Raw genomic sequence first — 72,089 nt, 5'->3', positions numbered from 1 at the left:
AATACATGTTTCACATTGCTAGTTCTATAGCAGTTAATTCAACAGTGGGAAGTTAGCTACATTAAACTAGTTATATAGCAGTTAATTCAACAGTGGGAAGTTAGCTAAATTAAACTAGTTGATGCAGTTAATTCAAAAGTGGGAAGTTAGCTACATTAAACTAGTTATAAAGCAGTTAATTCAACAGTGGGAAGTTAGCTATATTAAACTAGTTATATAGCAGTTAATTCAACAGTGGGAAGTTAGCTAAATTAAACTAGTTGATGCAGTTAATTCAAAAGTGGGAAGTTAGCTACATTAAACTAGTTATAAAGCAGTTAATTCAACAGTGGGAAGTTAGCTACATTAAACTAGTTATATAGCAGTTAATTCAACAGTGGGAAGTTAGCTACATTAAACTAGTTCTATAGCAGTTAATTCAACAGTGGGAAGTTAGCTACATTAAACTAGTTATATAGCAGTTAATTCAACAGTGGGAAGTTAGCTACATTAAACTAGTTGATGCAGTTACCAAAACAGCTGTATAGTTTGACTGGTATAAGTTATTTCTGTTCTAATTTTAGATTTGAATAGCAGAGTAGACTAATAATATGCTCTACGTTTTTGTCGAAGCTACTGGGAAAGGGGTCAAAATAGCTGATTCGTGTCAAAGTCACATTGTTTAGAGTGAACAGAATGTTGGAAGTCAGATTTAAAATGGGAGATTTAAATAAAGGGAACTTTATAATGTTGAAGATATCCCATTAAAGAGGAAGAGATTTTCTAGGAGGAAAAAAAGCTTAATAATTTAAAAACAATTCCAGATCAGTCAACACGTTCTAAAGGGCAATGCGTTCACAAGTGTCATTAATCATCAGACAGTTGTCATCTTGTTAAGGTCAGAGTGCCATTCAACAAGGAGCTGCACCTGTAACACCAGAAACCTTTTGATCTCTTAGATCTGTCTAGCCTAGGCAATGGGCCAAGACAATCCTACCTCTCTCGTGTTCTTGCTTCTGACTTTGCATTGCTGCTAAACCAGATCTAAAAGAAAATGAAGAAAAAAAATACATGAATGTAATTTAGTGTTAATATGGTCTCTGTAAGAACATGTCCAGATACAAGACAGTGTTATCCTGCTACCTTGTCTCCATCGAACACACATAGAACCTCAGCTCTCCACAGGACACGTCATTCCAGCCCTGCCCACCTGTTGTCAAGGCAACAACAAATCACACTTCAGTTATTTCAATGTACTCAGAGTGAGTGAGTGAGTGAGTGAGTGTGAGTGTGAGTGTGAGTGTAGCTCCATACAGTTCTCCCCCGTCCAGAGTTACTGGGCTCATCCTCCTCCCAGTAAACATTGTCAACAGCTGAGCCGTCACTCCACAGCCACATCCCCTTCTTATCACAGAAAAACATTGATTGGTTGATTGATTGATTGATTAATAGATTGAAACCACTTATTTTTGTTTTTAAACAAAAGTACATTGAGCTTTTGCGTGTGTAACCTGTAGACATTTGACAGATTGACTGACAGACTGACTGATGAATTATTGACCCAGTTTACCTGAGCTGCATCGTAGCCTCCTATCCAGACCGGCTGGTATGTGTGTCTCCTGACCAGATCCTGGACAAACATCTGTTGACCAGGGCTGTGAACCGACACCAGGTTCCCTCTGTGCTGGGAGCAGTACGACTAGAGGGACAGCCAGAGAACACTGTGTTAGCTCGCTGAGCTAAAGCCCAGGCAGTACCTCAGGGAGCAAAGATCAATGCAGGCTAGAAATTGATATTTTCTGAAGTAAATGTGTGCTTGCTAGTCTTGAAGTATCAATGGTTGTGAAATAGTAGTAGTAATTAGTAATTGTCTCTCCCTGTTACAAGTGTTACCTCTGCAGTGGCCCAGGTGGCCCAGACGGGGTAGAAGGAGAAGCAGCGATGCTCATTCTGATGCCACCCGGCTGGGCATGGTGACTGGGAGTCCACCCCTTCCACCTCCTCCTCTGTAGTGTTCACCACCCCCGAGTCAGCATCCACCCCTGGAAGAACAACAACACACACCGACAGTATGTACTGTTCAAGAGCTGTGGTTGACTTAGTTTACCTGGTACATTGAAGCAATTAATGGAATAATCCCAAAAGTGCAAACTAAGCTAGACCGGTCACAACTTGCAGACTTGTTTATGCTGCTGTGCGTTTTTGTTGCCGATCTTACTTTGCTACCTGACGGTTTTTACTTTTTCATTACCGTATATTTTTACTTTTTCCCCTCACTCAACTTTTTTCATTCAACTTTCTTACCCCGGAGGTTTTATCTGGACATGGTTCGTCAGGACTTCAAACAGCCGAAGCTAAGTAACATTAACATGATGCCTTCTAATTGCAGTCGTTGTACTTATAATATACAGGAGAACGATCGCCTTACGGCAAGGATAGCTGTGCTGCAAGCCCAGCTTCAGACGCAATTGTTAGGCAAGGGTAATTTCAGTGTAGGAAAGGATGAAACAGCGTCTGTGCCACCAGTAAGTACAGATAGTAACGTTAGTATAAACCCCCTCACACGGTCCCCGCAGCCGGACAACTTTCTCATGGCTTCTGGAGGGAAACACTGTAGGAATGCTCAACCGGTGTCGCTTATTCAGCCGACAGAAACTTTCAACCGGTTCTCCCCATTAAGCGAGTCGGAGTCAGAGGCCGAGACTTCTCTGGTCTCTGCTCCTCCCGTTGTGGGGTCTGAGACGCCGACGGCTCCCACCATTAGCTCTGACAAATTGAAAACCCTAGTCATTGGCAACTCCATTACCCGCAGTATTAGACTTAAAACGAATCATCCAGCGATCATACACTGTTTACCAGGGGGCAGGGCTACCAACGTTAAGGCTAATCTAAAGACGGTGCTGGCTAAAGCTAAAACTGACGAGTGTAGAGAGTATAGAGATATTGTTATCCACGTCGGCACCAACGATGTTAGGATGAAACAGTCAGAGGTCACCAAGCGCAACATAGCTTCAGCGTGTAAATCAGCTAGAAAGATGTGTCGGCATCGATTAATTGTCTCTAGCCCCCTCCCAGTTAGGGGGAGTGATGAGCTCTACAGCAGAGTCTCACAACTCAATCGCTGGTTGAAAACTGTGTTCTGCCCCTCCCAAAAGATAGAATTTGTAGATAATTGGCCCTCTGTCTGGGACTCACCCACAAACAGGACCAAGCCTGGCCTATTGAGGAGTGACGGACTCCATCCTAGCTGGAGGGGTGATCTCATCTTATCTACGAACATAGACAGGGCTCTAACTCCTCTAGCTCCACAATGAAATAGGGTGCAGGCCAGGCAGCAGGCTGTTAGCCAGCCTGCCAGCTTAGTGGAGTCTGCCACTAGCACAGTCAGCGTAGTCAGCTCAGCTTTCCCCATTGAGACAGTGTCTGTGCCTCGATCTAGGTTGGGCAAAATTAAAAATGGCGGTGTTCGCTTTAGTAATCTCACTAGTATAAAGACCTCCTCCATTCCTGCCATTATTGAAAGAGATTGTGATACTTCACATCTCAAAATTGGGCTACTTAATGTTAGATCCCTCACTTCCAAGGCAGTTATAGTCAATGAACTAATCACTGATCATAATCTTGATGTGATTGGCCTGACTGAAACATGGCTTAAGCCTGATGAATTTACTGTGTTAAATGAGGCCTCACCCCCTGGTTACACTAGTGACCATACCCCCCGTGCATCTGGCAAAGGCGGAGGTGTTGCTAACATTTACGATTGCAAATTTCAATTTACAAAAAAAAAACAATGACGTTTTCGTCTTTTGAGCTTCTAGTCATGAAATCTATGCAGCCTACTCACTCACTTTTCATAGCTACTGTTTACAGGCCTCCTGGGCCATATGCAGTGTTCCTCACTAAGTTCCCTGAATTCCTATCGGATCTTGTAGTCATAGCAGATAATATTCAAATTTTTGGTGACTTTAACATTCACATGGAAAAGTCCACAGACCCACTCCAAAAGGCTTTCGGAGCCATCATGGGTTTTGTCCAACATGTCTCTGGACCTACTCACTGCCACAGTCATACTCTGGACCTAGTTTTGTCCCATGGAATAAATGTTGTGGATCTTAATGTTTTTCCTCCTAATCCTGGATTATCGGACCACCATTTTATTTCGTTTGTCATTGCAACAAATAATCTGCTCAGACCCCAACCAAGGAGCATTAAAAGTCGTGCTATAAATTCTCAGACAACCCAAAGATTCCTTGATGCCCTTCCAGACTCCCTCTGCCTACCCAAGGACGTAAGAGGACAAAAATCAGTTAACCACCTAACCGAGGAACTCAATTTAACCTTGCGCAATACCCTAGATGCAGTTGCACCCCTAAAAATTAAAAACATCTGTCATAAGAATCTAGCTCCCTGGTATACAGAAAATACACGAGCTCTGAAGCAAGCTTCCAGAAAATTGGAACGGAAATGGCGCCACACCAAACTGGAAGTCTTCCGACTAGCTTGGAAAGACAGTACCGTGCAGTATCGAAGAGCCCTCACTGCTGCTCGATCATCCTATTTTTCCAACTTAATTGAGGAAAATAAGAACAATCCGAAATTTCTTTTTGATACTGTCGCAAAGCTAACTAAAAAGCAGCATTCGCAAATGGAGGATGGCTTTCACTTCAGCAGTAATAAATTTATGAACTTCTTTGAGGAAAAGATCATGATCATTAGAAAGCAAATTACGGACTCCTCTTTAAATCTGGGTATTCCTCCAAAGCTCCATTGTACTGAGTCTGCACAACTCTGCCAGGACTTAGGATCAAGGGAGATACTAAAGTGTTTTAGTACTATATCTCTTGACACAATGATGAAAATAATCATGGCCTCCAAACCCTCAAGCTGCATACTGGACCCTATTCCAACTAAACTACTGAAAGAGCTGCTTCCTGTGCTTGGCCCTCCTATGTTGAACATAATAAACGGCTCTCTATCCACCGGATGTGTACCAAGCTCACTAAAAGTGACAGTAATAAAGCCTCTCTTGAAAAAGCCGAATCTTGACCCAGAAATTATAAAAAACTATCGGCCTATTTCGAATCTTCCATTCCTCTCAAACATTTTAGATAAAGCTGTTGCACAGCAACTCACTGCCGCCTGAAGACAAACAATGTATACGAAACGCTTCAGTCTGGTTTTAGACCCCATCATAGCACTGAGACTGCACTTGTGAAGGTGGTAAATTACCTTTTAATGACGTCAGACCGAGGCTCTGCATCTGTCCTCGTGCTCCTAGATCTTAGTGCCGCTTTTGATACCATCGATCACCACATTCTTTTGGAGAGATTGGAAACCCAAATTGGTCTACATGGACAAGTTCTGGCCTGGTTTAGATCTCATCTGTCGGAAAAATATCAGTTTGTCTCTGTGAATGGTTTGTCCTCTGACAAATCAATTGTACATTTCGGTGTTCCTCAAGGTTCCGTTTTAGGATCACTATTGTTTTCACTATATATTTTACCTCTTGGGGATGTCATTCGAAAACATAATGTTAAATTTCACTGCTATGCGGACGACACACAGCTGTACATTTCAATGAAACATGGTGAAGCCCCAAAATTGTCCTCGCTAGAAGCCTGTGTTTCAGACATAAGGAAGTGGATGGCTGCAAACTTTCTACTTTTAAACTCAGACAAAACAGAGATGCTTGTTCTAGGTCCCAAGAAACAAAGAGATCTTCTGTTGAATCTGACAATTAATCTGGATGGTTGTACAGTCGTCTCAAATAAAACTGTGAAGGACCTCGGCGTTACTCTGGACCCTGATCTATCTTTTGAAGAACATATCAAGACTGTTTCAAGGACAGCTTTTTTCCATCTACGTAACATTGCAAAAATCAGAAACTTTCTGTCCAAAAATGACGCAGAAAAATTAATCCATGCTTTTGTTACTTCTAGGCTGGACTACTGCAATGCTCTACTTTCCGGCTACCCAGATAAAGCACTAAACACACTTCAGTTAGTGCTAAATACGGCTGCTAGAATCCTGACTAGAACCAAAAAATGTGATCATATTACTCCAGTGCTAGCCTCCCTACACTGGCTTCCTGTTAAGGCAAGGGCTGATTTCAAGGTTTTACTGCTAACCTACAAAGCATTACATGGGCTTGCTCCTACCTATCTTTCCGATTTGGTCCTGCCGTACATACCTACACGTACGCTACGGTCACAAGACACAGGCCTCCTAATTGTCCCTAGAATTTCTAAGCAAACGGCTGGAGGTAGGGCTTTCTCCTATAGAGCTCCATTTTTATGGAATGGTCTGCCTACCCATGTGAGAGACGCAGACTCAGTCTCAACCTTTAAGTCTTTACTGAAGACTTATCTCTTCAGTAGGTCCTATGATAAAGTATAGTCTGGCCCAGGAGTGTGAGGGTGAACGGAAAGGCTGGAGCAACGAACCGCCCTTGCTGTCTCTGCCTTGCCGGTTCCCCTCTTTCCACTGGTATTCTCTGCCTCTAACCCTATTACAGGGGCTGAGTCACTGGCTTACTGGTGTTCTTCCATGCCGTCCATGGGAGGGGTGCGTCACTTGAGTGGGTTGAGTCACTGACGTGGTCTTCCTGTCTGGGTTGGCGCCCTCCCCCTTGGGTTGTGCCATGGCGGAGATCTTTGTGGGCTATACTCGGCCTTGTCTTGGGACGGTAAGTTGGTGGTTGTAGACATCCCTCTAGTGGTGTGGGGGCTGTGCTTTGGCAAAGTGGGTGGGGTTATATCCTGCCTGTTTGGCCCTTTCCGGGGGTATCATCGGATGGGGCCACAGTGTCTTCTGATCCTCCTGTCTCAGCCTCCAGTATTTATGCTGCAGTAGTTTATGTGTCGGGGGCAAGTCTGTTACATCTGGAGTATTTCTCTTGTCTTATCCGGTGTCCTGTTTGAATTTATATATGCTCTCTCTAATTCTCTCTTTCGCTCTTTCTTTCTTTCTCTCGGAGGACCTGAGCCCTAGGACCATGCCTCAGGACTACCTGGCATGATGACTCTTTGCTGTCCCCAGTCCACCTGGCCATGCTGCTGCTCCAGTTTCAACTGTTCTGCCTGCGGCTATGGAACCCTGACCTGTTCACCGGACGTGCTTGTTGCACCCTCGACAACTACTATGATTATTATTATTTGACCATGCTGGTCATTTATGAACATTTTAACATCTTGACCATGTTCTGTTATAATATCCACCCGGCACAGCCAGAAGAGGACTGGCCACCCCTCATAGCCTGGTTCCTCTCTAGGTTTCTTCCTAGGTTTTTGGCCTTTCTAGGGAGTTTTTCCTATGGAGTTTTTCCTAGCCACCGTGCTTCTTTCACATGCATTGCTTGCTGTTTGGGGTATTAGGCTGGGTTTCTGTACAGCACTTTGAGATTTCAGCTGATGTACGAAGGGCTATATAAATGCATTTTATTTGATTTGATAAGTAGCACCTCAATTACTTTATAGCATTTAGAGTTGTGTTTGACCAGATACAATGCAATTTTACAGTTAACAAATTGACAACAGACATTCAGCATGCTTATAGAGAAGGACATTCAACATGTACGGCGCTTACAAAAATGGTTGATGATTGGCTGAGTGAAAATCATGATAAAAAGATTGTGGGAGCTGTTTTGTTAGACTTCAGTGTGGCCTTTGACGTTATCAATCAAAGTCTGATGCTGGAAAAACGTATGTGTTATGGCTTTACAACACTTGCTATATTGTGGATAAAGAGTTACATGACATGCCTAGTTAAATAAAGGTTACATGTTTTTTTTTAATTACAGACACAGAGGGTGTTCTTTATCATTGAATTAAACTATTTACACACACACACACACACACACACTGTTTAATTTCAAGTTTCAACTTTTAGATTTACCTGTTGCGAGGTGCAGAGCCATCACTGCCCAACAAAGCAGCAGAGAAATCCTACCAACCGATCTACAGAGGAAACAATGATATTATATTACATTACATAACTTAACTTTACATTTAATAACCTTTAATAGTGTTAAAGGGATCATGAATACCATTTTAACGTCTCTGTGTGCATTATGAAGGAAGGTAGTGGTTGTTTCACGAGCAAATGCTATCTAGCATTAACACAATGATTGGAAGTCTCCAGGTACGTTAGCATTGCTAATGTACCTGTACACTTCCAGTCATTGCGCTAGAATCGTACATTATGCATTTAACATAACTTAATTTAAAATCACATTGCGTAACATAACATGACTAAACATAACACAACTTTTAAGTGACATAAGTTAACATGACATAACAGAGCAGCTCCATCTGTAACATAGTACATTACCTGTACATAGATCAGAGAATGTTGAAAGTACCTGAGCTAGCTAGTAACACAGTGACAGTAGTAGTAGTAGTAGCTTGGTCCTGGTAGGATAGCTCAGAACATCTGCTCTTTTCTACCTGCTTCTGGCTTGGATTAGTCACTGTTGAGGAGGAGGAGTGAAATGAGATGATGTGAGGAGAAGAGATGAGGAAATGATAAGCTACTGCAGAACAGCAACCAGCCCGTACCGTCCTCTCTACACTAGTGGGTGTGTCCTAAAAGCCTCAGCCCTGCCCACTCTCATTATCAGTCAGATGAGAATCACATCAACATCCTGCTAGTTCTAACAACACATCTCCTGCTCTGACAGACTAGAATCACATCAACATCCTGCTAGTTCTACCAACACATCTCCTGTTCTGACAGACTAGAATCACATCAACAACCTGCTAGTTCTAACAACACATCTCTTCTGACAGACTAGAATCACATCAACATCCTGCTAGTTCTAACAACACATCTCCTGTTCTGACAGACTAGAATCACATCAACATCCTGCTAGTTCTAACAACACATCTCCTGTTCTGACAGACTAGAATCACATCAACATCCTGCTAGTTTTAACAACACATCTCCTGTTCTGACAGACTAGAATCACATCAACATCCTGCTAGTTCTAACAACACATCTCCTGTTCTGACAGACTAGAATCACATCAACATCCTGCTAGTTTTAACAACACATCTCCTGTTCTGACAGACTAGAATCACATCAACATCCTGCTAGTTCTAACAACACATCTCCTGCTCTGACAGACTAGAATCACATCAACATCCTGCTAGTTCTAACAACACATCTCCTGTTCTGACAGACTAGAATCACATCAACAACCTGCTAGTTCTAACAACACATCTCCTGTTCTGACAGACTAGAATCAAAACAACATCCTGCTAGTTTTAACAACACATCTCCTGTTCTGACAGACTAGAATCACATCAACAACCTGCTAGTTCTAACAACACATCTCCTGTTCTGACAGACTAGAATCACATCAACATCCTGCTAGTTTTAACAACACATCTCCTGTTCTGACAGACTAGAATCACATCAACATCCTGCTAGTTTTAACAACACATCTCCTGTTCTGACAGACTATAATAAGTAAGGTCACACACTCGCTCTCTCTCTGTATTACACTTAAACATTTTAGTGCATGTAAATGAACAAAGAAACTTGTTGCTTCAATATATCCACATAATTTTCTTGCCTCATGATGCCATCTATTTTGTGAAGTGCACCACTCCCACCTGCAGCAATGCACCCCCACAACATCATGCTGCCACCCCCGTACTTCACGGTTGGGATGGTGTTCTTCGGCTTGCAAGCCTCCCTCTTTTCCCTCCGAACATAACGATGGTCATTATGGGCAAACAGTTCTATTTTTGTTTCTTCAGACCAGAGGACATTTCTCCAAAAAGTACAATCTTTGTCCCCATGTGCAGTTGCAAACCATAGTCTGGCTTTTTTTATGGTGGTTTTGGAGCAGTGGCTTCTTCCTTGCTGAGCGGCCTTTCAGGTTATGTCAATATAGGACTCGTTTTACTGTGGATATAGATACTTTTGTACCTGTTTCCTCCAGCATCTTCACAAGGTCCTTTGCTGTTGTTCTGGGATTGATTTGCACTTCTCGCACCAAAGTACATTCATCTCTAGGAGACAGAACGCGTCTCCTTCCTGAGCGGTGTGACGGCTGTGTGGTCCCATGGTGTTTATACTTGTGGACTATTGTTTGTACAGATGAACGTGGTACCTTCAGCCATTTGGAAATTGTTCCCAAGGATGAACCAGACTTGTGGAGGTCTACAAATGTTTTTTCAGATGTCTTGGCTGATTTTTTTGATTTTCCCATGATGTCAAGCAAAGAGGCACTGCGTTTGAAGGTAGGCCTTGAAATACATCCACAGGTACACCTCCAATTGACTCAAATGATGTCAATTAGCCTATCAGAAGCTTCTAAAGCCATTACATAATTTTCTGGAATTTTCCAAGCTGTTTAAAGGCAGTCAACTTAGTGTCTGTAAACTTCTGACTAACTGGAATTGTGATACAGTGAATTATCAGTGAAATAATCTGAAACTGTTATGAGAAATAAGTTATCAATGTTCTTAAACCGAACTTCAATTTAAACTACTCAGCTTGTGTACCAGAAGGTGTAAGGTTCTGGTTGAAATAAACAGACTGAGGCCCAGCTAACAATGGTCAGAACGTTTATTCATGAGAGCTCTGAAATTCTTACAATGTGCAAAGCCTTTTATATTAACACACACACAAACTTACATCAGTAGAGAACACCACCCCGCTTTAGGCGGCTGTATTTTTCCACAGTACACATACATTCCTTATCATCCTTGCCACCTGTCTTCTAATCTCCTGCCAACTAGCCGTTCCCAGGCCGTTGTTTCTCTCCCTAACTTAGGGAGGCATCTTCTCCAGTTCCTTTCCCAAGGTCGTCTTATCAACTCTGCCCTGCTCATTTTGAAGTGGTAACAGTGTCTTACTCACACAGTATTGGATTATAGTTTTTAACCCATTATTATAGCCTTATTTCCAATACATTTCAACAGGTTATAGGGTTTCTGAGTGAAATCATTTAGTCAAACCTTTAATCATATAATTTCCATTACAATCCACCCAATTGGCTAAATATTTCACATACACTATAACACATCTATTTTTATTGGATTCAGAAATTTCACACAAAATCAAACTAATTCGGTAATGTTACACAAACTCAAACTAATTCAGGACATCAAAGAAAACAAATGCATATACTGTCAACACATATTTATCGATGACTTTTCTAAGCCTGATCTCCAATCATAACACTTCGGATCAGGAATTTTGTTATGACCTTTACTTAAAGAAACAGTCTTCCTAGACTCTAAAGATGGTCTCATTTACCATGGGCTCCTCATAATTGAATGAATCCTCCGCCAGGCTCGGCGGTAGATATTTGTCGTCCCAGTGGTCTGAACTTGGAATCGGTCCGTATCTCACCATCTGCTCCGTTATCGATCTCTCCAGAACCCTGGAAATGAGACCTCTCGCACACGGGACCAAACAACAACCACACAACACAAACACGCTCATACAGGTGAAAGCAGCCCACTATACCGTACTTACAACACTTTTCCATTTCTCGAACATGTTATCAAACCATCCTGTCAGGAAAGTATCCACCCTCGAATTCTCTGCTAAGTCATTAGCTAATGTGGTTAAACCTGCCAGGGCCTTAGTCACTGATCCAGCTGAAGCTGTGTTATCAGGAATGTACGTGCAGCAATGAAACCCCATCATTCTACCTACACCGCCCTTTTCTGCCAATAACATATCGAGAGTCAGTCTATTTTACCAGGTCATGAGGGAGGTGGCGGATAATTGGTCAGAGAACCCATTTACTGCATCCCCGGTTTCATTCCTGAATCTCTGTTGCATTAACCCAATGATGTCATTAATCCAATCCACATTTTTATTTCTTGTCAACTATCAAAAGAACATAGTGGTAAAATCTTCACCTATTTGGTTCATAGCTTTGCATTCATCTGGAACTTCCCTGAGGATGCCAATAGCATCCATCTAGACAAAGCTACTCCCATTCCTGGTCAAAACTCCTCCTGTGCCTACTTTAGCCTCCTATAACTGGCCTCTGATGACTAACTGGAACTGGTTAGACCAATAACCCCGGGCGCAAGTTCCTAACCAGCCTTTGTGGCAATTTCCTTTGTATGCGTCCTTTACTGGTACTAGCCCACCCTTCATCAGTTAGTTATAGGTGCTGTGAGGTTCAGAAATATCTCCTGTACTTCTAAACCTAAGTCAGTCACATTAACGATTACCTTTCAGCCATTGAAATCATCTAAGTTCTCGGTGCCATTCTTGTATCTATAACACTGTTACTCATCAGGAATTTAAGTGAACCGAGGTGGGTTGGCTGAGTACTTCAATCTGGCCCACCCAGTCCCTGTACAGTTGTCTGTTTTCCTAGGGAATTGTTTAATGTTTACCTTAAACCTACATCCTGACCTTCTTTGACTCCTATTCTGTAAGTTACTCATCCTTGATGGTCAGTATTCTATATTGTTTGTCTTTTACTTCTTCTCAATGACAACGGTGTCATATAATTAGTACCGGAAGGTGGTGGATCTGGATATATCAGAAAGGTTACCAAGACTATGATGCAGCTCAGAGTACCTACTCTTCCCAAAAACCGCCAACCCTCTCCTGCCCTTAGTCGATCTGCTAGGTACTGCCCCATACTTACACCTCTAGGAGCAAACACAGTGATGAACGGTCGGGATAGGGAATCTTCGTTAAGGAGGTAACCCCCGGACCCTGTTGGTACTCGGTTGTTCTCCTAACTCTGTGTGTGATCAGCAGTGCTCATATGTCTACATACCTTCTTGCAGTGGGTAACGTGGACCCAAGTGACTCTCTCAGCTTTTCTAATGGCAAAGGCAGTGGTTTAACAGAACCTGGTATGGGCCTTCCCAACGGGGCTGCTTCCAGTCTTTTCTCCTCAGGGAATGGATCCACACCCAGTCTCCTGGTTGTACTGAGTGAATCACCTTCTCCTGTAATTCACCTGTTGGACACAAAATCTTGGACATACGGGTTTGGTTAACAAACAGTCTTCTCATGTGCTCTGTTAGTATTTCTTCAACTTCTATGTCTACCTGTTCTGGTATCTCTAACTCTGGCATTCTATTTGTTCAACCCGATTAGCTAAAATGTCATCCATCATTTAAAGAGATAGATCCTAGTAAACCAAATCTAGGGATAATATCTTGACCTCATATTTTAGTTAGCATAATCATGTCCACCAAGTAAGTTGTGAACGCTTCCACCCATTTGCTATACTTATTTATTATTGTTAAACACCCCTTCTTCCCCTCTCTTCAGAGTAGTTCAATAAGGTCCATTTCCAAATGTTGAAGTGGATATTCTACCAAACATTTTGTTCTTTTTAAGTATTTATCCTCTATGCCATTAACACCTGTTAGGGATAGGGGCAGTATTTGCACGGCCGGATAAAAAACCTACCCGATTTAATCTGGTTACTACTCCTGCCCAGTAACTAGAATATGCATATAATTGTTTGATTTTTATAGAAAACACCCTAAAGTTTCTAAATCTGTTTGAATGGTGTCTGTGAGTATAACAGAAATCATTTGGCAGGCCAAAACCTGAGAAGATTCCAAACAGGAAGCGCTCTCTCTGACTATTTCTTGGCCTTCTTGATCATCTCTAACCAAAACAGGGGATCTCTGGCATAACGTGACATTTTCTAACGCTCCCATAGGCTCTCAGAAGGCGCCAGAACGATGAATGGTGGCTTTGCAGGCCATGGCTGAAAAACATTAGCGCATTTAGATAGTGGCTGATCTGAGGACAATGAGACTGGAGGCCCGTGCACGAGCCGACACCATGTTTACTTTCTCTCTCTTTGAACGAAAACAACGACTCCCGGTCAGAATATTATCGCTTTTTTATGAGAAAAATGGCATAAAAATGTATTTTAAACAGTGTTTGACATGCTTCGAAGTACGGTAATGGAAAATTTTGAATTTTTTTGTCACGAAACGCGTCAGGGCGCGTCACTCTTCTCTACCCTTCGGATAGTGTCTTGAACGCACGAACAAAACGCCGCTATTTGGATATAACTATGGATTATTTTGAACCAAACCAACATTTGTTATTGAAGTAGAAGTCCTGGGAGTGCATTCTGACGAAGAACAGCAAAGGTAATCAAACTTTTCTAATAGTAAATCGGAGTTTGGTGAGTACCACACTTGGTGGGTGTCAAAATAGCTAGCCTGTGATGGCCGGGCTATCTACTGAGAATATTGCAAAATGTGCTTTCACCGAAAAGCTATTTTAAAATCGGACATAGCGAGTGCATAAAGGAGTTCTGTATCTATAATTCTTAAAATAATTGTTATGTTTTTTGTGAACGTTTATCGTGAGTAATTTAGTAAATTCACCGGAAGTGTTCAGTGGGAATGCTAGTCACATGTTAGTCACATGCTAATGTAAAAAGATGGTTTTTGATATAAATATGAACTTGATTGAACAAAACATGCATGTATTGTATAACATAATGTCCTAGGATTGTCATCTGATGAAGATCATCAAAGGTTAGTGTTGCATTTAGCTGTGGTTTGGGTTTATGTGACATTATATGCTAGCTTGAAAAATGGGTGTCTGATTATTTCAGGCTGGGTACTCTGCTGACATAATCTAATGTTTTGCTTTCGTTGTAAAGCCTTTTTAAAATCGGACAGTGTGGTTAGATTAACGAGAGTCTTGTCTTTAAAATGGTGTAAAATAGTCATATGTTTGGGAAATTGAAGTAATAGCATTTCTAAGGTATTTGAATATCGCGCCACGGGATTCCACTGGCTGTTGAGTAGGTGGGACGGCCCAGAGAGGTTAATAATCATATTGAATTAAACTTTTTATTTGCTAGTATCCAAGAAAAGGCAAATCAGACAGAATACCTGTCCTAGAGTGAGTTCTGGTCTAGAGCATCAATCTTAAATGCCATGTTAGGCCTACAGTGTGTTCTCTGCCAAGATACTGAGAAACCAACAAAATTAGAAACCAAAACAACATGTGTTCTTAGGCTACTCTGGAACCAGTTAAAGTAGTTGGGAAAGGTTGATCGCCATATGCAATGACTAAAGTAAAGCTCCCTCTACTTTAACTTCATTTTTCTACAAAAGGTGGGGAAACGCATAGGCAAATTTATGAAAGATGGATAAACGGCTTTTAAGTGCATTTACCCTCCACTTCATTACTGTCTGGAACCAAATAAGTTGGATTACACCATTGTTTGAATAACATGACAACCATGTTTAAATTCCAAACTGGAACACACTGCTTAGAGAGACAATGGAAAACAGGCTAAACAGTAACTCAGCAACAACCCAGAACAATCTGATCATAATCCTTTCAGGGAACTGAACTGGCTTCCATTTGATCTCTGGTTGGTGCAGATCAAACTGTTAATGGTTTTTAAAGTAGTACATGACATTCAGTTACCTGTCTGGTCATTTTAATTTCATTACAGACTCTCATAGCATCACACCAGAGCCAGTGTTGCCAATATCAGTACGCTGCGCTATAGGAGCCTGGCTGGAAAAAGCTATTTCCTTAACACTGGTGCAGAGGAATGGAGTTGTGTACCAAAACAGATCAAAATCACCTGCTGGATCATCTGAGACCAGCCACCCGGACAGCTGATGAAACTGTGGGTTTGCACAACCAAAGAATTTGTGCTCTAACTGTCAGAAACCGTCTCAGGGGAGCTCATTTGCGTGCTCGTTGACCTCGCCGGTATCTTGATCTGATTGCAGTTCGGCGTTGTAACGACTGTCGTAGAGAGGGGACCAAGATGCAGCGTTTTTATTTGAATCAAACAAACACTCGAACGAAAATAACAAAGGGAAAACAAAAGCGCACAGTTCTGTCAGGTACAGAAAACTAAACAGAAAACAACTACCCACAACTACAGGTGGGAAAAGTCTGCCTAAGTATGATTCCTAATCAGAGACAACGATAGACAGCTGCCTCTGATTAGGAACCATACTCAGCACAAAACAAAGAATTACAAATCAAAGAATGCCCACCCCACACCCTGACCTAACAAAATAGAGAAATAAACTGTCTCTCTCAGGTCAGGGCGTGACAAGCTGTACATGTCTCAATTCTTCCATGGCCTGCACACTCACCAGATATGTCAATCAGTGAGCATGTTTTGGGACGCTCTGCATCAATAGAATTCCACATGCCACAATCAACAGCCTGATCAACTCTAGGCAAAGGAGATGTGCGATGCACATGATGGTTACACCAGATACTGACTAGCTGTCTGATCCACACCCATACCTTTTTTAAAGTTATCTTTGACCAACAGATGCATATCTGTATTTCCAGTCATGCTGAATCCATAGATAAGGGCCTAATGAATGAATTTACATTGACTGGTTTCCTTATAAGAACTGTAACTCAGTAAAATCTTTTAAATTGTTGCATGTTGAGTTGATATCTTTTGTTCAGTGTAGTATAACTATTTGTATTCATATTATAATTTTGTGTATATATTTTGTTATTATGTATTTTCAATTTTAACTTGTCATCTTCAATCATTTTAAATGGATTGTACACATCTGTGGTTGTATTGTGTTTTTACATTGTCAAATCTAATCCTCTAGCGGGTCACTGAACACACCTTCCACGTCGTTCATTACTTTCCATTGAACCCATAGCCCCTCGTTGATTATCCCTCACATAACATTGATTAGATGGTATGACTTGAATTGAAGGATTTTCCCTTTTGCCTTGACATTGGCAGGATGTTTTTACACAAGGAAGGGAATCCTCCATATTACCTTTTTAAAAGGGTATTTTTCTTTGTTTTCTTACAGTTTACAGTATATGTATTGTGGTTAGGGGTTGTTTCTGGACTGGAATGCCAGGTCCACTTTGACATTATGCTGAAGTTTTTCTAAATGGAAATTCAGTCCACCACTGTGTCTTGTCTGATGTACAAATCTATAGATGGAATCCTTGCAACATTCCCTATTTCTCCACTAAACCACTGGTTTGTTCCTCATACACCGCATATCGTTGTAACAGGGGAGATGTTGTTTTTAGTTAGGCTATAGAAAATATAACAAGTAGTGAAATAACACAAACATTCTGAAAGCGGTTAAATATTTATTTCAAGAAAAATACACAGCCAAGCTGTCTTCCTCAGGGTATAAAGTAAAGTGTATGTATTTCACCAAGAGAAAATGAATGGCACCAGACATCTGTATACCCAATGTGACATTTTATGCCTTTCCCTAACCTTAACCCAAACCTCAGTGAAGCAATACCTGAAATTAACCTAACGTTAACCATAATCAATAAAGTTTTTTTTCGGCCGGTTGAATATCCAATTCCTAGTCCTATACATTGGGACGAATTTCAGCATAGTTTTTAATGACAGAAGAGAAGCGAATGACTTTGACCTCTTTGGTTTTGGTCTTCTTGTCATCCCACTGGTACTCTGGAGACAACAGCTTGCTGGGCTTGTTGTAAAGCAGGTACCTGTTGAGGTGACTCTCCTCCTGCCAGGCAGCCTCGATGGAATTCCTCGCGTCCTCTTCAAGCTGGTTCCGACATACCTTTGTTAGTGTATACACATCCTCCACGGACCCTCCGAACACAGCCCCGGCGTAGTAGTAGTCTCCCTCATCCATGGGGATGTAGGCTGTCGAGGCTGGGCGCCGTTCGTATGTGAAGTGGTCACGGGTCTGCTGGTAAAACCATGGGTGAATCACAGCAACCAGCCTGCCCAGAGACTTGGCCCCCCAGCGAGCATGGAACTTGCTGTCCACGTCCAGACAGAAGATGTAGTCAGCCTCCCTGCTGATCTGACGTTCGATGGCTGTCTGAATGATCTCCATCCTCCGGGCTGATATCTCCTGCCAGCGGTTTGAACCTGGGACCTGGATCACACTCAAATGTCTCCCCTGGGACAGGTTCACTGATGGAACATCGTCGGGACGATCAGTGAAAACGTAGTAGCGCACGTTGAAGTCGACCATGAAGTGCTTCTCTGCTGTCTCCAGGAAATCTTGGAGAAAGCGGACGTATCTGTCAGAATTTAAAGACACACAGGTAACTGACAAAATATAGGAAACATCAACATAAAGGGTACTTAATAGAGAGTTGGGCCACCACGAGCCACCTTGGGCCACCACCAGCCACCTTGGGCCACCACGAGCCACCTTGGGCCACCACGAGGCACCTTGGGCCACCACGAGCCACCTTGGGCCACCACCAGCCACCATGGGCCACCACGAGCCACCTTGGGCCACCACGAGCCACCTTGGGCCACCACCAGCCACCTTGGGCCACCACGAGCCACCTTGGGCCACCACGAGCCACATTGGGCCACCACCAGCCACCTTGGGCCACCACCAGCCACCTTGGGCCGCAACCACCAGCCACCTTGGGCCACCACGAGCCACCTTGGGCCACCACGAGCCACATTGGGCCACCACCAGCCACCTTGGTCCACCAACAGCCACCAGAACAGCTCTAATGCACCTTGGCAAAGATTCTACAAGTGTCTGAAACTCTATCGGAGGGATAATTTGGTGTTTTGTTGATGGTGGTGGAAACATTATCTCAGGCTCATTTGGATTGAGATCTGGTGACTGGCATATGGTTTACATCGTTTTCATGCTCATCAAACCATTAGGTGACCACTTGTGCCCTGTAAATGGGGGCATTGTTGATCTGTGGGCATAGCCATGGTAGCAAAAAGAATGACTGAAATAATGGTCAGCCCAGCCTTTTTATACATGACCGTTAGCATAATGGGATGTTAATTGCTTAATTAACTCAGAAACCACACCTGTGTGGAAGCACCTACATTCAATATACTTTGTATCCCTCATTTACTAGTGTTTTCCACTATTTTGTCAGTTAATTGTAAATAACATAAGGGTTTAAGGTGCCTTGCTCAAGTGCACAATGGCAGTATCAGGCTCCTGCGATTCTGATGCCAGAAACCCTCTGTAACTGTATGGTCATTCTCATAGGACTGTATAGGACATACTCAACCGTTTCTGAACAGAAATTACAGTCTACCAGGAAATAAACAAAGTAGTACAGTTATTCAAATCTTAGCCAAGCCATGAATCATGACATCATGATATTGTATTACCTGCCATGTGACATTAGCTGGTTATGTCCTCATACACTGAGTGTTTTTTTGTTGTCTTGCCCATTCACCATCGGAATGGCACACATACACAATCCACGTCTCAATTGTGTCGAGGCTTAATAATCCTCCTTTAACCTGTCTCCTCCCCTTCGTCTACACTGATTGAAGTGGATTTAACAAGTGACATCAATAAGGGATCATAGCTTTCATCTGGATTCACCTGGTCAATCTGTTATGGAGAAAGCACGTGTTCATAATGTTTGTACACTCAGTGTAGTTTCAATGTTGTAAAAATAATGATAGTTTAACTTCCCTTTTGAATATTTGGGAAAAGTTGTAGGCTACTCACTTTCCAACAGCAAACACTGTGGTTGCTATGGTGAGGTTCATGGACTTGTAGATTATGTCGACGAGGTCAGGGTCAAAGGTTCCTTCCCAGACGATGGGTGCCAACCATGGGGTGACTGCCACCACATCAGTACGACTAAAGAAACAGAACAAGATCAAGCCTGACTGTGTTGTACTGATTATGATCTCAATGTTTACAGATATACAGATCAAGCCTGACTGTGTTGTACTGATTATGATCTCAATGTTTACAGATATACAGATCAAGCCTGATTGTATTGTACTGATTATGATCTCAATGTTTACAGATATACAGATCAAGCCTGACTGTATTGTGCGGCAAGTTAGTCAAAATTAAACCGGCCTATTGATATAATGAATATGAATTCAGATGACAGAAATGATTTAAATATTAAAGCATTAGACCTCTCACTAAAGGCTTCAGTCACACAAGTTATACTTAAATCCAAACTGGTTCTCTGGCAGATTAGTAAGAATGTCTCACCCCATGTTCAAGAATGGCCTTTTCCCCTATATTCAGATTACAACCTCTCACTTTCAGTTATTTGAAAATGATATCATCTCCAAAATATCACTATTTTTAAAACAAGCCATAGAACGTTGGAAAGGCACACACCTGTCTATAAAAGGTCCCACAGATGACAGTGCATGTCAGAGCAAAAACCAAGCCATGAGGTGGAAGGAATTGTCCGTAGAGCTCCGAGACAAGATTGTGTCGAGGAACAGATGTGGGGAAGGGTACCAAAATATTTCTGCAGCATTGAAGGTCCCCAAGAACACAATGGCCTCCATCATTCTTAAATGGAAGAAGTTTGGAACCACCAAGACTCTTCGTAGAGCTGGCCGCCCGGCCAAACTAAGCATTCTGGGGAGAAGGGCCTTGATCAGGGACTTGGTGTAATGAACACTGAACAGGTGTAATGAACACTGAACAGGTGTAATGAACACTGAACAGGTGTAATGAACACTGAACAGGTGTAATGAACACTGAACAGGTGTAATGAACGGTGTAATGAACACTGAACAGGTGTAATGAATGGTGTAATGAACACTGAACAGGTGTAATGAACACTGAACAGGTGTAATGAACACTGAACGGGTGTAATGAACACTGAACAGGTGTAATGAACACTGAACAGGTGTAATGAACACTGAACAGGTGTAATGAACAGGTGTAATGAACACTGAACAGGTGTAATGAACACTGAACAGGTGTAATGAAAATTCAACAGATGTAATGAACACTGAACAGGTGTAATGAACACTGAACAGGTGTAATGAACACTGAACAGGTGTAATGAACACTGAACAGATGTAATGAACAGGTGTAATGAACACTGAACAGGTGTAATGAACACTGAACAGGTGTAATGAACACAGAACAGGTGTAATGAACAATGAACAGGTGTAATGAACACTGAACAGATGTAATGAACGGTGTAATGAACACTGAACAGGTGTAATGAACACTGAACAGGTGTAATGAACACTGAACGGGTGTAATGAACACTGAACAGGTGTAATGAACACTGAACAGATGTAATGAACACTGAACAGGTGTAATGAACGGTGTAATGAACACTGAACAGGTGTAATGAACACTGAACAGATGTAATGAACACTGAACAGGTGTAATGAACGGTGTAATGAACACTGAACAGGTGTAATGAACACTGAACAGGTGTAATGAACACTGAACGGGTGTAATGAACACTGAACAGGTGTAATGAACACTAAACAGGTGTAATGAACACTGAACAGGTGTAATGAACACTGAACAGGTATAATGAACAATGAACGGGTGTAATGAACACTAAACAGGTGTAATGAACACTGAACAGGTGTAATGAACGGTGTAATGAACACTGAACAGGTGTAATGAATGGTGTAATGAACACTGAACAGGTGTAATGAACACTGAACAGGTGTAATGAACACTGAACGGGTGTAATGAACACTGAACAGGTGTAATGAACACTGAACAGGTATAATGAATGGTGTAATGAACACTGAACAGATGTAATGAACACTGAACAGGTGTAATGAACACTAAACAGGTGTAATGAACACTGAACAGGTGTAATGAACACTGAACAGGTATAATGAACAATGAACGGGTGTAATGAACACTAAACAGGTGTAATGAACACTGAACAGGTGTAATGAACACTGAACAGGTGTAATGAACGGTGTAATGAACACTGAACAGGTGTAATGAATGGTGTAATGAACACTGAACAGGTGTAATGAACACTGAACAGGTGTAATGAACACTGAACGGGTGTAATAAACACTGAACAGGTGTAATGAACACTGAACAGATGTAATGAACACTGAACAGGTGTAATGAACACTGAACAGGTGTAATGAACACTGAACAGGTGTAATGAACAGGTGTAATGAACACTGAACAGGTGTAATGAACACTGAACAGGTGTAATGAAAAATGAACAGATGTAATGAACACTGAACAGGTGTAATGAACACTGAACAGGTGTAATGAACACTGAACAGGTGTAATGAACGCTGAACAGATGTAATGAACAGGTGTAATGAACACTGAACAGGTGTAATGAACACTGAACAGGTGAAATGAACACTGAACAGGTGTAATGAACAATGAACAGGTGTAATGAACACTGAACAGATGTAATGAACACTGAACAGGTGTAATGAACACTGAACAGGTGTAATGAACACTGAACAGATGTAATGAACACTGAACAGGTGTAATGAACACTGAACAGGTGTAATGAACACTGAACCGGTGTAATGAACACTGAACAGGTGTAATGAACACTGAACAGGTGTAATGAACACTGAACAGGTGTAATGAACACTGAACAGATGTAATGAACACTGAACAGGTGTAATGAACACTGAACAGGTGTAATGAACACTGAACAGATGTAATGAACAGGTGTAATGAACACTGAACAGGTGTAATGAACACTTAACAGATGTAATGAACACTGAACAGGTGTAATGAACACTGAACAGGTATAATGAACAATGAACGGGTGTAATGAACACTAAACAGGTTTAATGAACACTGAACAGGTGTAATGAACACTGAACAGGTGTAATGAACGGTGTAATGAACACTGAACAGGTGTAATGAATGGTGTAATGAACACTGAACAGGTGTAATGAACACTGAACAGGTGTAATGAACACTGAACGGGTGTAATAAACACTGAACAGGTGTAATGAACACTGAACAGATGTAATGAACACTGAACAGGTGTAATGAACACTGAACAGGTATAATGAACAATGAACGGGTGTAATGAACACTGAACAGATGTAATGAACACTGAACACGTGTAATGAACACTGAACAGGTGTAATGAACAGGTGTAATGAACACTGAACAGGTGTAATGAACACTGAACAGGTGTAATGAAAAATGAACAGATGTAATGAACACTGAACAGGTGTAATGAACACTGAACAGGTGTAATGAACACTGAACAGGTGTAATGAACGCTGAACAGATGTAATGAACAGGTGTAATGAACACTGAACAGGTGTAATGAACACTGAACAGGTGAAATGAACACTGAACAGGTGTAATGAACAATGAACAGGTGTAATGAACACTGAACAGATGTAATGAACACTGAACAGGTGTAATGAACACTGAACAGGTGTAATGAACACTGAACAGATGTAATGAACACTGAACAGGTGTAATGAACACTGAACAGGTGTAATGAACACTGAACCGGTGTAATGAACACTGAACAGGTGTAATGAACACTGAACAGGTGTAATGAACACTGAACAGGTGTAATGAACACTGAACAGATGTAATGAACACTGAACAGGTGTAATGAACACTGAACAGGTGTAATGAACACTGAACAGATGTAATGAACAGGTGTAATGAACACTGAACAGGTGTAATGAACACTGAACAGGTGTAATGAACACTGAACAGGTGTAATGAACAGGTGTAATGAACACTGAACAGGTGTAATGAACACTGAACAGGTGTAATGAACACTGAACAGGTGTAATGAACACTGAACAGATGTAATGAACAGGTGTAATGAACACTGAACAGGTGTAATGAACACAGAACAGGTGTAATGAACAATGAACAGGTGTAATGAACACTGAACAGATGTAATGAACGGTGTAATGAACACTGAACAGGTGTAATGAACACTGAACAGGTGTAATGAACACTGAACGGGTGTAATGAACACTGAACAGGTGTAATGAACACTGAACAGATGTAATGAACAGGTGTAATGAACACTGAACAGGTGTAATGAACACAGAACAGGTGTAATGAACAATGAACAGGTGTAATGAACACTGAACAGATGTAATGAATGGTGTAATGAACACTGAACAGGTGTAATGAACACTGAACAGGTGTAATGAACACTGAACGGGTGTAATGAACACTGAACAGGTGTAATGAACACTGAACAGATGTAATGAACACTGAACAGGTGTAATGAACGGTGTAATGAACACTGAACAGGTGTAATGAACACTGAACGGGTGTAATGAACACTGAACAGGTGTAATGAACACTGAACAGATGTAATGAACACTGAACTGGTGTAATGAACACTGAACAGGTATAATGAACAATGAACGGGTGTAATGAACACTAAACAGGTGTAATGAACACTGAACAGGTGTAATGAACACTGAACAGGTGTAATGAACGGTGTAATGAACACTGAACAGGTGTAATGAATGGTGTAATGAACACTGAACAGGTGTAATGAACACTGAACAGGTGTAATGAACACTGAACGGGTGTAATAAACGCTGAACAGGTGTAATGAACACTGAACAGATGTAATGAACACTGAACAGGTGTAATGAACACTGAACAGGTATAATGAACAATGAACGGGTGTAATGAACACTGAACAGGTGTAATGAACACTGAACAGGTGTAATGAACAGGTGTAATGAACACTGAACAGGTGTAATGAACACTGAACAGGTGTAATGAAAAATGAACAGATGTAATGAACACTGAACAGGTGTAATGAACACTGAACAGGTGTAATGAACACTGAACAGGTGTAATGAACGCTGAACAGATGTAATGAACAGGTGTAATGAACACTGAACAGGTGTAATGAACACTGAACAGGTGTAATGAACACTGAACAGGTGTAATGAACAATGAACAGGTGTAATGAACACTGAACAGATGTAATGAACACTGAACAGGTGTAATGAACACTGAACAGGTGTAATGAACACTGAACAGATGTAATGAACACTGAACAGGTGTAATGAACACTGAACAGGTGTAATGAACACTGAACAGGTGTAATGAACACTGAACTGGTGTAATGAACACTGAACAGGTGTAATGAACACTGAACAGGTGTAATGAACACTGAACAGATGTAATGAACACTGAACAGGTGTAATGAACACTGAACAGGTGTAATGAACACTGAACAGGTATAATGAACAATGAACGGGTGTAATGAACACTAAACAGGTGTAATGAACACTGAACAGGTGTAATGAACACTGAACAGGTGTAATGAACGGTGTAATGAACACTGAACAGGTGTAATGAATGGTGTAATGAACACTGAACAGGTGTAATGAACACTGAACAGGTGTAATGAACACTGAACGGGTGTAATAAACACTGAACAGGTGTAATGAACACTGAACAGATGTAATGAACACTGAACAGGTGTAATGAACACTGAACAGGTATAATGAACAAGAACGGGTGTAATGAACACTGAACAGGTGTAATGAACACTGAACAGGTGTAATGAACACTGAACAGGTGTAATGAACAGGTGTAATGAACACTGAACAGGTGTAATGAACACTGAACAGGTGTAATGAAAATTGAACAGATGTAATGAACACTGAACAGGTGTAATGAACACTGAACAGGTGTAATGAACACTGAACAGGTGTAATGAACGCTGAACAGATGTAATGAACAGGTGTAATGAACACTGAACAGGTGTAATGAACACTGAACAGGTGTAATTAACACTGAACAGGTGTAATGAATAATGAACAGGTGTAATGAACACTGAACAGATGTAATGAACACTGAACAGGTGTAATGAACACTGAACAGGTGTAATGAACACTGAACAGATGTAATGAACACTGAACAGGTGTAATGAACACTGAACAGGTGTAATGAACACTGAACAGGTGTAATGAACACTGAACCGGTGTAATGAACACTGAACAGGTGTAATGAACACTGAACAGGTGTAATGAACACTGAACAGGTGTAATGAACACTGAACAGATGTAATGAACACTGAACAGGTGTAATGAACACTGAACAGGTGTAATGAACACTGAACAGGTGTAATGAACACTGAACAGGTGTAATGAACACTGAACAGATGTAATGAACACTGAACAGGTGTAATGAACACTGAACAGGTGTAATGAACGGTGTAATGAACACTGAACAGGTGTAATGAACACTGAACAGGTGTAATGAACACTGAACAGGTATAATGAACACTGAACAGGTATAATGAACAATGAACGGGTGTAATGAACACTAAACAGGTGTAATGAACACTGAACAGGTGTAATGAACACTGAACAGGTGTAATGAACGGTGTAATGAACACTGAACAGGTGTAATGAACACAGAACAGGTGTAATGAACAATGAACAGGTGTAATGAACACTGAACAGATGTAATGAACGGTGTAATGAACACTGAACAGGTGTAATGAACACTGAACAGGTGTAATGAACACTGAACGGGTGTAATGAACACTGAACAGGTGTAATGAACACTGAACAGATGTAATGAACACTGAACAGGTGTAATGAACGGTGTAATGAACACTGAACAGGTGTAATGAACACTGAACGGGTGTAATGAACACTGAACAGGTGTAATGAACACTGAACAGATGTAATGAACACTGAACTGGTGTAATGAACACTGAACAGGTATAATGAACAATGAACGGGTGTAATGAACACTGAACAGGTGTAATGAACACTGAACAGATGTAATGAACACTGAACAGGTGTAATGAACACTGAACAGGTGTAATGAACACTGAACAGGTGTAATGAACACTGAACAGGTGTAATGAACACTGAACAGGTGTAATGAACTCTGAACAGGTGTAATGAACGGTGTAATGAACACTGAACAGGTGTAATGAATGGTGTAATGAACACTGAACAGGTGTAATGAACACTGAACAGGTGTAATGAACACTGAACGGGTGTAATAAACACTGAACAGGTGTAATGAACACTGAACGGGTGTAATGAACACTGAACAGGTGTAATGAACACTGAACAGGTGTAATGAACACTGAACAGGTGTAATGAACAGGTGTAATGAACACTGAACAGGTGTAATGAACACTGAACAGGTGTAATGAAAATGAACAGATGTAATGAACACTGAACAGGTGTAATGAACACTGAACAGGTGTAATGAACACTGAACAGGTGTAATGAACGCTGAACAGATGTAATGAACAGGTGTAATGAACACTGAACAGGTGTAATGAACACTGAACAGGTGTAATGAACACTGAACAGGTGTAATGAACAATGAACAGGTGTAATGAACACTGAACAGATGTAATGAACACTGAACAGGTGTAATGAACACTGAACAGGTGTAATGAACACTGAAGAGATGTAATGAACACTGAACAGGTGTAATGAACACTGAACAGGTGTAATGAACACTGAACAGGTGTAATGAACACTGAACCGGTGTAATGAACACTGAACAGGTGTAATGAACACTGAACAGGTGTAATGAACACTGAACAGGTATAATGAACAATGAACGGGTGTAATGAACACTAAACAGGTGTAATGAACACTGAACAGGTGTAATGAACACTGAACAGGTGTAATGAACGGTGTAATGAACACTGAACAGGTGTAATGAATGGTGTAATGAACACTGAACAGGTGTAATGAACACTGAACAGGTGTAATGAACACTGAACGGGTGTAATAAACACTGAACAGGTGTAATGAACACTGAACAGATGTAATGAACACTGAACAGGTGTAATGAACACTGAACAGGTATAATGAACAATGAACGGGTGTAATGAACACTGAACAGGTGTAATGAACACTGAACAGGTGTAATGAACACTGAACAGGTGTAATGAACAGGTGTAATGAACACTGAACAGGTGTAATGAACACTGAACAGGTGTAATGAAAATTGAACAGATGTAATGAACACTGAACAGGTGTAATGAACACTGAACAGGTGTAATGAACACTGAACAGGTGTAATGAACGCTGAACAGATGTAATGAACAGGTGTAATGAACACTGAACAGGTGTAATGAACACTGAACAGGTGTAATTAACACTGAACAGGTGTAATGAATAATGAACAGGTGTAATGAACACTGAACAGATGTAATGAACACTGAACAGGTGTAATGAACACTGAACAGGTGTAATGAACACTGAACAGGTGTAATGAACACTGAACAGATGTAATGAACACTGAACAGGTGTAATGAACACTGAACAGGTGTAATGAACACTGAACAGGTGTAATGAACACTGAACCGGTGTAATGAACACTGAACAGGTGTAATGAACACTGAACAGGTGTAATGAACACTGAACAGGTGTAATGAACACTGAACAGATGTAATGAACACTGAACAGGTGTAATGAACACTGAACAGGTGTAATGAACACTGAACAGGTGTAATGAACACTGAACAGGTGTAATGAACACTGAACAGATGTAATGAACACTGAACAGGTGTAATGAACACTGAACAGGTGTAATGAACGGTGTAATGAACACTGAACAGGTGTAATGAACACTGAACAGGTGTAATGAACACTGAACAGGTGTAATGAACACTGAACAGGTGTAATGAACACTGAACAGATGTAATGAACAGGTGTAATGAACACTGAACAGATGTAATGAACAGGTGTAATGAACACTGAACAGGTGTAATGAACACTGAACAGGTGTAATGAACACTGAACAGGTGTAATGAACAGGTGTAATGAACAGGTGTAATGAACACTGAACAGGTGTAATGAACACTGAACAGGTGTAATGAACACTGAACAGGTGTAATGAAAATTGAACAGATGTAATGAACACTGAACAGGTGTAATGAACACTGAACAGGTGTAATGAACACTGAACAGGTGTAATGAACGCTGAACAGATGTAATGAACAGGTGTAATGAACACTGAACAGGTGTAATGAACACTGAACAGGTGTAATGAACACTGAACAGGTGTAATGAACAATGAACAGGTGTAATGAACACTGAACAGATGTAATGAACACTGAACAGGTGTAATGAACACTGAACAGGTGTAATGAACACTGAACAGGTGTAATGAACACTGAACAGATGTAATGAACAATGAACAGGTGTAATGAACACTGAACAGGTATAATTAACACTGAACAGGTGTAATGAACACTGAACAGGTGTAATGAACACTGAACAGGTGTAATGAACACTGAACAGGTGTAATGAACACTGAACAGGTATAATGAACACTGAACAGGTGTAATGAACACTGAACAGGTGTAATGAACACTGAACAGGTGTAATGAACACTGAACAGGTGTAATGAACACTGAACAGGTATAATGAACACTGAACAGGTGTAATGAACACTGAACAGGTGTAATGAACACTGAACAGGTGTGCATTTACTTTAGGATGCTTTTTTACTCTTTTAGTTATAAAATTGTAATACTTTTGTTGTTTTTTTATTCTCTTATGATTCTAGTGTAGTAAATATTTCCGTTTTTTATTTTCATTGTTTTTTCCTATGAAGTGCATTGTATTTAATTCGTGTCTGAAATGTGCTATATAAATAAAGCCTGATTTGATGTATTACTCTGTTCCAGAATAAATTGCCTTTGGAATGACCCAGGTTCTTCCTCCTCTGCAGATTCCTTAACAGTTTATTAATTCCTTTGTAGAAACAATATTTTCATCCAGGCTTTGTGTCTTGGAAAGGGAAGTGACTCTTAATTGATGAATCTAATGATCAAACACATGGGGTTTTAGAAATAGTAGGTACTTTAGTCAAAACACCCCCATCTAGTGGATGTATTGTGTCTCTAGAATGAGTAGGTACTTTAGTCAAAACACCCCCATCTAGTGGATGTATTGTGTCTCTAGAATGAGTAGGTACTTTAGTCAAAACACCCCCATCTAGTGGATGTATTGTGTCTCTAGAATGAGTAGGTACTTTAGTCAAAACACCCCCATCTAGTGGATGTATTGTGTTTCTAGAATGAGTAGGTACTTTAGTCAAAACACCCCCATCTAGTGGATGTATTGTGTCTCTAGAATGAGTAGGTACTTTAGTCAAAACACCCCCATCTAGTGGATGTATTGTGTCTCTAGAATGAGTAGGTACTTTAGTCAAAACACCCCCATCTAGTGGATGTATTGTGTCTCTAGAATGAGTAGGTACTTTAGTCAAAACACCCCCATCTAGTGGATGTATTGTGTCTCTAGAATGAGTAGGTACTTTAGTCAAAACACCCCCATCTAGTGGATGTATTGTGTCTCTAGAATGAGTAGGTACTTTAGTCAAAACACCCCCGTCTAGTGGATGTATTGTGTCTCTTGAATGAGTAGGTACTTTAGTCAAAACACCCCCGTCTAGTGGATGTATTGTGTCTCTAGAATGAGTAGGTACTTTAGTCAAAACACCCCCATCTAGTGGATGTATTGTGTCTCTAGAATGAGTAGGTACTTTAGTCAAAACACCCCCATCTAGTATATGTATTGTGTCTCTAGAATGAGTAGGTACTTTAGTCAAAACACCCCCATCTAGTGGATGTATTGTGTCTCTAGAATGAGTAGGTACTTTAGTCAAAACACCCCCATCTAGTGGATGTATTGTGTCTCTAGAATGAGTAGGTACTTTAGTCAAAACACCCCCATCTAGTGGATGTATTGTGTCTCTTGAATGAGTAGGTACTTTAGTCAAAACACCCCCGTCTAGTGGATGTATTGTGTCTCTAGAATGAGTAGGTACTTTAGTCAAAACACCCCCGTCTAGTGGATGTATTGTGTCTCTAGAATGAGTAGGTACTTTAGTCAAAACACCCCCATCTAGTGGATGTATTGTGTCTCTAGAATGAGTAGGTACTTTAGTCCAAACACCCCCATCTAGTGGATGTATTGTGTTTCTAGAATGAGTAGGAAATCACTGTTCAAGACGAAGGCTGGAGGAACATATTGTTTCTATAAAATAATGAATAAACGATGGAAGGGATTTGTTTTCACATGGACTTATAGAAACAATGCTATACATCAAAATAGTATAGATTGTTGATGTATAGAAATTTAAAAAGATAAACTGCATTTGTGGCATTGAGCTCTAGAATGGCTTTTGTTTGTCATCACGGGAAGTCTGTGAAGCGTCAGTCAGTCAGTCAGTTTGACCCTTTTTGTCACGATTGTCGTAGTGATGAGACCAAAACGCAGCAGGTATGTGTATACTGATCTTCTTTATTATAAGGAAAGAAGGCAAACCCAAAATAAACACGTATACAAAAAGAAACACACCGACAATAAACAGTCCTGTAAGGCTTGACGCTATACACGGAACAATCTCCCACAAAAGACAAACACACCCTAATATATGGGAATCTCAATCAAAGGCAAATAGACAACACCTGCCTTCAACTGAGAGTATCAACCCCAATTAACCAAACATAGAAACAGACATACTAGACTAAACATAGAATACATGCAAATCAAACAGTGCACAAACACCCCGGAATACTTATATCAAATGCCCCTTCAACAAACACACCACCCCGAACCACATAAAACGAATACCCTCTGCCACGTCCTGGCCAAACTACAATAACAATTAACCCTTATACTGGCCAGGACGTGACACTTTTCTGATATCAATGACAACAGGTCATAACTGTACACATTGTGGGGTATATTTATGAGACAGAATAGGCAGCTCTGGGATGTGCTTTATTATCACATTGTACCATAGATGATAACTACAACAAACTTCCCACAGAACAAGGAGACCCATTGGAAAAGTTTCTTGTTCGACCTCAGCCCTCTCCCCTCATCTCCCTGGTGCAGGGAGCTGGCTGGATGTACTGGTTCCCCCTGGTGGCCGTGAGCGGAGGTGCACACACACGTTTGGAGGTAGTGGTTGCGCTACCAATAATTAATAATTGGAGCGAATTCTGGACTCATGTTCTACCAACAATGAAACACTCACAGACGCCGACCCAGTATGGAATCCTGACATCAGCTGCTGTATTCACTCTAGAATCATTAATTTTATGCTTCTTTTTTCTTACCATGTAAATCTGACAGGAGAAAGCATCAGGTTTCTAACTATCCTCGCTCCTCACCATGTAAATCTGTCAGGAGAAAACATCAGGTTTCTAACTATCCTCGCTCCTCACCATGTAAATCTGACAGGAGAAAACATCAGGTTTCTAACTATCCTCGTTCCTCACCATGTAAATCTGACAGGAGAAAACATCAGGTTTCTAACTATCCTCACTCCTCACCATGTAAATCTGACAGGAGAAAACATCAGGTTTCTAACTATCCTCACCATGTAAAGCTGACAGGAGAAAACATCAGGTTTCTAACTATCCTCACCATGTAAATCTGACAGGAGAAAACATCAGGTTTCTAACTATCCTCGCTCCTCACCATGTAAATCTGACAGGAGAAAACATCAGGTTTCTAACTATCCTCGCTCCTCACCATGTAAATCTGACAGGAGAAAACATCAGGTTTCTAACTATCCTCGCTCCTCACCATGTAAATCTGACAGGAGAAAACATCAGGTTTCTAACTATCCTCGCTCCTCACCATGTAAATCTGACAGGAGAAAACATCAGGTTTCTAACTATCCTCGCTCCTCACCATGTAAATCTGACAGGAGAAAACATCTGGTTTCTAACTATCCTCGCTCCTCGCCATGTAAATCTGACAGGAGAAAACATCAGGTTTCTAACTATCCTCACTCCTCACCATGTAAATCTGACAGGAGAAAACATCTGGTTTCTAACTATCCTCACCATGTAAATCTGACAGGAGACAACATCAGGTTTCTAACGATCCTCGCTCCTCACCATGTAAATCTGACAGGAGAAAACATCAGGTTTCTAACTATCCTCACCATGTAAATCTGTCATTGTCATCCAGACCATAAATTCTGATTTAAAACCCTCTATTTTTCTCAATCCAGTCGTCAGGATTGGAGCTTCACACGTTATACCCAGAAGGGTGAAAGTGTTAACAGGAGTTACGTTTGGTACTTCCCAAAGAGAAAGGGTTTGATCTATTCATTTAAGAACAGGTTTACATAGAAACCATAATGTTAGCCAAGTTGTTTTGATTGTAAATCCAGGAAATAATTAAAGACAGAATTTGAGGAAGACGTGATAAGGACAACTACATTTACATTTACATTTAAGTCATTTAGCAGACACTCTTATCCAGAGCGACTTACAAATTGGTGCATTCACCTTATGATATCCAGTGGAACAACCACTTTACAATAGTACATCTAAATATTTTAAGAAGGGGGGGGGGGTTAGAAGGATTACTTTATCCTATCCCAGGTATTCCTTAAAGAGGTGGGGTTTCAGGTGTCTCCGGAAGGTGGTGATTGACTCCGCTGTCCTGGCGTCATGAGGGAGCTTGTTCCACCATTGGGGTGCCAGAGCAGCGAACAGCTTTGACTGGGCTGAGCGGGAACTGTGCTCTAATTGTTTGAAATCAGTGGATCCAACATGAATATAAAACATGAACACAGGAAAAATACAATAGTTTATACAATGGAGCATTCAAATACTGGTCCACTGATAGTGGCGCAATCTTAGCTTTTTCTGATTGGTCAATTCTTGGAAGCAATACCATCTGTTTATTGGCTAGCCAGAGCAATTCTTCTGATTGTGGTAGAGCACAGCAATGTGATTGGCTGTGTAATATTCATATTGCAACACCCATAAGAAAATACCGTTTTACATTTCACACAGTTTCATTGATTTTATCTAAATGTTTTTTATTTTATTGTAGCTTCTTTGTTGACATTTATTAGATGTGTACATTCATTGTGTTATTGCATTAATACAGTTTAAACAGTAGTTGTTGGGGGGAAGTTTCAAATATAAAAGTGAGATATTGGAATATGTCTGACAAGAGGAACAGTCCTGCCCAGTGTGAAAGCCAACACACACAGCCAAACACACACAGCTCCCTGTATTCTACAGCTGCACTGCTACAGCTTCACCTAGAGAAGAGAGACAGAAACAGATTTAAGGGACAAGACAAACAAGACCAATGAACGATAACACATCTTATCTGTAAGGCTCTCCTGACATAGCTGTCTCGATAGAGTCACTATGAACCAAATACTGACTGGCCATAGGATAGTTTGGGGCCAGATGGGCCGGTCCAACTTTAAGCAAGGTGGGCTGGTCTAAATTGGGGGTTTTGCAAAGAATAACTGTTTTGGTGGGGGGGGGTAGTGTGTTAGAAAATAAATGTAAAAGTTAAAAAGAAAAACAGTCACATTATCAGTCGTACAATCCTACAACTGATTTCAATACAAGATAAACATGTCATAAGTAAATACGTCACTCACCCTAACGCCAGGTCCAGACTCCACAGACCACAGGTTGGGTTGATCCTCCACTTCCTCCTCGTCACCAGTGGGAAACCAACTAGGATAATATTACACAGACGGATTAGATTACATAAGATATTCATTGATTTATATAATTTATTTGATATTTAAAAGTAGTAGGACGCTCCAGCCGGAGACAACATTATATATGACCTCAGTTATATTATGCTGCCAGCTAGTATATATATATATATATATATATATATATATATATATATATATATATATATATATATATATACACACACACACATACACACAGTTGAAGTGTGTATATATACACACACACACACACACACACACACCACAACAAGACAGACAACACGACACTACATAAAGAGAGACCTAAGACAACAATATAGGCTAATGGTAAATTTACCAGGGTCACGTTCAGTTGAAAAACGTTCTGGAACGTTGCAGATAGAAATTCTATGAATATTACCACCATTATTCCTTTTTAAACAGTGAGAGAGGCATGTTTATTCTTGATCCTGCTGAACGCACCCCTAGGTAGTTAACTATAGCTAGCTAATGAGGTAACATGACTGATCAAGGTGTATCCTAAACAAACGGTTAACGGTCCGGTCCACAAGTAGCCTAGTTTTAGAACGGCCCGCGATATGCTTTATGAATGTAAAATGCGGCCTGCCAAATCATGATAAAAATAAAAAACCGTAGCATCGGGGTTATGGGTCATGTCTTTTGAACAGTAGAACCAAGCCATTTTCTCTGAGGAAAAGAGGGAGACTTGGCTACAGAAACTGTATATGAAATGCAGTGGTAAAAGTGGGAGGTTTGAGTGAGACTACAAATTCAAAGACTACCTACTTTTCTATAGTTTACGGGACAGATCTAAATTTACAGGTTGGGAGGGGGGGTCCAAAATAGGGCAGGGTTGTCAATGTTTTTTTGCTTTGGGGAGGGTTGTATGGTATTTTATTGGGCACAGGGGAGGGAGGGCATTTTTTCCCTGGTTTACATTCACTCTTCTGCTTGTATTTTCCCTATAAACAATGGCTTGAATTACTTGAGATATTACCCTAATAAAGTTAATAAACGTTTGTGAAGGTTTGGTATGTTGTGGCAATTATTAAGCTTTAGCTACTGCGTAATATACTGTATATTAAGATATATTATCTTAAAATATATATTAAGATATATTATCTTAAATTGTATATTAAGATATATTATCTTAAAATATATATTAAGATATATTATCTTAAAATATATATTAAGATATATTATCTTAAATTGTATATTAAGATATATTATCTTAAATTGTATATTAAGATATATTATCTTAAATTGTATATTAAGATATATTATCTTAAATTGTATATTAAGATATATTATCTTAAATTGTATATAAAGATATATTATCTTAAATTATATATTAAGGGTGATTTTTATAACAGCTTCTTACCAGGTGTTGTGGAGTTTGGTTCTGGGCCTCCTTCAGAGACTCCTGGTAGCGTTGATGTGTTCTCTGGAGAAACTGCATGATGTCTGGAGGACCCTGGACTGTTCTGATCAGCACCTGGCTCATACACACATTTACACACACAGAGCAACTTATCTTCAGATAGCTAGGGATGACAACCACGTATCACAGTCATAGTAAGTAAAACGTTACGGTATTTGTTTTATTTAATGTATTTTCTTTTCACCTGCAGCATGGTGATGACTCTGTCCAGGTATAGCATCTCCTGGTGGCAGAAGTTAGCATAGCATTGGGCAGGCAGACGTCTGGAATACATCCCTCTGAGGAAGGCTGAGTAGAGGGTCTCATCTGCTACTCTCTTACTGGTCTCCCACAGGACGTCATAAATACTCACCTCTTCAACCAGCTCTGGGGGAGGGAGGGGAGAGAGAGAGAGAAAGATATATATTTTTGTTTGTATTGCTTAGGTGCTGTCACGTCCTGACCAGCAGAGGGAGTAGTGGTTTAGTATTTTGGTTAGGACGTGACAGAGGGATGTTTGTTTTGTATGGTGGTGGTTTTTGTGTGTGTTGTGAGGGGTGTTTGATTTATGTGTTCCTGGGTTTTGGATGTATGATCTAGGTTGTATGTTCTAGGTTGTATTGCTGCATTTTTGTCTAGTTAGGTTTGTTTTTCTATGTATAGTTAATTGGGGTTGGACTCCCAATTGAAGGCAGGTGTGTTGAGTTGCCTTTGATTGGGAGTCCTATATAATAGGGTGTGTTTGTCTTTGTGTTTTGTGGGTAGTTGTTTTTGCACTGCGTTTTGTTAGCATGCAAAAGTGTTTCTGTTTTTTCTTGTTTTTTTTTCGTGTTTAATAAATAGTATGTTGAGCACGCAACCCGCTGCGCCTTGGTCCATTCCTGACGACACCTGTGACAGGTGCTGTTTTCACAAGTATGTGGTAAATTTTAGCAATGCTTTGTACAAAACTGAAAACAGTTCATCAAAAAGACACTTGTTTCAAAACTCTAATCACATTTTTTTATTGACTATTACAACACATACAATCATACAGTCACTTATTCACCAGTCACTTATTCACCCAACTTAATCAGTGTTTCATCTAGAAATACATGTTTCACATTGCTAGTTCTATAGCAGTTAATTCAACAGTGGGAAGTTAGCTACATTAAACTAGTTATATAGCAGTTAATTCAACAGTGGGAAGTTAGCTAAATTAAACTAGTTGATGCAGTTAATTCAAAAGTGGGAAGTTAGCTACATTAAACTAGTTATAAAGCAGTTAATTCAACAGTGGGAAGTTAGCTATATTAAACTAGTTATATAGCAGTTAATTCAACAGTGGGAAGTTAGCTAAATTAAACTAGTTGATGCAGTTAATTCAAAAGTGGGAAGTTAGCTACATTAAACTAGTTATAAAGCAGTTAATTCAACAGTGGGAAGTTAGCTACATTAAACTAGTTATATAGCAGTTAATTAAACAGTGGGAAGTTAGCTACATTAAACTAGTTCTATAGCAGTTAATTCAACAGTGGGAAGTTAGCTACATTAAACTAGTTCTATAGCAGTTAATTCAACAGTGGGAAGTTAGCTACATTAAACTAGTTATATAGCAGTTAATTCAACAGTGGGAAGTTAGCTACATTAAACTAGTTGATGCAGTTACCAAAACAGCTGTATAGTTTGACTGGTATAAGTTATTTCTGTTCTAATTTTAGATTTGAATAGCAGAGTAGACTAATAATATGCTCTACGTTTTTGTCGAAGCTACTGGGAAAGGGGTCAAAATAGCTGATTCGTGTCAAAGTCACATTGTTTAGAGTGAACAGAATGTTGGAAGTCAGATTTAAAATGGGAGATTTAAATAAAGGGAACTTTATAATGTTGAAGATATCCCATTAAAGAGGAAGAGATTTTCTAGGAGGAAAAAAAGCTTAATAATTTAAAAACAATTCCAGATCAGTCAACACGTTCTAAAGGGCAATGCGTTCACAAGTGTCATTAATCATCAGACAGTTGTCATCTTGTTAAGGTCAGAGTGCCATTCAACAAGGAGCTGCACCTGTAACACCAGAAACCTTTTGATCTCTTAGATCTGTCTAGCCTAGGCAATGGGCCAAGACAATCCTACCTCTCTCGTGTTCTTGCTTCTGACTTTGCATTGCTGCTAAACCAGATCTAAAAGAAAATGAAGAAAAAAAATACATGAATGTAATTTAGTGTTAATATGGTCTCTGTAAGAACATGTCCAGATACAAGACAGTGTTATCCTGCTACCTTGTCTCCATCGAACACACATAGAACCTCAGCTCTCCACAGGACACGTCATTCCAGCCCTGCCCACCTGTTGTCAAGGCAACAACAAATCACACTTCAGTTATTTCAATGTACTCAGAGTGAGTGAGTGAGTGAGTGAGTGTGAGTGTGAGTGTGAGTGTAGCTCCATACAGTTCTCCCCCGTCCAGAGTTACTGGGCTCATCCTCCTCCCAGTAAACATTGTCAACAGCTGAGCCGTCACTCCACAGCCACATCCCCTTCTTATCACAGAAAAACATTGATTGGTTGATTGATTGATTGATTAATAGATTGAAACCACTTATTTTTGTTTTTAAACAAAAGTACATTGAGCTTTTGCGTGTGTAACCTGTAGACATTTGACAGATTGACTGACAGACTGACTGATGAATTATTGACCCAGTTTACCTGAGCTGCATCGTAGCCTCCTATCCAGACCGGCTGGTATGTGTGTCTCCTGACCAGATCCTGGACAAACATCTGTTGACCAGGGCTGTGAACCGACACCAGGTTCCCTCTGTGCTGGGAGCAGTACGACTAGAGGGACAGCCAGAGAACACTGTGTTAGCTCGCTGAGCTAAAGCCCAGGCAGTACCTCAGGGAGCAAAGATCAATGCAGGCTAGAAATTGATATTTTCTGAAGTAAATGTGTGCTTGCTAGTCTTGAAGTATCAATGGTTGTGAAATAGTAGTAGTAATTAGTAATTGTCTCTCCCTGTTACAAGTGTTACCTCTGCAGTGGCCCAGGTGGCCCAGACGGGGTAGAAGGAGAAGCAGCGATGCTCATTCTGATGCCACCCGGCTGGGCATGGTGACTGGGAGTCCACCCCTTCCACCTCCTCCTCTGTAGTGTTCACCACCCCCGAGGCAGCATCCACCCCTGGAAGAACAACAACACACACCGACAGTATGTACTGTTCAAGAGCTGTGGTTGACTTAGTTTACCTGGTACATTGAAGCAATTAATGGAATAATCCCAAAAGTGCAAACTAAGCTAGACCGGTCACAACTTGCAGACTTGTTTATGCTGCTGTGCGTTTTTGTTGCCGATCTTACTTTGCTACCTGACGGTTTTTACTTTTTCATTACCGTATATTTTTACTTTTTCCCCTCACTCAACTTTTTTCATTCAACTTTCTTACCCCGGAGGTTTTATCTGGACATGGTTCGTCAGGACTTCAAACAGCCGAAGCTAAGTAACATTAACATGATGCCTTCTAATTGCAGTCGTTGTACTTATAATATACAGGAGAACGATCGCCTTACGGCAAGGATAGCTGTGCTGCAAGCCCAGCTTCAGACGCAATTGTTAGGCAAGGGTAATTTCAGTGTAGGAAAGGATGAAACAGCGTCTGTGCCACCAGTAAGTACAGATAGTAACGTTAGTATAAACCCCCTCACACGGTCCCCGCAGCCGGACAACTTTCTCATGGCTTCTGGAGGGAAACACTGTAGGAATGCTCAACCGGTGTCGCTTATTCAGCCGACAGAAACTTTCAACCGGTTCTCCCCATTAAGCGAGTCGGAGTCAGAGGCCGAGACTTCTCTGGTCTCTGCTCCTCCCGTTGTGGGGTCTGAGACGCCGACGGCTCCCACCATTAGCTCTGACAAATTGAAAACCCTAGTCATTGGCAACTCCATTACCCGCAGTATTAGACTTAAAACGAATCATCCAGCGATCATACACTGTTTACCAGGGGGCAGGGCTACCGACGTTAAGGCTAATCTAAAGACGGTGCTGGCTAAAGCTAAAACTGACGAGTGTAGAGAGTATAGAGATATTGTTATCCACGTCGGCACCAACGATGTTAGGATGAAACAGTCAGAGGTCACCAAGCGCAACATAGCTTCAGCGTGTAAATCAGCTAGAAAGATGTGTCGGCATCGATTAATTGTCTCTAGCCCCCTCCCAGTTAGGGGGAGTGATGAGCTCTACAGCAGAGTCTCACAACTCAATCGCTGGTTGAAAACTGTGTTCTGCCCCTCCCAAAAGATAGAATTTGTAGATAATTGGCCCTCTGTCTGGGACTCACCCACAAACAGGACCAAGCCTGGCCTATTGAGGAGTGACGGACTCCATCCTAGCTGGAGGGGTGATCTCATCTTATCTACGAACATAGACAGGGCTCTAACTCCTCTAGCTCCACAATGAAATAGGGTGCAGGCCAGGCAGCAGGCTGTTAGCCAGCCTGCCAGCTTAGTGGAGTCTGCCACTAGCACAGTCAGCGTAGTCAGCTCAGCTTTCCCCATTGAGACAGTGTCTGTGCCTCGATCTAGGTTGGGCAAAATTAAAAATGGCGGTGTTCGCTTTAGTAATCTCACTAGTATAAAGACCTCCTCCATTCCTGCCATTATTGAAAGAGATTGTGATACTTCACATCTCAAAATTGGGCTACTTAATGTTAGATCCCTCACTTCCAAGGCAGTTATAGTCAATGAACTAATCACTGATCATAATCTTGATGTGATTGGCCTGACTGAAACATGGCTTAAGCCTGATGAATTTACTGTGTTAAATGAGGCCTCACCCCCTGGTTACACTAGTGACCATACTCCCCGTGCATCTGGCAAAGGCGGAGGTGTTGCTAACATTTACGATTGCAAATTTCAATTTACAAAAAAAAAAACAATGACGTTTTCGTCTTTTGAGCTTCTAGTCATGAAATCTATGCAGCCTACTCACTCACTTTTCATAGCTACTGTTTACAGGCCTCCTGGGCCATATGCAGTGTTCCTCACTAAGTTCCCTGAATTCCTATCGGATCTTGTAGTCATAGCAGATAATATTCAAATTTTTGGTGACTTTAACATTCACATGGAAAAGTCCACAGACCCACTCCAAAAGGCTTTCGGAGCCATCATGGGTTTTGTCCAACATGTCTCTGGACCTACTCACTGCCACAGTCATACTCTGGACCTAGTTTTGTCCCATGGAATAAATGTTGTGGATCTTAATGTTTTTCCTCCTAATCCTGGATTATCGGACCACCATTTTATTTCGTTTGTCATTGCAACAAATAATCTGCTCAGACCCCAACCAAGGAGCATTAAAAGTCGTGCTATAAATTCTCAGACAACCCAAAGATTCCTTGATGCCCTTCCAGACTCCCTCTGCCTACCCAAGGACGTAAGAGGACAAAAATCAGTTAACCACCTAACCGAGGAACTCAATTTAACCTTGCGCAATACCCTAGATGCAGTTGCACCCCTAAAAATTAAAAACATCTGTCATAAGAATCTAGCTCCCTGGTATACAGAAAATACACGAGCTCTGAAGCAAGCTTCCAGAAAATTGGAACGGAAATGGCGCCACACCAAACTGGAAGTCTTCCGACTAGCTTGGAAAGACAGTACCGTGCAGTATCGAAGAGCCCTCACTGCTGCTCGATCATCCTATTTTTCCAACTTAATTGAGGAAAATAAGAACAATCCGAAATTTCTTTTTGATACTGTCGCAAAGCTAACTAAAAAGCAGCATTCGCAAATGGAGGATGGCTTTCACTTCAGCAGTAATAAATTTATGAACTTCTTTGAGGAAAAGATCATGATCATTAGAAAGCAAATTACGGACTCCTCTTTAAATCTGGGTATTCCTCCAAAGCTCCATTGTACTGAGTCTGCACAACTCTGCCAGGACTTAGGATCAAGGGAGATACTAAAGTGTTTTAGTACTATATCTCTTGACACAATGATGAAAATAATCATGGCCTCCAAACCCTCAAGCTGCATACTGGACCCTATTCCAACTAAACTACTGAAAGAGCTGCTTCCTGTGCTTGGCCCTCCTATGTTGAACATAATAAACGGCTCTCTATCCACCGGATGTGTACCAAGCTCACTAAAAGTGACAGTAATAAAGCCTCTCTTGAAAAAGCCGAATCTTGACCCAGAAATTATAAAAAACTATCGGCCTATTTCGAATCTTCCATTCCTCTCAAACATTTTAGATAAAGCTGTTGCACAGCAACTCACTGCCGCCTGAAGACAAACAATGTATACGAAACGCTTCAGTCTGGTTTTAGACCCCATCATAGCACTGAGACTGCACTTGTGAAGGTGGTAAATTACCTTTTAATGACGTCAGACCGAGGCTCTGCATCTGTCCTCGTGCTCCTAGATCTTAGTGCCGCTTTTGATACCATCGATCACCACATTCTTTTGGAGAGATTGGAAACCCAAATTGGTCTACATGGACAAGTTCTGGCCTGGTTTAGATCTCATCTGTCGGAAAAATATCAGTTTGTCTCTGTGAATGGTTTGTCCTCTGACAAATCAATTGTACATTTCGGTGTTCCTCAAGGTTCCGTTTTAGGATCACTATTGTTTTCACTATATATTTTACCTCTTGGGGATGTCATTCGAAAACATAATGTTAAATTTCACTGCTATGCGGACGACACACAGCTGTACATTTCAATGAAACATGGTGAAGCCCCAAAATTGTCCTCGCTAGAAGCCTGTGTTTCAGACATAAGGAAGTGGATGGCTGCAAACTTTCTACTTTTAAACTCAGACAAAACAGAGATGCTTGTTCTAGGTCCCAAGAAACAAAGAGATCTTCTGTTGAATCTGACAATTAATCTGGATGGTTGTACAGTCGTCTCAAATAAAACTGTGAAGGACCTCGGCGTTACTCTGGACCCTGATCTATCTTTTGAAGAACATATCAAGACTGTTTCAAGGACAGCTTTTTTCCATCTACGTAACATTGCAAAAATCAGAAACTTTCTGTCCAAAAATGACGCAGAAAAATTAATCCATGCTTTTGTTACTTCTAGGCTGGACTACTGCAATGCTCTACTTTCCGGCTACCCAGATAAAGCACTAAACACACTTCAGTTAGTGCTAAATACGGCTGCTAGAATCCTGACTAGAACCAAAAAATGTGATCATATTACTCCAGTGCTAGCCTCCCTACACTGGCTTCCTGTTAAGGCAAGGGCTGATTTCAAGGTTTTACTGCTAACCTACAAAGCATTACATGGGCTTGCTCCTACCTATCTTTCCGATTTGGTCCTGCCGTACATACCTACACGTACGCTACGGTCACAAGACACAGGCCTCCTAATTGTCCCTAGAATTTCTAAGCAAACGGCTGGAGGTAGGGCTTTCTCCTATAGAGCTCCATTTTTATGGAATGGTCTGCCTACCCATGTGAGAGACGCAGACTCAGTCTCAACCTTTAAGTCTTTACTGAAGACTTATCTCTTCAGTAGGTCCTATGATAAAGTATAGTCTGGCCCAGGAGTGTGAGGGTGAACGGAAAGGCTGGAGCAACGAACCGCCCTTGCTGTCTCTGCCTTGCCGGTTCCCCTCTTTCCACTGGTATTCTCTGCCTCTAACCCTATTACAGGGGCTGAGTCACTGGCTTACTGGTGTTCTTCCATGCCGTCCATGGGAGGGGTGCGTCACTTGAGTGGGTTGAGTCACTGACGTGGTCTTCCTGTCTGGGTTGGCGCCCTCCCCCTTGGGTTGTGCCATGGCGGAGATCTTTGTGGGCTATACTCGGCCTTGTCTTGGGACGGTAAGTTGGTGGTTGTAGACATCCCTCTAGTGGTGTGGGGGCTGTGCTTTGGCAAAGTGGGTGGGGTTATATCCTGCCTGTTTGGCCCTTTCCGGGGGTATCATCGGATGGGGCCACAGTGTCTTCTGATCCTCCTGTCTCAGCCTCCAGTATTTATGCTGCAGTAGTTTATGTGTCGGGGGCAAGTCTGTTACATCTGGAGTATTTCTCTTGTCTTATCCGGTGTCCTGTTTGAATTTATATATGCTCTCTCTAATTCTCTCTTTCGCTCTTTCTTTCTTTCTCTCGGAGGACCTGAGCCCTAGGACCATGCCTCAGGACTACCTGGCATGATGACTCTTTGCTGTCCCCAGTCCACCTGGCCATGCTGCTGCTCCAGTTTCAACTGTTCTGCCTGCGGCTATGGAACCCTGACCTGTTCACCGGACGTGCTTGTTGCACCCTCGACAACTACTATGATTATTATTATTTGACCATGCTGGTCATTTATGAACATTTTAACATCTTGACCATGTTCTGTTATAATATCCACCCGGCACAGCCAGAAGAGGACTGGCCACCCCTCATAGCCTGGTTCCTCTCTAGGTTTCTTCCTAGGTTTTTGGCCTTTCTAGGGAGTTTTTCCTATGGAGTTTTTCCTAGCCACCGTGCTTCTTTCACATGCATTGCTTGCTGTTTGGGGTATTAGGCTGGGTTTCTGTACAGCACTTTGAGATTTCAGCTGATGTACGAAGGGCTATATAAATGCATTTTATTTGATTTGATAAGTAGCACCTCAATTACTTTATAGCATTTAGAGTTGTGTTTGACCAGATACAATGCAATTTTACAGTTAACAAATTGACAACAGACATTCAGCATGCTTATAGAGAAGGACATTCAACATGTACGGCGCTTACAAAAATGGTTGATGATTGGCTGAGTGAAAATCATGATAAAAAGATTGTGGGAGCTGTTTTGTTAGACTTCAGTGTGGCCTTTGACGTTATCAATCAAAGTCTGATGCTGGAAAAACGTATGTGTTATGGCTTTACAACACTTGCTATATTGTGGATAAAGAGTTACATGACATGCCTAGTTAAATAAAGGTTACATGTTTTTTTTAAATTACAGACACAGAGGGTGTTCTTTATCATTGAATTAAACTATTTACACACACACACACACACACACTGTTTAATTTCAAGTTTCAACTTTTAGATTTACCTGTTGCGAGGTGCAGAGCCATCACTGCCCAACAAAGCAGCAGAGAAATCCTACCAACCGATCTACAGAGGAAACAATGATATTATATTACATTACATAACTTAACTTTACATTTAATAACCTTTAATAGTGTTAAAGGGATCATGAATACCATTTTAACGTCTCTGTGTGCATTATGAAGGAAGGTAGTGGTTGTTTCACGAGCAAATGCTATCTAGCATTAACACAATGATTGGAAGTCTCCAGGTACGTTAGCATTGCTAATGTACCTGTACACTTCCAGTCATTGCGCTAGAATCGTACATTATGCATTTAACATAACTTAATTTAAAATCACATTGCGTAACATAACATGACTAAACATAACACAACTTTTAAGTGACATAAGTTAACATGACATAACAGAGCAGCTCCATCTGTAACATAGTACATTACCTGTACATAGATCAGAGAATGTTGAAAGTACCTGAGCTAGCTAGTAACACAGTGACAGTAGTAGTAGTAGTAGCTTGGTCCTGGTAGGATAGCTCAGAACATCTGCTCTTTTCTACCTGCTTCTGGCTTGGATTAGTCACTGTTGAGGAGGAGGAGTGAAATGAGATGATGTGAGGAGAAGAGATGAGGAAATGATAAGGTACTGCAGAACAGCAACCAGCCCGTACCGTCCTCTCTACACTAGTGGGTGTGTCCTAAAAGCCTCAGCCCTGCCCACTCTCATTATCAGTCAGATGAGAATCACATCAACATCCTGCTAGTTCTACCAACACATCTCCTGTTCTGACAGACTAGAATCACATCAACAACCTGCTAGTTCTAACAACACATCTCTTCTGACAGACTAGAATCACATCAACATCCTGCTAGTTCTAACAACACATCTCCTGTTCTGACAGACTAGAATCACATCAACATCCTGCTAGTTCTAACAACACATCTCCTGTTCTGACAGACTAGAATCACATCAACATCCTGCTAGTTTTAACAACACATCTCCTGTTCTGACAGACTAGAATCACATCAACAACCTGCTAGTTCTAACAACACATCTCTTCTGACAGACTAGAATCACATCAACATCCTGCTAGTTCTAACAACACATCTCCTGTTCTGACAGACTAGAATCACATCAACATCCTGCTAGTTCTAACAACACATCTCCTGTTCTGACAGACTAGAATCACATCAACATCCTGCTAGTTTTAACAACACATCTCCTGTTCTGACAGACTAGAATCACATCAACATCCTGCTAGTTCTAACAACACATCTCCTGCTCTGACAGACTAGAATCACATCAACATCCTGCTAGTTCTAACAACACATCTCCTGTTCTGACAGACTAGAATCACATCAACAACCTGCTAGTTCTAACAACACATCTCCTGTTCTGACAGACTAGAATCACATCAACATCCTGCTAGTTCTAACAACACATCTCCTGTTCTGACAGACTAGAATCACATCAACATCCTGCTAGTTTTAACAACACATCTCCTGTTCTGACAGACTAGAATCACATCAACATCCTGCTAGTTTTAACAACACATCTCCTGTTCTGACAGACTAGAATCACATCAACATCCTGCTAGTTCTAACAACACATCTCCTGTTCTGACAGACTATAATAAGTAAGGTCACACACTCGCTCTCTCTCTGTATTACACTTAAACATTTTAGTGCATGTAAATGAACAAAGAAACTTGTTGCTTCAATATATCCACATAATTTTCTTGCCTCATGATGCCATCTATTTTGTGAAGTGCACCACTCCCACCTGCAGCAATGCACCCCCACAACATCATGCTGCCACCCCCGTACTTCACGGTTGGGATGGTGTTCTTCGGCTTGCAAGCCTCCCTCTTTTCCCTCCGAACATAACGATGGTCATTATGGGCAAACAGTTCTATTTTTGTTTCTTCAGACCAGAGGACATTTCTCCAAAAAGTACAATCTTTGTCCCCATGTGCAGTTGCAAACCATAGTCTGGCTTTTTTATGGTGGTTTTGGAGCAGTGGCTTCTTCCTTGCTGAGCGGCCTTTCAGGTTATGTCAATATAGGACTCGTTTTACTGTGGATATAGATACTTTTGTACCTGTTTCCTCCAGCATCTTCACAAGGTCCTTTGCTGTTGTTCTGGGATTGATTTGCACTTCTCGCACCAAAGTACATTCATCTCTAGGAGACAGAACGCGTCTCCTTCCTGAGCGGTGTGACGGCTGTGTGGTCCCATGGTGTTTATACTTGTGGACTATTGTTTGTACAGATGAACGTGGTACCTTCAGCCATTTGGAAATTGTTCCCAAGGATGAACCAGACTTGTGGAGGTCTACAAATGTTTTTTCAGATGTCTTGGCTGATTTTTTTGATTTTCCCATGATGTCAAGCAAAGAGGCACTGCGTTTGAAGGTAGGCCTTGAAATACATCCACAGGTACACCTCCAATTGACTCAAATGATGTCAATTAGCCTATCAGAAGCTTCTAAAGCCATTACATAATTTTCTGGAATTTTCCAAGCTGTTTAAAGGCAGTCAACTTAGTGTCTGTAAACTTCTGACTAACTGGAATTGTGATACAGTGAATTATCAGTGAAATAATCTGAAACTGTTATGAGAAATAAGTTATCAATGTTCTTAAACCGAACTTCAATTTAAACTACTCAGCTTGTGTACCAGAAGGTGTAAGGTTCTGGTTGAAATAAACAGACTGAGGCCCAGCTAACAATGGTCAGAACGTTTATTCATGAGAGCTCTGAAATTCTTACAATGTGCAAAGCCTTTTATATTAACACACACACAAACTTACATCAGTAGAGAACTCCACCCCGCTTTAGGCAGCTGTATTTTTCCACAGTACACATACATGCCAACTAGCCGTTCCCAGGCCGTTGTTTCTCCCCCTAACTTAGGGAGGCATCTTCTCCTGTTCCTTTCCCAAGGTCGTCTTATCAACTCTGCCCTGCTCATGTTGAAGTGGTAACAGTGTCTTACTCACACAGTATTGGAATGTAGTTTTTAACCCATTATTATAGCCTTATTTCCAATACATTTCAACAGGTTATAGGGTTTCTGAGTGAAATCATTTAGTCAAACCTTTAATCATATAATTTCCATTACAATCCACCCAATTGGCTACATATTTCACATACACTATAACACATCTATTTTTATTGGATTCAGAAATTTCACACAAAATCAAACTAATTCAGAAATGTCACACAAAATCAAACTAATTCGGTAATGTTACACAAACTCAAACTAATTCAGGACATCAAAGAAAACAAATGCATATACTGTCAACACATACTTATCGATTACTTATCGAAGCCTTATCTCCAATCATAACACTTCGGATCAGGATTTTTTGTTATGACCTTTACTTAAAGAAACAGTCTTCCTAAACTCTAAAGATGGTCTCATCTACCATGGGCTCCTCATAATTGAATGAATCCTCCACCAGGCTCGGCGGTAGATATTTGTCATCCCACTGGTCTGAACTTGGAATTGGTCCGTATCTCACCATCTGCTCCGTTATCAATCTCTCCAGAACCCTGGAAATGAGACCTCTCGCACATGGGACCAAACAACAACCACACAGCACAAACACACTCATACAGGTGAAAGCAGCCCACCATACCGTACTTACAACACTTTTCCATTTCTCGAACATGTTATCAAACCATCCTGTCAGGAAAGTATCCACCCTCGAATTCTCTGCTAAGTCATTAGCTAATGTGGTTAACCTCTTGAGCGTCTCATCCCGTTAGCGGGATCATTTTCCAGCAAAAACTCCTAGCGACATTAGCATAACAAAATTCAATATTTTTTTTTTTCAAATATAGGACTGTCTCATATCGTTTTATAGATACACCTCTCTTGAATCGACCCTCGTCGTCCGATTTCAAAAAGGTTTTACAGGAAAAGCACAATATTAGATTATGTTAGAGGAGTACATGGTAAAAGTAGCATCATATGAATTTTCCGACCAAGCACATGCATCACATATAACCAAAAAACAGCTAAATGCAGCACTAACCTTTTACAAACTTCATCAGATGACACCTAGGACATCATGTTACACACAGCATGCAATCTTTTGTTCAATAAAAGGTCATATTTCTATATAAAAACAGCATTTTACATCGGCACCTGACGTTGACTAACTATTTTCCCATAAAATGCGTCCCGGGAAACAGTGCTACAATTTCATAAATTACTATTCGAAAATATTTTTTTATTTTATATTGTCAATCTAAGATTTATAGATGAATATCTCTTGAAAACACCCGTCATAACAGATTTTAAATTAACTTTACAGGGTAATCACACTTTGAGATAAAAGGGGATGCGATACTCAGAAAATAAGCTAGAAAACCTAGCTCGGCGCCATTTTGGATCAATCGCAATTCACATCTAATCTTGTATAATATTGTCAATAATCCCTCACCTTTAGTTGTCTTCATCAGAAAGCACTTCCAGGAATCCCAGGTCCACGACAAATGTATTTTCGGTCGAAAAAGTCCATCCTTTATGTTCCATTAGCTTGCTGTTGTTAGCGCGTCCGAAGGCTGTAACCAAATGTTGATACGGGCGCGGGACTTGGCTAACGAAAAATGACTTTTTTCCCTCCTTTAGGTTCGTTCAAACATGTCAAACGTTGTATAACATTAATCTTCAGGGCCTGTTTCAACAAGAGAGCCAATAAGATTCGAGTGGGACGATTTCATTGTGTTTCAAAACGTTTCCAAAGGTGGGGGCAGACACGGCCGCCGACGTCACAATGCTGATGGCCCTCCTACTGTGACCAATTGCCACATCGTCTCCTTCACTGAGTTTCGACAGCAGAAGCCTCGAAACACTTTGTAAAGACTGGGGACATCTAGTGGAAGCACTGGAAAGTGCTCAATTATCATTTTTTCACGTTGTGAATTACAGGGAAGGCTGTGAAGTCGAGTCCACAATTCAGAATCCCACTTCCTGGTTCAATCGGTCTCGGGGTTTTGACTGCCATACGAGTTCTGTTATACTCACAGACACCATTCAAACAGTTTTAGAAACTTTAGGGTGTTTTCTATCCATATAAAAGTATAAAAGTATATGCATGTCCTAGCTTCTGAGTTTGATTAGTAGGCCGTTGAAAATGGGAACACATTTTTTCCAAAATGCGCTGTGGCGCCCCCAGTGGTAGGGTGGCGCCCCCAGTGGTAGGATATACGCAAGAGGTTAAACCTGCCAGGGCCTTAGTCACTGATCCAGCTGAAGCTGTGTTATCAGGAATGTACGTGCAGCAATGAAACCCCATCATTCTACCTACACCGCCCTTTTCTGCCAATAACATATCGAGAGTCAGTCTATTTTACCAGGTCATGAGGGAGGTGGCGGATAATTGGTCAGAGAACCCCTTTACTGCATCCCCGGTTTCATTCCTGAATCTCTGTTGCATTAACCTCTTATGGCTAGGGGGCAGTATTTTCACGGCTGGATAAAAAACGTACCCGATTTAATCTGATTATTAGTCCTGCCCAGAAACTAGAATATGCATATAATTATTAGCTTTAGAGAGAAAACACTCCAAAGTTTCTAAAACTGTTTGAATGGTGTCTGTGAGTATAACAGAACTCCTATGGCAGGCAAAAACCTGAGAAGGTTCTGTTCAGGAAGTACCCTGTCTGACCATGTATTTGCTTTCTTTGACATCTCTTCCAAAAACTAAGGATCTCTGCTGTTACGTGACAATACCCACGTCTCCAATGGGCTCTCAGAGCCCGGGAAAAACAGGAATGACATAATTCAAAGCCCTGGCTGAAACAAAGGAGAGCAAAAGCTAAGTGGTCAATCAGTGGAGTAAGCCTTACGCTTGCGACCTGCCCCGCCCCCGGCTTTCGGTTTTTCCCTCAGTTTACAGACAGGCAGATTCCCAGTCGGAATATTATCGCTTTTCTACGAGATAAATTGCATAAAAATTGGTTTTAAACAGCGGTTGACATGCTTCGAAGTACGGTAATGGAATATTTAGAAATGTTTTGTCACTTTCTGCGCCATGCTCGTGACCGTGATTTACCATAGGGATAGTGTCTAGAACGCACGAACAAAACTTCGTTGATGGAACATAACGATGGATTATTTGGGACCAAACCAACATTTGTTATTGAAGTAGAAGTCCTGGGAGTGAATTCTGACGAAGAACAGGAAAGGTAATAACATTTTTCTTATAGGAAATGTGATTTTGGTGAAGGCTAAACTGGTTGGGTGTCTAAATAGCTAGCCCTGTGATGCCGGGCTATGTACTTAGAATATTGCAAAATGTGCTTCATCCGAAAAGCTATTTTAAAATCGGACATATCGAGTGCATAGAGGACTTCTGTATCTATAATTCTTAAAATAATTATGCTTTTTGTGAACGTTTATCGTGAGTAATTTAGTAAATTCACCGGAAGTGTTCGGTGGGAATGCTAATTCTGAACGTCACATGCTAATGTAAAAAGCTGGTTTTTGATATAAATATGAACTTGATTGAACAGACATGCATGTATTGTATAACATAATGTCCTAGGTGTGTCATCTGATGAAGATCATAAAAGGTTAGTGCTGCATTTAGCTGTGGTTTTGTTTTTTGTGACATTATATGCTAGCTTGAAAAATGGGTGTCTGATTATTTCTGGCTGGGTACTCTGCTGACATAATCTAATGTTTTGCTTTCGCTGTAAAGCCTTTTTGAAATCGGACAGTGTGGTTAGATTAACGAGAGTCTTGTCTTTAAATAGCTGTAAAATAGTCATATGTTTGAAAAGTGGAAGTTTTCGGATTTTAGAGGAGTTTGTATTTCGCGCCCCGCCCATCATTGGATATTGGAGCAGACGTTCTGCTAGCGGAACATCTAGATGTAAGAGGTTAACCCAATGATGTCATTAACTTCTTGGGGCTATGTGGGACGTTAGCGTGCCCCCCGTGGCGCACCCTATCAACAGCAGGTGCATTTCAAGAGCGGCAAATTTGAAACCAAATAAATGTAAAAATTCAAATTTCTCAAACATACAACTAACTTACAGCCTTTGAAAGATAAACATCTTCTTAATCTAACCACGTTTTCCGATTTCAAAAAGGTTTTACGGGGAAAGCATAAAGTTAGGTTATGTTAGGTTATGTTAGGAGAGTACATTGACAATAGCTGTGTGTAGTGTATTGTCGATTCAAAGACAGGCGTCACCAAAACCATAAAATCAGCTAAAATTATGCACTAACCTTTTACAATCTCCATCAGATGACACTCCTAGGACATTATGTTAGACAATGCATGCATTTTTAGTTCTATCAAGTTCATATTTATATCTAAAAACAGCGTTTTACTATGGCGTTGATGTTCAGGAAATCGTTTCCCTCCAATACCGGCAGTCAAGTCATGACAACAAAATAATTAATTAATATTAGAAAACATTGGTAAAATATTATATTGTCATTCAAAGAATTATAGATTTACATCTCTTGAACGCAATGGACTTGCCAGATTTAAAATTAACCTTACTGGGAAATCACACTTTGCAATAATCTGAGCACTGCGCCAGAAAAATACGCATTGCGATACAGACTAACCGCCATGTTGGAGAGATCTAAAATCAAAAATACTATGTAAATAATCCATTACCTTTGATTCTCTTCATCAGATGTCACTTCCAAAGAATCCCAGGTCCATAACGAATGTAGTTTTGTTCAAAAAAGCTCATCATTTATGTCCAAAAACCTCCGTGTTGTAGCACATGATCTAAGCCAGCCGGACTTCACTTCACTTCAAGAACGGAAAAAATATATTTTCGTTCGTTCAAACATGTCAAACGTTGTATCGCATAAATCATTAGGGCCTTTTTTAACCAGAACATGAATAAAATTCAAGGCGGACCATTGGGTTCTCTTTTAAAACGTTTCGGAATGAGAGTACCCACCATCAAATCGCACGCCAGGTGTCTAATGGGCCATCACGTTCCATGGCTCTTCTTCAGTCAGATCTCACTGTAGGACACTCAAAACACTTTGTAAAGGCTGGGGACATCTTGTGGAAGCAATAGTTGTTTTTCAATGGTATAGGCTTAAAGTCAATTCAACACATCAGGTATCACGGGCTAGCTATTTAGACACCCACCCAGTTCAGCCTTCACCAAAATCACATTTCCTATAAGAAAAATGTTCTTACCTTTCCTGTTCTTCGTCAGAATACACTGCCAGGACTTCTACTTCAATAACAAATGTAGGTTTGCTCCCAAATAATCCATCGTTATATCCAAACAGCGACGTTTTGTTCGTGAGTTCTAGACACTATCAGAATGCTACATCACGGTCACGAGCATGGCGCATGGCGTGACAAAAAATGTCTAAATATTCCATTACCGTACTTCGAAGCATGTCAACCGCTGTTTAAAATCTATTTTTATGCCATTTATCTCGTAGAAAAGCGATAATATTCCGACCGGGAATCTGCAATGAGCCTAAACAGCCGAATGAAATTTCTCCACGGGGGCGAATCGTGCACACGCCTAATTCTATTGTCCACTGATGGGACACTTGGAAAAGGGGATTCTGTGTTTCAGCCTGAGGCTGCCTCGTCATCGTTCAGGTTTTTCCCGGGTTCTGAGAGCCTATTGGAGCCCTAGGAATTGTCACGTTACAGCTAAGATCCTGACTCTTCAATAAACAGAAGCAAGAACAACAACACTTTGTCAGACAGGGTACTTCCTGCATGAAACCTTCTCAGGTTTTTGCCTGTCATAGGAGTTCTGTTATACTCAGACACCATTCAAACAGTTTTAGAAACTTTAGGGTGTTTTCTATCCAAACCTGAACAATAATATGCATATTCTAGCTTCGGAGTTGGTGTAGGAGGCAGTTAAAAATGGCCACATATTTTTTCCAAAATTCTCAATGCTGCCCCCTAGCCCGTAGAGGTTAACAGAACCTGGTATGGGCCTTCCCAATGGGGCTGCTTCCAGTCTTTTCTCCTCAGGGAATGGATCCAAAACCAGTCTCCTGGTTGGATTGAGTGAATCACCTTCTCCTGTAATTCACCTGTTGGACACAAAATCTTGGACATACGGGTTTGGTTAACAAACAGTCTTCTCATGTGCTCTGCTAGTATTTCTTCAACTTCTATGTCTACCTGTTCTAGTATCTCTAACTCTGGCATTCTATTTGTTCAACCCGATTAGCTAAAATGTCATCCATCATTTAAAGAGATAGATCCTAGTAAACCAAATCTAGGGATAATATCTTGATCTCATATTTTAGTTACCATAATCATGTCCACCAAGTAAGTTGGGAACGCTTCTATCCATTTGCTATACTTATTTATTATTGTTAAACACCCCTTCTTCCCTCTCTTCGGAGTAGTTCAATAATGTCCATTTCCAAATGTTGGAGTGGATATTCTACCAAAAATGTTGATCTTTTTAAGTAATTATCCTCTATGCCATTAAGTAGTTATCCTCTAGGCCACCACTCTTTCCTAAACTGCAGTGTTTCCTAACCTGTTCTATCACCTGCTCTACCATCCTTCCCCCCTATTGATACATGGCTCAGCCCATGTATCAATATTGCTGCACATCTAAACAATGTCTTTGGTAAGATTAGTAAATTATCCTTATGTCAGACCTTATATTGTAGGATTGCCCCTTTCATTTTGCACATGTCCAATTCTTCCTGGGGTATTCGTTCTTGGCTATCCTGTAACAATTCTCTGTCAAGTGACTTATCTTCTTGAAGATTTATCTTTGATGCTTTGTATGGTTTTAACCTCTTACATCTAGATGTTCCGCAAGCAGAACGCCTCACCAATATCCAATGATAGAGCGTGGCACGAATTACAAACACCTCAAAAATGCAAAAACTTCAATTTTTCAAACATATGACTATTTTACACCATTTTAAAGACAAGACTCTCCTTTATCTAACCACATTGTCCGATTTCAAAAAGGCTTTACAGTGAAAGCAAAACATTAGATTATGTCAGGAGGGTACCCTGCCAAAAATAATCACACAGCCATTTTCAAAGCAAGCATATATGTCACAAAAAACAAAACCACAGCTAAATGCAGCACTAACCTTTGATGATCTTCATCAGATGACACTCCTAGGACATTGTTATACAATACATGCATGTTTTGTTCTATCAAGTTCATATTTATAGCAAAAAACTGCTTTTTACATTAGCATGTGATGTTCAGAACTAGCACACCCAATGCAAACTTCCGGTGAATTTACTAAATTACTCATGATTAACGTTCACAAAATACAAAACAATTATTTTAAGAATTATAGATACAGAACTCCTTTATGCAATCGCGGTGTCAGATTTTAAAATAGCTTTTTGGCGAAAGCACATTTTGCAATATTCTGAGTACATAGCCCGGCCATCACGGCTAGCTAATTTGACACCCACCAAGTTTGGCCCTCACCAAACTCAGATTTACTATTAGAAAATTTGGATTACCTTTGCTGTTCTTCATCAGAATGCACTCCCAGGACTTCAACAACAAATGTTGTTTTGGTTCCAAATAATCCATAGTTATATCGAAATAGCTACGTTTTGTTCGTGCGTTCAAGTCACTATCCGAAGGGTGACTTGCGAGCGCATTTCGTGACATAAAATTTCTAAATATTCCATTACCGTACTTCGAAGCCTGTCAAACGCTTTTTAAAATAAATTTTATGCTACTTTTCTAGTAAAATAGCGATAATATTCCAACCGGGCGACGTTGTATTCATTCAAAGGCTGAAAGAAAAAAATGAGCGCGCATCTCCAGTGTCACTGTTCCCAGCCTGACCACTAACAAATACTCCTGCTGTTCTTCGCCCAGAGACAGGAGACACGTCATTCCACTTTCTGGCGCCTTCTGAGAGCCAATGGAAGCCTTAGAAAATGTCACGTTACAGCAGAGATGCTGTATTTTTGACAGAGATGCAACAGAAGGAGAACAAATTGTCAGACAGGGCACTTCCTGTATGGAATCTTCTCAGTTTTTGGCCTGCCATATGAGTTCTGTTATACTCACAGACACCATTCAAACAGTTTTAGAAATTGTTGAGTGTTTTCTATCCAAATCTACTAATTATATGCATATTCTTGTTTCTGGGCAAGAGTAGTAACCAGTTTAAATCGGGTACGTTTTTTATCCGGCCATGCAAATACTGCCCCCTAGCCCCAACAGGTTTTAAGAGAGGTGTGTTTTCTGTTTCCCTTTCCTGTAGCTTGATTTGATTGCCGTGTGTGTTTGTCTCCTGAGTGAGTTTCTAGCCCTATAGTTTGTTGTTTTCCCAGTGTTACTGTGATCCTTCTGTTACCGTTTCTCAGTAAAGTATTTTAGTTTATCCTTAACCACTGATTCCTCATCTGGTCTCTTCTCTGCTTCTGGGTCCAACCTCATATCGTCACAGGTAGGGTTGGTATACAGAAGATAGCCCTTCTTGGTAAAAGACCAAGTCCATATTATGGCAAGAACAGCTCAAAGAGAAACAACAGTCCATCATTACTTTAAGACATGAATGTCAGTCAATACGGAACATTTCAAGAACTTTGAAAGTTTCTTCAAATGCAGTCGCAAAAACACTATGATGAAACTGGCTCTCATGAGGACGCCACAGGAAAGGAAGACCCAGTGTTACCTCTGCTGCAGAAGGTAAGTTCATTAGAGTTACCAGCCTCAGATATTGCAGCCCAAATAAATGCTTCACAGATTTCAAGTAACAGACACATCTCAACATCAAGTGTCCAGAGGAGACTGCATGAATCAGGCCTTCATGATTGAATTGCTACAAAGCAACCATTAGACCGGTGGAAACCTGTCCTTTGTTCTGATGAGTCCAAATTTCTGATTTTTGGTTCCAACTGCTGTGTCTTTGTGTGACGCAGAGTAGGTGAATGAATGATATCCGCATGTGTGGTTCGCACAGTGAAGCATGGAATGGAGAAAGAGCTGTGGTGGTGCTTTGCTGTGACACTGTCAGTGATTTATTTACGATTTAAGATACACTTGACCAGCATGGCTACCACAGCATTCTGCAGCAATACACCATCCCATCTGGTTTGCTCTTAGTGGGACTATGATTTGTTTTCAACAGGACAATGACCCAGCACACATCCAGGCTGTGTAAGGACTATTTGACCAAGAATGAGAGTAATGGAGTGCTGCATCAGATGACCTGGCCTCCACAATCACCCAGCCTCAACCCAATTGAGATGGTTTGGGATGAGTTAGACCGCAGAGTGAAGGAAAAGCAGCCAACAAGAGCTCAGCATATGTGGGAACCCAAGACTGTTGGAAAAGCATTCCAGGTGAAGCTGGTTGAGAGATTCTGAAGAGTGTGTAAAGATGTCAGCAAGACAAAGGGGGGCTACTTTGAAGAATCCAAAATCACAAATATATTTTGATTTGTTTAACCTGTTACATCTAGGGGGCAGTAATTTCACGGCTGGATAAAAAACGTACCCGATTTAATCTGATTATTAGTCCTGCCCAGAAACTGGAATATGCATATAATTATTAGCTTTGGAGAGAAAACACTCCAAAGTTTCTGAAACTGTTTGAATGGTGTCTGTGAGTATAACAGAACTCCTATGGCAGGCAAAAACCTGAGATGCTTCTGTTCAGGAAGTACCCTGTCTGAACATTTCTTGCCCTTCTTTATTATCTCTGTCGTTTACAAAGGATCTCTGCTCTTACGTGACACTTCTCACGTCAACAATGGAGTCTCACAGCCCGGGAAAAACAGGAATGATGTCATTCAAAGCCCTGGCTGAAGCACACGAGAGCAAATGCTGAGTGGTCAGTCAATGGACTAAGCCTTAGGCGCGTGACACGCCCCGCCCCCGGCTTTTGGTTTTTTCCTCAGTTTACAGACAGGCAGATTCCCGGTCGGAATATTATCGCTTCTCTACGAGATAAATTGCATAAATATTGGTTTTAAACAGCGGTTGACATGCTTCGAAGTACGGTAATGGAATATTTCGAAATTTTTTGTCATATTTTGCGTCATGCTCGTGGCCGAGATTTAGCGTTGGGATAGTGTCTAGAACGCACGAACAAAACGTCGCTGTTTGGATATAACGATGGATTATTTGGGACCAAACCTACATTTGTTATTGAAGTAGAAGTCCTGGCAGTGTATTCTGATGAAGAACAAGCAAGGTAAGAACATTTTTCTTATAGGAAATGTGATTTTGGTGAAGGCTACACTGGGTGGGTGTCTAAATAGCTAGCCCTGTAACGCCGGGCTATGTACTTACATTATTGCAAAATGTGCTTCATCCGAAAAGCTATTTTAAAATCGGACATATCGAGTGCATAGAGGAGTTCTGTATCTATAATTCTTAAAATAATTGTTATGCTTTTTGTGAACGTTTATCGTGAGTAATTTAGTAAAATCACCGGAAGTGTTCGGTGGGAATGCTAGTTCTGAACGTCACATGCTAATGTAAAAAGCTGGTTTTTGATATAAATATGAACTTGATTGAACAGACATGCATGTATTGTATAACACAATGTCCTAGGTGTGTCATCTGATGAAGATCATCAAAGGTTAGTGCTGCATTTAGATATGGTTTGGGTTTATGTGACATGATATGCTAGCTTGAAAAATGGCTGTGTGATTATTCCTGGCTGGGTACTCTGCTGACATAATCTAATGTTTTGCTTTCGCTGTAAAGCCTTTTTGAAATCGGACAGTTTGGTTAGATAAAGGAGAGTCTTGTCTTTAAATAGCTGTAACATAGTCATATGTTTGAAAAGTGTAAGTTTTCGGATTTAGAGGAGTTTGAATTTCGCGCCCCGCCCATCATTGGATATTGGAGCAGACGTTCCGCTAGCGGAACGTGTAGATGTAAGAGGTTATTAACACTTTTTTTACTACACGATGCCATATGAGTTATTTCATAGTTTTGATGCCTTCACTATTATTCTACAATGTAGAAAACAGTAAAAAATTAAGAAAAAGCCTTGAATGAGAAGGTGTGTCCAAACTTTTGACTTGTACTGTACATATTTACAAAAACATAGATGGGGTTTATGGGTGAGGAGAACGGAAACCATGTTTGAATAACAAGAACTGGCACACACTGCTCAGACTGCCAGTGGAAATGGTTACGCCATTTGCTACAGTTAAAAGTGCTTGCTTCTCGCCCATCCTGGTCAAAAGATCTTCCCCATATTGCAGGAGCAACATATTTATCTTACAAAAGTGAACTGCCAGGACCGCATTTTACATTCATAAACCACGCCAATGGCTGTTTTAAAACTACTCGCGCGTCGAGGTTGTTGACCGTTTGTTTACATTTTGTTCAGTCACGTTACCTAATTGGCTAGCTGCAGTATCATTCATAACAATCTTCATAACACATTTAGTCAACATCATTCATAATGAGTTTTCAAAATAGAAGACCCCTTAAAAAGATCTAAGTTTAGCATTTTCACTGCCACAGTAGTCTGAGACACTACTTACATAAAAGGCATTCACATTCACAGAGATAGCAGTTAGTGACTATGTGCGTTGAGTTTTGTATGTTCCCTTTTCTGACAACAGTCCTTAGAATTATCATTAATAATCATATTGAATTAAACGTTTTATTTGCTAGTATCCAAGAAAAGGCGAATCAGACAGAATACCTGTCCTAGAGTGAGTTCTGGTCTAGAGCATCAATCTTAAATGCCATGTTAGGCCTACAGTGTGTTCTCTGCCAAGATACTGAGAAACCAACAAAATTAGAAACCAAAACAACATGTGTTCTTAGGCTACTCTGGAACCAGTTAAAGTAGTTGGGAAAGGCTGATCTCCATACGCAATGACTAAAGTAAAGCTCCCTCTACTTTAACTTCATTTTTATACAAGAGGTGGGGAAACGCATAGGTAAAATTATGGAAGGTGGATAAATGGCTTTTAAGTGCATTTACCCTCCACTTCATTAATGTCTGGAACCAAATAAGTTGGATTACACCATTGTTTGAATAACATGACAACCATGTTTAAATTCCAAACTGGAACACCCTGCTTAGAGAGACAATGGAAAACAGGCTAAACAGTAACTCAGCAACAACCCAGAACAATCTGATCATAATCCTTTCAGGGAACTTAACTGGCTTCCATTTGATCTCTGGTTGGTGCAGATCAAACTGTTAATGGTTTTTAAAGTAGTACATGACATTCAGTTACCTGTCTGGTCATTTTAATTTCATTACAGACTCTCATAGCATCACACCAGAGCCAGTGTTGCCAATATCAGACCGCTGCGCTATAGGAGCCTGGCTGGAAAAAGCTATTTCCTTAACACTGGTGCAGAGGAATGGAGTTGTGTACCAAAACAGATCAAAATCACCTGCTGGATCATCTGAGACCAGCCACCCGGACAGCTGATGAAACTGTGGGTTTGCACATCCAAAGAATTTGTGCTCTAACTGTCAGAAACCGTCTCAGGGGAGCTCATTTGCGTGCTCGTTGACCTCGCCGGTATCTTGATCTGATTGCAGTTCGGCGTTGTAACGACTGTCGTAGAGAGGGGACCAAGATGCAGCGTTTTTATTTGAATCAAACAAACACTCGAACGAAAATAACAAAGGGAAAACAAAAGCGCACAGTTCTGTCAGGTACAGAAAACTAAACAGAAAACAACTACCCACAACTACAGGTGGGAAAAGTCTGCCTAAGTATGAGAGACAACGATAGACAGCTGCCTCTGATTAGGAACCATACTCGGCACAAAACAAAGAATTACAAATCAAAGAATGCCCACCCCACACCCTGACCTAACAAAATAGAGAAATAAACTGTCTCTCTCAGGTCAGGGCGTGACAAGCTGTACATGTCTCAATTCTTCCATGGCCTGCACACTCACCAGATATGTCAATCAGTGAGCATGTTTTGGGACGCTCTGCATCAACAGAATTCCACATGCCACAATCAACAGCCTGATCAACTCTAGGCAAAGGAGATGTGCGATGCAAATGATGGTTACACCAGATACTGACTAGCTGTCTGATCCACACCCATACCTTTTTTAAAGTTATCTTTGACCAACAGATGCATATCTGTATTTCCAGTCATGTGAATCCATAGATAAGGGCCTAATGAATGAATTTACATTGACTGGTTTCCTTATAAGAACTGTAACTCAGTAAAATCTTTTAAATTGTTGCATGTCTAGTTGATAGGTTTTGTTCAGTGTAGTATTAATGAAACTATTTGTTTTCATATTATAATTTTGTGTACGTATTTTGTTTTCATGTATTTTCAATTTTACCTTGTCATCTTCAATAATTTTAAATGGATGTTATACACGTGGTTGTATTGTGCTTTTACATTGCCAAATCTAATCCTCTAGCGGGGCCAAGAAGCACGAGCAATGGACATTAGACTGGTGGAAATCTGTCCTTTGTTCTGATGAGTCCAAATTTCAGATTTTTGGTTCCAACCGCTGTGTCTTTGTGAGACGCAGAGTAGGTGAATGAATGATATCCGCATGTGTGGTTCGCACAGTGAAGCATGGAATGGAGAAAGAGCTGTGGTGGTGCTTTGCTGTGACACTGTCAGTGATTTATTTACGATTTAAGATACACTTGACCAGCATGGCTACCACAGCATTCTGCAGCAATACACCATACCATCTGGTTTGCTCTTAGTGGGACTATGATTTGTTTTTCAACAGGACAGAGACCCAGCACACATCCAGGCTGTGTAAGGACTATTTGACCAAGAATGAGAGTAATGGAGTGCTGCATCAGATGACCTGGCCTCCACAATCACCCAACCTCAACCCAATTGAGATGGTTTGGGATGAGTTGGACCGCAGAGTGAAGGAAAAGCAGCCAACAAGAGTTCAGCATATGTGGGAACCCAAGACTGTTGGAAAAGCATTCCAGGTGAAGTTGGTTGAGAGAATCTCAAGAGTGTGTAAAGTTGTCATCAAGACAAAGGGTGGCTACTTTGAAGAATCCAAAATCACAAATATATTTTGATTTGTTTAACACTTTTTTTACTACACGATGCCATATGAGTTATTTCATAGTTTTGATGCCTTCACTATTATTCTACAATGTAGAAAACAGTAAAAAATTAAGAAAAAGCTTTGAATGAGAAGGTGTGTCCAAACTTTTGACTTGTACTGTACATATTTATAAAAACATAGATGGGGTTTATGGGTGAGGAGAACGGAAACCATGTTTGAATAACAAGAACTGGCACACACTGCTCAGACTGAGAGTGGAAATGGTTACGCCATTTGCTACAGTTAAAAGTGCTTGCTTCTCGCCCATCCTGGTCAAAAGAATTTCCCCATATTGCAGGAGCAACATATTTATCTTAGAAAAGTGGACTGCCAGGACCGCATTTTACATTCATAAATCACGCCAATGGCTGTTTTAAAACTACTCGCGCGTCGAGGTTGCTGACCGTTTGTTTACATTTTGTTCAGTCACGTTACCTAATTGGCTAGCTGCAGTATCATTCATAACAATCTTCATAACACATTTAGTCAACATCATTCATAATGAGTTTTCAAAATAGAAGTCCCCTTAAAAAGATCTAAGTTTAGCATTTTCACTGCCACAGTAGCCACAGTTTCACTGACTGTTTCTGTTTCTGACAACAGTCCTTAGAATTATCATTAATAATCATATTGAATTAAACTTTTTATTTGCTAGTATCCAAGAAAAGGCGAATCAGACAGAATACCTGTCCTAGAGTGAGTTCTGGTCTAGAGCATCAATCTTAAATGCCATGTTAGGCCTACAGTGTGTTCTCTGCCAAGATACTGAGAAACCAACCAAATTAGAAACCAAAACAACATGTGTTCTTAGGCTACTCTGGAACCAGTTAAAGTAGTTGGGAAAGGTTGATCGCCATACGCAATGACTAAAGTAAAGCTCCCTCTACTTTAACTTCATTTTTCTACAAGAGGTGGGGAAACGCATAGGTAAAATTATGGAAGGTGGATAAATGGTTTTTAAGTGCATTTACCCTCCACTTCATTACTGTCTGGAACCAAATAAGTTGGATTACACCATTGTTTGAATACCATGGCAACCATGTTTAAATTCCACAAACTGGAACACACTGCTTAGAGAGACAATGGAAAACAGGCTAAACAGTAACTCAGCAACAACCCAGAACAATCTGATCATAATCCTTTCAGGGAACTGAACTGGCTTCCATTTGATCTCTGGTTGGTGCAGATCAAACTGTTAATGGTTTTTAAAGTAGTACATGACATTCAGTTACCTGTCTGGTCATTTTAATTTCATTACAGACTCTCATAGCATCACACCAGAGCCAGTGTTGCCAATATCAGACCGCTGCGCTATAGGAGCCTGGCTGGAAAAAGCTATTTCCTTAACACTGGTGCAGAGGAATGGAGTTGTGTACCAAAACAGATCAAAATCACCTGCTGGATAATCTGAGACCAGCCACCCGGACAGCTGATGAAACTGTGGGTTTGCACAACCAAAGAACTTGTGCTCTAACTGTCAGAAACCGTCTCAGGGGAGCTCATTTGCGTGCTCGTTGACCTCGCCGGTATCTTGATCTGATTGCAGTTCGGCGTTGTAACGACTGTCGTAGAGAGGGGACCAAGATGCAGCGTTTTTATTTGAATCAAACAAACACTCGAACGAAAATAACAAAGGGAAAACAAAAGCGCACAGTTCTGTCAGGTACAGAAAACTAAACAGAAAACAACTACCCACAACTACAGGTGGGAAAAGTCTGCCTAAGTATGATTCCTAATCAGAGACAACGATAGACAGCTGCCTCTGATTAGGAACCATACTCGGCCCAAAACAAAGAATTACAAATCATAGAATGCCCACCCCACACCCTGACCTAACAAAATAGAGAAATAAACTGTCTCTCTCAGGTCAGGGCGTGACAAGCTGTACATGTCTCAATTCTTCCATGGCCTGCACACTCACCAGATATGTCAATCAGTGAGCATGTTTTGGGACGCTCTGCATCAACAGAATTCCACCTGCCACAATCAACAGCCTGATCAACTCTAGGCGAAGGAGATGTGCGAGGCACATGATGGTTACACCAGATACTGACTAGCTGTCTGATCCACACCCATACCTTTTTTTAAGTTATCTTTGACCAACCGATGCATATCTGTATTTGCAGTCATGTTGAATCCATAGATAAGGGCCTAATGAATGAATTTACATTGACTGGTTTCCTTATAAGAACTGTAACTCAGTAAAATCTTTTAAATTGTTGCATGTTGAGTTGATATGTTTTGTTCAGTGTAGTATAACTATTTGTTTTCATATTATAATTTTGTGTATATATTTTGTTATTATGTATTTTCAATTTTAACTTGTCATCTTCAATCATTTTAAATGGATTGTATACATCTGTAGTTGTATTGTGTTTTTACATTGTCAAATCTAATCCTCTAGCGGGTCACAGAACACACCTTCCACGTCGTTCATTATTTTCCATTGAACCCATAGCCCCTCGTTGATTATCCCTCACATAACATTGATTGGATGGTATGACTTGAATTGAAGGATTTTCCCTTTTGCCTTGACATTGGCAGGATGTTTTTACACAAGGAAGGGAATCCTCCATATTACCTTTTTAAAAGGGTATTTTTCTTTGTTTTCTTACAGTTTAGAGTATATGTATTGTGGTTAGGGGTTGTTTCTGGACTGGAATGCCAGGTCCACTTTGACATTATGCTGAAGTTTTTCTAAATGGAAATTCAGTCCACCACTGTGTCTTGTCTGATGTACAAATCTATAGATGGAATCCTTGCAACATTCCCTATTTCTCCACTAAACCACTGGTTTGTTACTCATACACCGCATATCGTTGTAACAGGGGAGATGTTGTTTTTAGTTAGGCTATAGAAAATATAACAAGTAGTGAAATAACACAAACATTCTGAAAGCGGTTAAATATTTATTTCAAGAAAAATACACAGCCAAGCTGTCTTCCTCAGGGTATAAAGCAAAGTGTATGTATTTCACCAAGAGAAAATGAATGGCACCAGACATCTGTATACTCAATGTGACATTTTATGCCTTTCCCTAACCTTAACCCAAACCTCAGTGAAGCAATACCTGAAATTAACCTAACATTAAGCATAATCAATAAAGTTTTTTTCGGCCGGTTGAATATCCAATTCCTAGTCCTATACATTGGGACGAATTTCAGCATAGTTTTTAATGACGGAAGAGAAGCGAATGACTTTGACCTCTTTGGTTTTGGTCTTCTTGTCATCCCACTGGTACTCTGGAGACAACAGCTTGCTGGGCTTGTTGTAAAGCAGGTACCTGTTGAGGTGACTCTCCTCCTGCCAGGCAGCCTCGATGGAATTCCTCGCGTCCTCTTCAAGCTGGTTCCGACATACCTTTGTTAGTGTGTACACATCCTCCACGGACCCTCCGAACACAGCCCCGGCGTAGTAGTAGTCTCCCTCATCCATGGGGATGTAGGCTGTCGAGGCTGGGCGCCGTTCGTATGTGAAGTGGTCACGGGTCTGCTGGTAAAACCATGGGTGAATCACAGCAACCAGCCTGCCCAGAGACTCGGCCCCCCAGCGAGCATGGAACTTGCTGTCCACGTCCAGACAGAAGATGTAGTCAGCCTCCCTGCTGATCTGACGTTCGATGGCTGTCTGAATGATCTCCATCCTCCGGGCTGATATCTCCTGCCAGCGGTTTGAACCTGGGACCTGGATCACACTCAAATGTCTCCCCTGGGACAGGTTCACTGATGGAACATCGTCGGGACGATCAGTGAAAACGTAGTAGCGCACGTTGAAGTCGACCATGAAGTGCTTCTCTGCTGTTTCCAGGAAATCTTGGAGAAAGCGTACGTATCTGTCAGAATTTAAAGACACACAGGTAACTGACAAAATATAGGAAACATCAACATAAAGGGTACTTAATAGAGAGTTGGGCCACTACCAGCCACCTTGGGCCACCACCACCAGCCACCTTGGGCCACCACCAGCCACCTTGGGCCACCACCAGCCACCTTGGGCCACCACCAGGCACCTTGGGACACTACGAGCCACCTTGGGCCACCACGAGCCACCTTGGGCCACCACCAGCCACCTTGGGCCACCACGAGCCAACTTGGGCCACCACGAGCCAACTTGGGCCACCACGAGCCACCTTGGGCCACCACCAGCCACCTTGGGCCACCACCAGCCAACTTGGGCCACCACGAGCCACCTTGGGCCACCACCAGCCACATTGGGCCACCACCAGCCACCTTGGGCCACCACGAGCCACCTTGGGCCACCACGAGCCACATTGGGCCACCACCAGCCACCAGAACAGCTCTAATGCACCTTGGCAAAGATTCTACAAGTGTCTGAAACTCTATCGGAGGGATAATTTGGTGTTTTGTTGATGGTGGTGGAAACACTATCTCAGGCTCATTTGGATTGAGATCTGGTGACTGGCATATGGTTTACATCGTTTTCATGCTCATCAAACCATTAGGTGACCACTTGTGCCCTGTAAATGGGGGCATTGTTGATCTGGGGGCATAGCCATGGTAGCAAAAAGAATGACTGAAATAATGGTCAGCCCAGCCTTTTTATACATGACCGTTAGCATAATGGGATGTTCATTGCTTAATTAACTCAGAAACCACACCTGTGTGGAAGCACCTACATTCAATATACTTTGTATCCCTCATTTACTAGTTTTCCACAATTTTGTCAGTTACCTGTACATTCTGATGCCAGAAACCCTCTGTAACTGTATGGTCATTCTCATAGGACTGTATAGGACATACTCAACCGTTTCTGAACAGAAATTACAGTCTACCAGGAAATAAACAAAGTAGTAGAGTTATTCAAATCTTAGCCAAGCCATGAATCATGACATCATGATATTGTATTACCTGCCATGTGACATTAGCTGGTTATGTCCTCATACACTGAGTGTTTTTTTGTTGTCTTGTCCATTCACCATCGGAATGGCACACATACACAATCCATGTCTTGATTGTGTCGAGGCTTAACAATCCTTCTTTAACCTGTCTCTTCCCCTTCATCTACACTGATTGAAGTGGATTTAACAAGTGACATCAATAAGGGATCATAGCTTTCACCTGGATTCACCTGGTCAGTCTGTTATGGAGAAAGCACGTGTTCATAATGTTTGTACACGCAGTGTAGTTTCAATGTTGTAAAAATATTGATAGTTTAACTTCCATTTTGAATATTTGGGAAAAGTTGTACGCTACTCACTTTCCAACGGCAAACACTGTGGTTGCTATGGTGAGGTTCATGGACTTGTAGATTATGTCGACGAGGTCCGGGTCAAAGGTTCCTTCCCAGACGATGGGTGCCAACCATGGGGTGACTGCCACCACATCAGTACGACTAAAGAAACAGAACAAGATCAAGCCTGACTGTATTGTACTGATTATGATCTCAATGTTTACAGATATACAGATCAAGCCTGACTGTGTTGTACTGATTATGATCTCAATGTTTACAGATATACAGATCAAGCCTGACTGTATTGTACTGATTATGATCTCAATGTTTACAGATATACAGATCAAGCCTGACTGTGTTGTACTGATTATGATCTCAATATTTACAGATATACAGATCAAGCCTGACTGTGTTGTACTGATTATGATCTCAATGTTTACAGATATACAGATCAAGCCTGACTGTATTGTACTGATTATGATCTCAATATTTACAGATATACAGATCAAGCCTGACTGTGTTGTACTGATTATGATCTCAATGTTTACAGATATACAGATCAAGCCTGACTGTATTGTGCGGCAAGTTAGTCAAAATTAAACGGGCCTATTGATATAATGAATATGAATTCGGATGACAGAAATGATTTAAATATTAAAGCATTAGACCTCTCACTAAAGGCTTCAGTCACACAAGTTATACTTAAATCCAAACTGCTTCTCTGGCAGATTAGTAAGAATGTCTCACCCCATGTTCAAGAATGGCCTTGTCCCCTATATTCAGATTAAAACCTCTCACTTTCAGTTATTTGAAAATGATATCATCTCCAAAATATCACAATTTTTAAAACAAGCCATAGAACGTTGGAAAGGCACACACCTGTCTATAAAAGGTCACACAGATGACAGTGCATGTCAGAGCAAAAACCAGGCCATGAGGTGTAAGGAATTGTCCGTAGACCTCCGAGACAGGATTGTGTCGAGGAACAGATGTGGGGAAGGGTACCAAGAACACAGTGGCCTCCATCATTCTTAAATGGAAGAAGTTTGGAACCACCAAGGCTCTTCGTAGAGCTGGCCGCCCGGCCAAACTAAGCATTCTGGGGAGAAGGGCCTTGATCAGGGACTTGGTGTAATGAACACTGAACAGGTGTAATGAACACTGAACAGGTGTAATGAACACTGAACAGGTGTAATGAACACTGAACAGGTATAATGAACAGGTGTAATGAACACTGAACAGGTGTAATGAACACTGAACAGGTGTAATGAACGGTGTAATGAACACTGAACAGGTGTAATGAACACTGAACAGGTGTAATGAACACTGAACAGATGTAATGAACAGGTGTAATGAACACTGAACAGGTGTAATGAACAATGAACGTGTGTAATGAACACTGAACAGGTGTAATGAACACTGAACAGATGTAATGAACAGGTGTAATGAACACTGAACAGGTGTAATGAACACTGAACAGGTGTAATGAACACTGAACAGGTGTAATGAACACTGAACAGATGTAATGAACACTGAACATGTGTAATGAACACTGAACAGGTGTAATGAACGGTGTAATGAACACTGAACAGGTGTAATGAACACTGAACAGGTGTAATGAACAATGAACAGGTGTAATGAGCACTGAACAGGTGTAATGAACACTGAACAGGTGTAATGAACACTGAACAGGTGTAATGAACACTGAACAGGTGTAATGAACACTGAACAGATGTAATGAACAGGTGTAATGAACACTGAACAGATGTAATGAACACTGAACAGGTGTAATGAACACTGAACAGGTGTAATGAACACTGAACAGATGTAATGAACAGGTGTAATGAACACTGAACAGATGTAATGAACACTGAACAGGTGTAATGAACAATGAACAGGTGTAATGAACACTGAACAGGTGTAATGAACACTGAACAGGTATAATGAACAGGTGTAATGAACACTGAACAGGTGTAATGAACACTGAACAGGTGTAATGAATGGTGTAATGAACACTGAAGAGGTGTAATGAACACTGAACAGGTGTAATGAACACTGAACAGATGTAATGAACAGGTGTAATGAACACTGAACAGGTGTAATGAACAATGAACGTGTGTAATGAACACTGAACAGGTGTAATGAACACTGAACAGATGTAATGAACAGGTGTAATGAACACTGAACAGGTGTAATGAACACTGAACAGGTGTAATGAACACTGAACAGGTGTAATGAACACTGAACAGATGTAATGAACACTGAACATGTGTAATGAACACTGAACAGGTGTAATGAACGGTGTAATGAACACTGAACAGGTGTAATGAACACTGAACAGGTGTAATGAACAATGAACAGGTGTAATGAGCACTGAACAGGTGTAATGAACACTGAACAGGTGTAATGAACACTGAACAGGTGTAATGAACACTGAACAGATGTAATGAACAGGTGTAATGAACACTGAACAGATGTAATGAACACTGAACAGGTGTAATGAACACTGAACAGGTGTAATGAACACTGAACAGATGTAATGAACAGGTGTAATGAACACTGAACAGATGTAATGAACACTGAACAGGTGTAATGAACAATGAACAGGTGTAATGAACACTGAACAGGTGTAATGAACACTGAACAGGTGTAATGAACACTGAACAGGTGTAATGAACAATGAACGGGTGTAATGAACACTGAACAGGTGTAATGAACACTGAACAGATGTAATGAACAGGTGTAATGAACACTGAACAGGTGTAATGAACACTGAACAGGTGTAATGAACACTGAACAGGTGTAATGAACACTGAACAGATGTAATGAACACTGAACATGTGTAATGAACACTGAACAGGTGTAATGAACGGTGTACTGAACGCTGAACAGGTGTAATGAACACTGAACAGGTGTAATGAACAATGAACAGGTGTAATGAACACTGAACAGGTGTAATGAACACTGAACAGATGTAATGAACACTGAACAGGTGTAATGAACACTGAACAGATGTAATGAACACTGAACAGGTGTAATGAACACTGAACAGGTGTAATGAACACTGAACAGATGTAATGAACAGGTGTAATGAACACTGAACAGGTGTAATGAACAATGAACAGGTGTAATGAACAATGAACAGGTGTAATGAACACTGAACAGGTGTAATGAACACTGAACAGGTGTAATGAACACTGAACAGGTGTAATGAACACTGAACAGGTGTAATGAACACTGAACAGATGTAATGAACAGATGTAATGAACACTGAACAGATGTAATGAACAGGTGTAATGAACACTGAACAGGTGTAATGAACACTGAACAGGTGTAATGAACACTGAACAGGTGTAATGAACACTGAACAGATGTAATGAACAGGTGTAATGAACACTGAACAGATGTAATGAACACTGAACAGGTGTAATGAACAATGAACAGGTGTAATGAACAATGAACAGGTGTAATGAACACTGAACAGGTGTAATGAACACTGAACAGGTGTAATGAACACTGAACAGGTGTAATGAACAATGAACGGGTGTAATGAACACTGAACAGGTGTAATGAACACTGAACAGATGTAATGAACAATGTGTAATGAACACTGAACAGGTGTAATGAACACTGAACAGGTGTAATGAACACTGAACAGGTGTAATGAACACTAAACAGATGTAATGAACACTGAACATGTGTAATGAACACTGAACAGGTGTAATGAACGGTGTACTGAACACTGAACAGGTGTAATGAACACTGAACAGGTGTAATGAACAATGAACAGGTGTAATGAACACTGAACAGGTGTAATGAAAACTGAAAAGATGTAATGAACACTGAACAGGTGTAATGAACACTGAACAGATGTAATGAACACTGAACAGGTGTAATGAAAACTGAACAGGTGTAATGAACAATGAACAGGTGTAATGAACAATGAACAGGTGTAATGAACACTGAACAGGTGTAATGAACACTGAACAGGTGTAATGAACACTGAACAGGTGTAATGAACACTGAACAGATGTAATGAACAGGTGTAATGAACACTGAACAGATGTAATGAACAGGTGTAATGAACACTGAACAGGTGTAATGAACACTGAACAGGTGTAATGAACACTGAACAGATGTAATGAACAGGTGTAATGAACACTGAACAGGTGTAATGAACACTGAACAGGTGTAATGAACACTGAACAGATGTAATGAACAGGTGTAATGAACACTGAACAGGTGTAATGAACTCTGAACAGGTGTAATGAACAGCTGTAATGAACACTGAACAGGTGTAATGAACACTGAACAGTTGTAATGAACACTGAACAGGTGTAATGAACACTGAACAGGTGTAATGAACACTGAAAAGGTGTAATGAACGTGTGTAATGAACACTGAACAGGTGTAATGAACACTGAACAGGTATAATGAACACTGAACAGGTGTAATGAACACTGAACAGGTGTAATGAACACTGAACAGGTGTAATGAACACTGAACAGCTGTAATGAACACTGAACAGGTGTAATGAACACTGAACAGGTGTAATGAACACTGAACAGGTGTAATGAACACTGAACAGGTGTAATGAACACTGAACAGGTGTAATGAACACTGAACAGGTGTAATGAACACTGAACAGGTATAATGAACACTGAACAGGTGTAATGAACACTGAACAGGTGTAATGAACACTGAACAGGTGTAATGAACACTGAACAGGTGTAATGAACACTGAACAGGTGTAATGAACACTGAACAGGTATAATGAACACTGAACAGGTGTAATGAACACTGAACAGGTGTAATGAACACTGAACAGGTGTAATGAACACTGAACAGGTGTGCATTTACCTTAGGATGCTTTTTTACTCTTTTAGTTATAAAATTGTAATACTTTTTTTTATTTTTTATTCTCTTATGATTCTAGTGTAGTAAATATTTCCGTTTTTTATTTTCATTGTTTTTTCCTATGAAGTGCATTGTGTTTAATTCGTGTCTGAAATGTGCTATATAAATAAAGCCTGATTTGATGTATTACTCTGTTGCAGAATAAATTGCCTTTGGAATGACCCAGGTTCTTCCTCCTCTGCAGATTCCTTAACAGTTTATTAATTCCTTTGTAGAAACAATATTTTCATCCAGGCTTTGTGTCTTGGAAAGGGAAGTGACTCTTAATTGATGAATCTAATGATCAAACACATGGGGTTTTAGAAATAGTAGGTACTTTAGTCAAAACACCCCCATCTAGTGGATGTATTGTGTCTCTAGAATGAGTAGGTACTTTAGTCAAA

The 72,089-nt window shown here is 40.8% G+C and overlaps 2 protein-coding genes and 1 long non-coding RNA gene across 3 annotated transcripts; all 3 read right to left on the bottom strand.

Moving 5' to 3' along the window:
* Positions 1 to 7,877: 7,877 nt before the first annotated feature.
* LOC115183194 (uncharacterized) lies at positions 7,878 to 9,635 on the bottom strand. Its single transcript, XR_003873996.1, has 3 exons — positions 9,594 to 9,635; positions 8,339 to 8,446; positions 7,878 to 7,934 (listed from the first exon to the last, which is right to left on the bottom strand). It is a non-coding gene; the product is annotated as an uncharacterized LOC115183194 (long non-coding RNA).
* Positions 9,636 to 17,044: 7,409 nt separating this feature from the next.
* Positions 17,045 to 67,541, bottom strand: LOC115183198 (globoside alpha-1,3-N-acetylgalactosaminyltransferase 1-like). The gene is made up of 4 exons (XM_029744537.1): positions 67,537 to 67,541; positions 66,817 to 66,951; positions 66,688 to 66,696; positions 17,045 to 17,988 (listed from the first exon to the last, which is right to left on the bottom strand). Exons 1-4 carry the CDS (start codon positions 67,539 to 67,541, stop codon positions 17,298 to 17,300), a joined length of 840 nt encoding a protein of 279 aa, XP_029600397.1. The 3' UTR covers positions 17,045 to 17,297.
* LOC115183185 (globoside alpha-1,3-N-acetylgalactosaminyltransferase 1-like) lies at positions 64,489 to 66,884 on the bottom strand. Its single transcript, XM_029744525.1, has 2 exons — positions 66,817 to 66,884; positions 64,489 to 65,411 (listed from the first exon to the last, which is right to left on the bottom strand). Exon 2 carries the CDS (start codon positions 65,380 to 65,382, stop codon positions 64,741 to 64,743), a length of 642 nt encoding a protein of 213 aa, XP_029600385.1. The 5' UTR covers positions 65,383 to 65,411; positions 66,817 to 66,884; the 3' UTR covers positions 64,489 to 64,740.
* Positions 67,542 to 72,089: the final 4,548 nt, after the last annotated feature.

The sequence above is a fragment of the Salmo trutta genome, unplaced genomic scaffold (assembly GCF_901001165.1).
Source record: "Salmo trutta unplaced genomic scaffold, fSalTru1.1, whole genome shotgun sequence".
NCBI lineage: Eukaryota > Metazoa > Chordata > Actinopteri > Salmoniformes > Salmonidae > Salmo > Salmo trutta.
The sequence above is the reverse complement of the archived record's forward strand: the minus strand, read 5'-3'. Positions and strand labels throughout refer to the sequence as shown.

Coding starts and splice junctions, on each gene's coding strand:
- LOC115183185 (XM_029744525.1), bottom strand. CDS start 65,382: ATGGTCGACTTCAACGTGCGCTACTACGTTTTCACTGATCGTCCCGAC.